This window comes from Rhinopithecus roxellana, chromosome 14 (assembly GCF_007565055.1).
Source record: "Rhinopithecus roxellana isolate Shanxi Qingling chromosome 14, ASM756505v1, whole genome shotgun sequence".
Classification (NCBI taxonomy): domain Eukaryota; kingdom Metazoa; phylum Chordata; class Mammalia; order Primates; family Cercopithecidae; genus Rhinopithecus; species Rhinopithecus roxellana.
This window is the reverse complement of record NC_044562.1, coordinates 51,160,298-51,232,386: the sequence shown is the minus strand read 5'-3', so window position 1 is coordinate 51,232,386 and position 72,089 is coordinate 51,160,298. Positions and strand designations below refer to the sequence as shown.

The 72,089-nt window shown below is 40.2% G+C and overlaps 1 protein-coding gene, 1 non-coding gene and 1 pseudogene across 3 annotated transcripts; 1 reads left to right on the top strand and 2 right to left on the bottom strand.

The window, feature by feature from the left end:
* Positions 1-15,353: 15,353 nt before the first annotated feature.
* On the bottom strand, positions 15,354-15,465 carry LOC115893379. Its single transcript, XR_004053391.1, has one exon. It is a non-coding gene; the product is annotated as a small nucleolar RNA SNORA77 (small nucleolar RNA).
* Positions 15,466-21,863: 6,398 nt separating this feature from the next.
* Positions 21,864-23,306, bottom strand: LOC104657403 (annotated as a pseudogene).
* Positions 23,307-30,095: 6,789 nt separating this feature from the next.
* Positions 30,096-48,550, top strand: DUSP19 (dual specificity phosphatase 19). 2 transcript variants are annotated; one of them, XM_010357176.2, is made up of 4 exons: positions 30,096-30,698; positions 35,359-35,405; positions 38,884-39,036; positions 47,736-48,550. In XM_010357176.2, exons 1-4 carry the CDS (start codon positions 30,473-30,475, stop codon positions 47,961-47,963), a joined length of 654 nt encoding a protein of 217 aa, XP_010355478.1. In that variant the 5' UTR covers positions 30,096-30,472; the 3' UTR covers positions 47,964-48,550. The 2 variants fall into 2 exon arrangements, with proteins under 2 accessions (XP_010355478.1, XP_030772556.1); XM_030916696.1 differs by having other exon boundaries at positions 30,299-30,698; positions 39,002-39,036; positions 47,736-48,201.
* The last annotated feature ends 23,539 nt before the right edge of the window (positions 48,551-72,089 follow it).

The following is a 72,089-nucleotide window of genomic DNA, read 5'->3' as shown; positions in this document are numbered from 1 at the left end:
AAGGAAGGAAGGAAGGAACCCATGAGGTAGAAGCAAATCATAAGCAAATGGCATCTCAGGAGGTCAGGAGCCAGGGGAAGAAAATATTTCAAGATGATGTGGTCAACCAAGTTGACTACTGCTGAGAAATGGAATAAGAAGTAAACTAAACAGAAAAGTACTCACTGAATTTGGCAACCTGTAAGTTTTTGGTACTTTGAGAAGAATAATTTCAGCAGAATGGTAGAGGTAAATTAAGTATAGAATGGGAGAAAGGGATGTGAAAATAGCATATGTAGATAAACTTTTTTAGATTTTTGATTGTGAAGGGAACAAGAGAATGGCAGTAACTAGAGGGTTAAGGGAAGGTTTTTGTTTATTTTCAATGAAAGTTGCCAGATTATCCAGTAGAGAGGGAGAGGTTTATGTTTCAATAGGAAAAGAAGGAATAAGCAAAGGAGCCGAGGCCTTGATAGAACAAAGAAGAGAGATGGATGGGAAGCAGATGATATATGTCCAGACTGATTTTTGATTGGTTGCAGGGGGAAGTGCAGGGAGGGGACAAGATTTGATATTACCTAACATTTATTGATCACTTTCAATGTGTCATGTCCTGTCCAAGTGTCTTACATGTATTAATATGTTTCATCTTCATAACAAACTCTTACAGTAGTGCTGAGACCAGCTTGGTCGGGGAGACCCTAACCCAGCAGCACTAGAGGAATTAAAGACACACACACAGAAATACAGAGGTGTGGAGTGGGAAATCAGAGGTCTCATAGCCTTCAGAGCTGAGAGCTTCAAACAGAGATTTACCCACGTATTTATTGACAACAAGTCAGTGATAAGCATTGTTTTTATAGATTGTAGATTAACTAAAATTATTTCTTATGGGAAACAAAGGGATGGGCCAAAATAAAGGATAAGTTTGGCTAGTTATCTGCAGCAGGAGCATGTCCTTAAGGCACAGATCCCTCATGCTATTGTTTGTGTTTTAAGAATGCCTTTAAGCAGTTTTTCTGCCCTGGGTGGGCCAGGTGTTCCTTGCCCTCATTCTGGTAAACCCACAACCTTCCAGCATGGGTGTTATGGCTATCATGAACATGTCACAGTGCTGCAGAGATTTTGTTTATGGCCAGTTTTGGGGCCAGTTTATGACCAGATTTGGGGGGGCCTGTTCCCAACCTGTTCCCCTTCTTTGATTTGCAAAGTGATAAAAGCAAAGGCAGCTTTGTCAGTGAGCTACTTCTTGCTGGATTCAGGATCTGCATCTGCAGACTATACAAAGACAAACGACACAGATTAAAAGCACAATATTCATTGAAATCACAGAGCTTCTAAGAGTTTTTATCCATTTTAATGGATTACTAGCTGCTAATCTGTCTGCAGCTCCTTCAAGCACTCCAGTTCCTGGCATCCCAGGTGTGCCTGGGATGCTTTAAATATTTGTTCTTTTAATTTTGCAATATGCAAAGACAAGTTTGTAGAGTGTCCTTCTAGATCCCTTTTTGTTCTTTCCCAAATTTTTGATCTTATTAAGAATTAACAGTTTCCACAAATCCTTATGTTTAGCTCCTACAACGGGCCATATCATTTGAGGTTGAGATGCCACTATACCGCCATGATTCCAGATAATACGAACTCTTGCCATCCTTCTTATCGTTTCTACAATCTGACCATTTTGTTTAGACCAGCTGAACATAGTGTCACAGTGGCACGCAGACTGAGAGGTGCAATTCAAGCTAAACATCCCCTTAGGGGACCAGTCAATAATGATTCCATAAGAATCATTGTGCGGCACCTCTGCCTGTTCTGCAATGCAATCTTCCTAAACAAGTACATTCATTTCTTCTGACTAGTTTACAAATAGGTTTTTGAGGGCGGTATGTCTCAGTTATAGGAGCAGATTTATTATGGTAAATACAGAGATCAGAAAGCATGTGTAACTGCATCATAGAGTGATTATATCCAGGCATTATTACCAGCCAAGATTGATAAATATGCCCAATAAGTATAATTGTTCTCTGTGTCAGCCCTTGTTGAAGGAATACTCACAGCAATGGTGATCACCGCTATCATAGCTACCATTCAATTACTCATTGTGACTGGTTGTCTTGCTTTCCTCAGGTTTTCTTCCACCTTCTGTGACAGCTTCTTGATCTCTCCCCAGGTGGGTAGCTGTGATTGACGGGTGTTGCTTGTGACAGTTGGGTCCTCCTCAGTGTCAACCTTGACATGGCTGCAACCGGGGGGTCCTTGGGTTTCTCCCGGAATCTCTTCCTGGGATAATTGCTCTGGAATTAGAACTTGTGCTCCCAATTGTTGTAATAAATCTCTTCCCCATAAATTTATGGGTATGGAAGTTATAATTGGTTGAATAGTCCCAGGTTGTCCATCGGGCCCTTCACTTTGCAAAATATAACTACTTTGATATACTTCAGGGGCTTTACCAACTCCAACTATGTTAAATTGAGCAGGTTGAATGGGCCACGTGGACGACCAGTGCTGTAGAGAAACGATTGAAATGTCTGCTCCTATATCTACCAAACCCTTGAATTTCTTTCCCTGAATAGTTATTTCACAGGTATGATGTTTATCAGTAATTTGATTTACCCAATAAGCTGCTTTGCCTTATTTGTCTGCTTTGCCTTAATTGTTTATTTGTGCTTCCAAATCCTCCTGTTCGTTTAATTTCACTTTTCCCCATTTCCACATATGGCACAATCAGGGGCTGTGCTATACGCTCTCCTGGCTCTGCTTTCCAGGTAACAGAAGTAGATATAACAATTTGAATTTCCCCATTGTAATCTGAATTAATGACTCCTGTTTGTATTTGTACCCCTTTTAAATTTAAACTAGACCTTCCTAGAAGTAATCCTATGGTCACCGCGGGCAAGGGTCCACAGACTCCTGTTGGGACCTTTTGCAGGGGTTCCCCAGGCCCAAGGCTCAAGCTTTTGTGCAGCATAAATCTACTGTGGCACTACCAGCTGTGGTGGGGGACAGACATTGTACAGGGTTGAGGGAATGGCCTGAGCTGGAAATGCCCTGGTTTGGAATGGGGCCCAGGATGGGCCCCTCATGGCGTTTCCTGAATTTAAAAGGAAAAGGCTCAAATGTAGCTCTGATATTTCCCTGTTGATCTTGGAGTGTATTCTAACAGGGAACTGCCAAGCCTCTAAATCACCCTCTTGTCTAGCTTGCTGAATTCCTGCCTGAATAGAACTGAGAGTGGTCGCTGGAGGCGCTGCTCAGTCACTGGAGCAACTACTTTTTGCCCAGTGTCCTCCAGAAAAGAAAGATCTGGAGGGTCAGGCCACTCTTTTTCTTCAAAATAAGGATGGGGTACAGAAGGGTAGGGATGAACCTCTCCCTCCATTGCCGCTTTAGCTTTAGCTGGCAAACAAACCTGCTCTGTAACTTCTTCTGTTACTTCATTGTACTCTCCCTCCTCATCATCAGTGTGAAAAGGTTCCAAGGTGGAATGAACCAGAGTCCCATTGTTACCCTGATGCTTCTGAACTCCCCTTCTTACTCACCATGGGGATTGCTTTAAGAGTACTTGGGTGTCCTCCAGCTTAGTTCCACGTTCTCCAACTGTCGCTCCGGCAACCCTTCGACCCGGATTCGAGCCCGCACGTATGGGCGCCACTTGCCGAGACCAGCTTGGTCAGGGAGACCCTAATGCAGTGGCGCTAGAGGAATTAAAGACACACACACAGAAATACAGAGGTGTGGAGTGGGAAATCAGGGGTCTCACAGCCTTCAGAGCTGAGAGCTTTGAACAGAGATTTACCCATGTATTTATTGACAGCAAGTCAGTGATAAGCATTGCTTTTATAGATTACAGATTAACTAAAAGTATTCCTTATGGGAAACAAAGGGATGGGCCAAAATAAAAGAATGGATTTGGCTAGTTATCTGCATCAAGAGCATGTCCTTAAGGCACAGATCACTCATGCTATTGTTTGTGGTTTAAGAACGCCTTTAGGCCAGGCGCTGTGGCTTACACCTGTAACCCCAGCACTTTGGGAGGCTGAGGCGGCTAGATCACGAGGTCAGGAAATCGAGACTATCCTGGCTAACACAGTGAAATCCCATCTCTACTAAAAATACATTTAAAAAAAATTAGCCAGGCATGGTGGCGGGTGCCTGTAGTCCCAGCTACTCAGGAGGTTGAGGCAGGAGAATGACTTGAACACAGAAGGCAGAGCTTGCAGTGAGCCGAGATCGCACCACTGCACTCCAGCCTGGGCGACAGAGCAAGACTCTGACTCAAAAAGAAAAAAGAAAAAAACAAGAAAAGAACGCCTTTAAGCAGTTTTCCACCCTGGGTGGGCCAGGTGTTCCTTGCTTTCATTCTGGTAAACCCACAACCTTGCAGTGTGGGCGTCATGGCCATCACATACATATCATAGTGCAGCAGAGATTTTGTTTATGGCCAGTTTTGGGGCCAGTTTATGGCCAGATTTTGGGAGACCTGTTCCCAGCAAAGTAGGTACCCATAATCATTCCTGTCAAACAGATGAGTTAGACACTAAGGTCACAGCTGGTAAGGGGAAGAGCTCACACTCTTAACCACTGGAGTGTACTAATGTAGGTCAGTAGAACTGGTTTTGAGAAGATGAGAATTTCCCATTTTCTCATATCTTCTATTTCTCCAATGAAATAGAAATATTTCATAATCCTAAGAGGGAGGTCATACATCAGAAAATGTTAAATGTTCATTTGTGCTTGGTGTCATGTACTTAAGTGGTCAGCTGAAAAAAGCCTAGAGTCTGGGGTCAGATTAACAGAGTTGAAAACCTGGCTTTGCTACTTACAGTAGTGTGACCTTGGACACACGAATAAAGCTCTCTAATCCTCAGATTTTCATCACAAATGGGGATACTTGTACCTACCTCACTAGATTGTCATGAGGAATATATGAGATCATTTTTAGCATTTTCTTTTGTGCAGTTATACTAGCTATAAATGTTGCTTTTTATTACTACTCTTAAAGTTATTGTTATTATTATTGTCACTCCATTCTGCCCAGTTTTGTGATTTTCTATGTTGGTACATGGCTTCAGGCCCAAAGATGATAGAAAGTTATGGGTTTTTCTTTTTTTAGATGAGTGTAATGGAGGGAGAGAGTGGCAAAGAAATAAGAGTAGTGACTAAAGAATAATAGCCTACTTTAAATAGCCAACACATTGTGTTTTAGCATTCAACAAAAAGGGAATTAAAAATCTACCTAATTGTATTAAATTGCTGTGCTTGAAAAACTCCTATTTCAAAGTAATAACTTCCAGAAATGACATTTTCACTATTTCACGTTAAGTACACACCATAATCATTATACTTCTAAGCCTTGATTGTGTGTAAATGTTAAGGACATTAATTTTTTTCTTATTATAAAAATATATATTATGTTAAAGTATTATAAACTCATTGTAAGATTATTTTCCCCAGTAAGACGCTGCTGAAATCTAAATGTTTACAATAAGTCAGTTGTTCACTGATGTTTCAATGGAACTTTGTAGTCCCACTTAAATTAAAATCCAGGCCAAGTGCAGTGGCTCACACTTACAATCCCAACTCTTTGTAAGGCAGAGGCAGAAGCATCACATGAGGCCAGGGGTTCGAGACCAGCTTGGGCAACATAACAAGATTCCCTCTCTAAAAAAGAATAATAATAATAATTTTAAAAATTAAAATTCAGGCCAGTTACGGTGGCTCAGACCTGTAATGCCAGCACTTTGGGAGGTCGAATTGGGCAGATTGCCTGAGCTCAGGAGTTTGAGACCATCCTGGGCAACATGGAGAAACCTTGTCACTAGAATAAATACAAAAGAAAAAATTAGCTGGATGTGGTGGCACGTGCCCGTGGTCCCAGCTACCTGGGAGGCTGAGGCGGGAGAGTAGCTTGATCCCAGGAGGTAGAGACTGCAGTGAGCTGAGATCGCACCACTGCACTTCACCCTAGGTGACAAAGTGAGACCCTGTCTCAAAAAAAAAAAGCCAGTGTTGCTTAACTACAGTCATACAAACTAAGCTGTTACTGTAAAATCATGTTTTTCTGCTTTGAAACTACGAACATACACTGCCCCACTTAGACTGTTTGCATATCAAAGTTTTACCATTTCATAGATCAACTTTAATTGCTTCAACTCATTACTCTTTGCACAAACCTTTAGAATCAGAATTTATTCACATTTTCTACAACTACTTTTTACATTTCTTGTATTCCCAATGGTCTTCATTTGTGCTCTATTTGAAATGAAAGGATGAACAATTTACTTTTAGTTTGTGAAGAGAGGAAACCCACTTTTCCTAACTAGTGTCCAATTTATTTATATAGTTGATTCTACATGTAAAATATTAGGAACACATTAAAGCAAAGTTTAGCATTACATATGTATCTATAAATACTTTCTTATGTCACATTTTAATTATATAATTATATTACTTGAGCAGTAAACATTTGTAAGTTGATTTAAATAAAAATATGTTACTTAATATATTAGCCAAAAGTGCTAGTAGTTCTGTTATACACTGTATTAGCTAAAAATGCACCTGCTACTACATTACAGACTATGAGACTACCAAACATCAGAAGAGAACTTTGGCTGTGCAATTCTGGAAATAACAGAATTAGCTTAGCGCACCCTCCTGTTTTAAAAGACAGTGAAAGACTTAAAGCCCGTGAATTGAATCAGAAGAAAGGAATGAAGTGAGCCACACATCTTTATTCATTTTCCCCATGAAGTCAAAGCAGAAATCATTTTTTCTTTATGCTGGTATAGGCCAAATTAATTTTTGGTTACAAGGTTTCTAATTAGCTTTTTTTTTTTTTTTTTTTGACAGAGTCTTGCTCTGTCACCAGGCTGGAGTACAGTGACACCATCTCAGCTCACTGCAATCTCCACCTCCCGAATTCAAGCGATTCCCCTGCCTCAGCCTCCCAAGTAGCTGGGACTACAGGCATGTGCTACTACGCCCAGCTAATTTTTTGTACTTTTAGTAGAGACGGCGTTTCACCATGTTGGCCAGGATGGTCTCAATCTCTTGACCTCGTGATCCACCTGCCTCGGCCTCCCAAAGGGCTGGGATCACAGGCGTGAGCCGTTGCGCCTGGCCTCTACTTAGCTTTGAGTAATGGATCCCCCTATATAAATCTACTGAAGCTGTGCATCCTATCCATAAAATATATACAAATATTTTAGTACAATTTTAAATAGTTTATAGTTTAATTAAGACTATATAAAGCTCCAGAGACCCTAGATTTGAAAACACTCTGCAATGTAATGGGTCTACCAAAAATGGCATAATAGGAGCAATTGAATACCCCGGTAATCATGTGCTAAGCATCCAGGTTTAACCTGACATAAATGTTAAAAAGAAAACTTTTTATACCGGGGGTGGTGGCTCATGGCTGTAATCCCAGCACTTTGGGATGCTGAGGCGGGTGGATCACCTGAGGTCAGGAGTTTGAGACCAGCCTGGCCAACATGGTGAAACCCTGTCTCTACTAAAAATAAAAAAAAAAAAAAAAATTTTTTTAAAAGGCAAAAGACTTCTTAGAATGTCATCTGGATCTGTAAAAGAGCCTCTTTCCTGATGAGTTCAACGCATTACCCTATGGCAATCCTTCCATGACAGTAAAAGGGTAGCCTCCGTTATCAACATTTTATCAGAACTAAATATCCCACTGTAGATCAATTACTCAAGTTCTCTCTTTATCTGCCTCCCTCTGGCTGCCAAGACCTTTGGCACCTCCAACAGAAAGTGGGAAGGAAAACTCAAAACATGAAGCTCAAATTGTTTTGTTTTGCTTTCATTTGAACACCTTGACTAAACAGTTTCATGTAAAAGAAGATATGGAAACTGCTGATTAGAAAAAGTCTTTTAATGGTCTGCAAGTTATCATTTGTCTATGTGTCCCTTTTTCTTATTGTTATAAGTAATAAAGGGTTGGATGTTTCCTAATGAAATGTACAGTGTTTTAAAGAAATCCTGTGGCTTCTGCACATTACATAAGCCATAGTTAGTCTGCCTCAGAATGATTGCAGAAATATTGTAAATTTAGTCTCAGAAACTGGCTGCTAATGTAGGCCCAGCCAGCTTTTCAGCTTTCAACACCACTCTGTGTAAAATAGCACATTTGGAAATCTGTTGCTGGTACACCCTTTTCATACCATACCCTGTTCCTAAGAAGTAAAACTTAACATGAAGAAGAAGCATAAGATACGTGAAAGGGTCACAAAAACGGAAGAAGAAGCAACAGGTTCTAAAAATATTTGGTATTGGTTCAGCGTTCAGATACCTAGGCATTCATGTCTTTGAGTGTTGACAATATTCTCTCGTTAGCATAATACCTCTTCTCTTGATTTCAGTGCTAGCTGGCAAACTCCCATTCCACATATGTACAACTGGCATCTATTTAATCCTGCTTTTTTTTTTGGGAGGAAAAAGTTAATATAAGGTAAATATCACCACCACTACCACCGTCATTATTTAATGTTAAATATCAGTTTGACACAAAGCAATGGACTTGAGTACAATTATCAGAGTTAGTCAAGCTGCCTCAGATTTTTTGTGGAATGAGGTCATGTGAAAATATAATCAAACACTGTACTAGAAATAAGGAATTTTTTTCCCTTCTCTCCCTGGGAGACAGTTTAGCTTAATTCATGTGAAATTGTTTCTTTTTCTCTTATGTCCTTTTCATTTCAAGAAGTATTCCTACCTTTAGTGTGAAGGGTTTTTTTTTTTAATTTTTTTTTCTGTTTTTTTTTTTTTTTTTTTTTTTTTTTTTTTTTTTGGAGACTGAGTCTCGCTGTGTTGCCCAGGCTGGAGTGCAGTGGCCCGCGCTTGCTGGGTTCACGCCATTCTCCTGCCTCAGCCTCCCGAGTAGCTGGGACTACAGGTTCGGTTTTTTTTTTTTAGTAGAGACGGGGTTTCACCATGTTAGCCAGGATGGTCTCGATCTCCTGACATCGTGATCCACCCGCCTCGGCCTCCCAAAGTGCTGGGATTACAGGCGTGAGCCACTGCACCGGCCTTGTTTTGTTTTGTTTTGTTTTGAGACGGAGTCTCCCTCTGTCTCCCGGGCTGTAGTGCGCAGTGGCGCAATCTCCGCTCACTGCAACCTCCACCTCCTGGGTTCAAACAATTCTCCTGGCACAGCTTTCCAGATGGCTGGGACTACAGGCAACTGCACCACCCCGTCTGGCTAATTTTTGTATTTTTAGTAGGGGCGGGTTTGAGATGGGGAGGCTAGTCTCAAACTCCCGACCTCAGGTGATCCGCCTGCCTCGGCCTCCCAAAGTGCTGGGATTACAGACGTGAGCCACTGCCTTTTAAAAACTTTTAAAAGTTTTTTATGTGAAACCCCGTCTCTACTAAAAATACAAAAAATTAGCCGGGCGTGGTGGCGGGCGCCTGTAGTCCCAGCTATCCAGAGGCTTAGGCAGGAGAATGGTGTGAACCCGAGAGGCGGAGCTTGCAGTGAGCTGAGATCGTGCTACAGCACTCCAGCTTGGGAGACAGAGCGAGACTCCATCCCAAAAAACAAAACAAAACAAAACAAAACAAAAAAACTTTTTATTACTGAGAATTTCAAACATGAAAAGAGTAAATAGAAGAGTATATTAACTTCCCATGTAATGATCACCCAGCTTTGACACTTAATGACATTTTTCCAAACAGGAATGTGAAGGGTTTGTCCACAATCTAAACTGGAACTCTTATTTATGCTAAAATAATACATTAGAATAAAAACTAATATAAGTAATAGAAACTTTTTATTTTCGTTTTTCTTTCTTTTTTTGAGACAGAATCTCGCTCTGTCCTCCAAACTGGAGTGCAGTGGTGTGATCTCAGCTCACTGCAACCTCCACCCGCCAGGTTCAAGAGATTCTGGTGCCTCAGCTTCCGGAGTAGCTGGAACTACAAACGCACACCACCACTCCCGGCGCAATAGTTTTTGTTTGTTTGTTTGTTTGTTTGTTTGTTTTTGAGACGAAGTCTTGCTCTGTGGCCCTGGCTGGGGTGCAGTGGCTGGAGTGCAGTGGTGTGATCTTGGCTCACTGCAACCTCTGCCTCCCGGTTAAAGTGATTCCCTTGCCTCAGCCTCCTGAGCAGCTGGATTACAGGTGCACACCACCATGCCCAGCTAATTTTTGTATTTTTAGTAGAGATGGGGTTTCACCATGTTGGTCATGCTGGTCTCGAACTCCTGACCTTGTGATCTGCCCACCTCGGTCTCCCAAAGTGCTGGGATTACAGGCGTGAGCCACCATGCCCGGCCATATTTTTTTTTTTTTTTAAGGACAGGGCCTTGCTATGTTGCCCAGTCTGGAATACACTGGCTATTCATAGGCTCACTGCAGCCTCAAATTCCTAGCCACAAGCAGTCCTCCCTCCTCAGCCTCGCAAATAGTTGGGACTACAGATGTGGCAAGCTAGACATTTTCACATTTCTTAATAGTAATTTTAATCAACATTTTAAAAAGAGGAAATGGTAAGAATAAATATCAAAGTGACACTCTTGGCAATAGCCAAACCAAGGAGTAAAACATGTCTATCAAACTGAACCTAAGCTAACAGCATGTGGTATCATAATTATATGAGGAGTGCTTCCTAAATCCTGATTTCTTAGAGAAGCAAGTGAAGAACGTACCCAGTGCTTTCATTTTGCTGAGTCACCATGTTGAAAGAGAGAACCATCAACCACTTACTGAATGAATCACTTTTTTTTTTCTTCTAAGTAATTCACTCTTCTTTAAGAACTGGCAGGCATGAAGCTACCAGGACTTGCGCTATCTGTCTTGTCAACAATAATACTCACCCAGGGATTACAGAAATGCTCTGAATAATAACATAGATTAGACACAATCTAAATTCTCGTAGTAGGAAAGAGTTACAGGAGTTACAGTACATCTACACCAAGAAATTTCAAAGGAATTGTATGCCCATGAAATAAAATGTAGATAGGCAGGTCTTCATAAAAGTAATGTATACCTGCCTCTTTAAAGTGTTCTAGGATCATAACCAAAAAGATTATGTAATTCAGACAAATGGGCCTTCGGAGAGGTATATCCATTCTTGGTCTGACAAGGGATCAGGACAAGACAGGCGTAGTGATCTCAAGTCCCACTTGGCCTGTGGACAATGACTGAGTTGGACTTTTGAGGTACAGAATCCAGACTAATTTATGGGAACCAAAATGAAGTTGCACTTGAACTGTTTTATATCTTCTGTGGCACTTTAATGAAAACCATGCACTGAAAAGCCCATTGCCTAAACCATCCCATTCACAGGCATTCTATGGTGCTGCTTTACTCCTTTGAAATCCCCAACATTCTTTGCTTCAGCCAAAAAATGTAGTGGCACTGACTGCAGAGGGCGGCATTTTAAATGTACTTATGTCCAAAAGGTAGATGCAAATGCTCCAGACCCCCCTTTCCCTTTGTTAGCATGGATTAGGTCAGTAGGCAGCCTTGTATTGAGGAGGAAGGTGTAAGAGGAGTTAGTCTGTTTGGGGGTGGGTCTGGTGGGTCTGGGGTTGGGAAAAGAACAACAGTGGTAGTCTTGGTCTGGCCAGAATGTGCTGTAAAAAGTTCTCTATGCCCTGATAAGAGAAGGAGGAAGTTCTCTGTAAGGTCCTCTGAGCTGGCCACACCATGGTCAAATCATCGTGACATTCCCCTGGCCTTGTGATAACGTACTTTGTGATATTCCCCATCCTTGTGAATGTACTTTGTAACATTCCTCCCCACCCTTGTGACAATACACCCTCCCTGCCCTTGAGAATGTACTTTGTAACATCCATCCCCTGCCCTCAAATAATTGCTCCTGACCTCACCGCCTATCCCAAACCTATAAGAACCAGTGATAATCCCACCACCCTTCGCTGAGTCCTTTCTCAGACTCAGCCCCTCAGCACCCAAGTTAATAAACAGCCCTGTTGCTCACACTAAGCCTGCTCAAGTAGTCTCTTATACAGACGCTAGTAACATTCTCCTTCCCTGAGGAAGAGCAGAAGGAGAGAACTTATCAGCATTCAGGAATGCTATGAGGGAAGATGTGGCACTCCAAAGGCAGGAAACCATTTCAAAGAAATGTACTCAGAGTTGGGCGGTCAATAAGGATTGCTCTCAAAGGAAAAAGATGGTGTCACAATTCTGCCAAAGGCTGCTCCGAAAAAAACGTTTACCCTTATAAAAATAAAGGGGCCAGGCGTGGTGGCTCACGCGTGTAATCACAGCACTTCGGTGGGCGGATCACGAGGTTGGGAGATCAAGACCATCCTGGCCAACATGGTGAAACTCTGTCTTTATTAAAAATACAAAAAATTAGCCGGGTGTGGTGGTGCACGCCTGTAGTCCCAGCTACTCAGGAAGCTGAGGCAGGGAAATCGCTTGAACCCGGGAGGCGAAGATTGCAGTGAGCCGAGATCACACCACTGCACTCTAGCCTGGAGACAGAGCAGGACTCGGTCTCAAAATAATAATAACAACAACAACAACAATAATAATAATGACTTATCTTCTCCCTATCCTTCTAAATCTTGGAACATAGATAATTTAATGGCACTGGGAGTTGCAGTGTTGGGGGAGTGGTAGAGCTATCAAACCCAAGGAGTCAGCTTTCCATTTCCCAGGAGCTGAAGAGGGCTGGGTAGAATCAGCCCTGCTTTTTACCATTCTCTTCATTGACATCTATTCTGCCCCTGTTCGTTTGAGGATCACAAAGGCTTTCCTGGTCTCTTAGAGTTTGACATCGAAACCCCAGGAGAGGCAATGTGGAGGGGTATGTGATGGATGAGCATCTTTAAAATTACAGAAAGGGGTTCCCCCATTGTGAGAACACTTTTCAATCTATCCTCCTTTGGGAAAATTAAGATATTCTAAACTTTAAGAAAATGCTGTCAACTTTAATAGGAAAAAAAAGACTAAATTATTTGGAATTTATGGGAATGCAATCCAGTTGTGATGGTAAATAGCTTTTTTTTTTTTTTTTTTTTTTTGAGTTGAAGTCCCACTCTTTTTGCCCAGGCTGGAGTGCAATAGAGCGATCTCGGCTCACTGCAACATCCACCTCCCGGGTTCAAGCGATTCCACTGCCTCAGCCTCCTGAGTAGCTGGGATTACAGGCATGTGCCACCACACCCAGCTAATTTTGTATTTTTAGTAGAGACGTCGGGGAGGGGTTTCACCATGTTGGCCAGGCTGGTCTCGAACTCCTGGCCTCAGGTGATCCATCCTCCTTGGCCTCTCAAAGTGCTGGGATTACTATTTATCCAGCCCGGTAAATAGTTTTAAAAGTCTCTTTTATTTAACCTAACAAGGGGCAAAGATTGTCTAACTTAAGTTTCAATTGTTTTTATTTCCCCTGCTTCCCTTCTCATAATAGTTCGAGTGGAGAAATCACAAAATCGTAAGTTTAGACCTAAAAAAGGCCTCAGAGGTAATTTCTTCCCCTTCATTTTATAGATAAGAAATCTCAGGCCTGACATGGTGGCTCACACCTGTAATCTCAATGCTTTGGGAGGCCAAGATAAAAGAATCATTTAAGCCCAGGAGTTGGATACTAGACTGGGCAAGACAGTAAGACACCCCATCTCTAAAAATTAAAAAAAAAAAAAAAAAGAAATTTGCCAGGCACAATCGTGTGCACCTATAGTCCCAGTTACTTAGGAGGCTGAGGCAGGAGAATCCCTTGAGCCTGGGAGTTCAAGGTTGCAATAAGCTATGATCTTGCCACTGCACTGCAGCCTAGGTGACAGTGAGACCCTGTCTCAGAAAAAAAGAAAAAAAAGAAAAGAAATCTCAGAAAGGATAAATAGCTACATGTAGGAAGTCAAAAAGTTGCAGGAGAAACATTAAGTATCGATAATTCATAAAATAAAAATCAGATCCATGAATCCTGAGTTTGTTGTAGAAAATGTCATTACACTTAACTATATTTTCTCTGCAGATCTGAATATGTGTTTGTTGTCTCTATTTTTGTTGGTTAAAGAATGGATCAAGGTTTTCCAAAATTGTTTTTTGTTGCCACAGTGGAAATCTACAAAAATGGGTAATAGGCTATTTTGGGACCATTGTTCAGAAGTGCATTTATCTTAGAAATGGTTACCATGGAGATGAGCACACGTTGTGTGACTCTACAGCTTGCAAGTTAGAGTCATCTATGCTACTAAGACATAAATAGCTATATATACACACAGATGCAGAAGAGCTCATGCACACATGCACAATAAAGTTATGTTGTTCCTCTTTTTGTAAAATAATAATAAAATTCCATGTAGTGCTGACCTTTGGTGGTGGAAGGGCCTGCAAATTGTAGATATTTTAAAATGTAATATTGTATGATGATATAAAAACCATTTTTTAAAGACATCATAAAGTAGTCTGAATCAAGTTTAAAGAGTAACAACATACTTAACAAGTAAAATAAATAATGAGAACATGTTTCTTAGACATCACTGCTTCTTCAAGTAGAAATATAAAAATCAAAAGGTAAAAAACAAACTCAGAATATATTACAAGAAGTTCTTGAGTTATTTTTCCCAAAGCACTCAATATTGGGCATAGGTAGTTACCTAATTTCTCTCTCCCTCTCTAGCTAGTTAGGTACTTTCTTTCTCTTTCTTTTCTTTCCTTCCTTCCCTTCCTTCCCTTCCTTCCCTTCCTTCCCTTCCTTCCCTTCCTTCCCTTCCTTCCCTTCCTTCCCTCCTTCCCTTCCTTCCTTCCTTCCTTCCTTCCTTCCTTCCTTCCTTCCTTCCTTTCTCTCTCTTCCTTTCCTTTCCTTTCCTTTCCTTTCCTTTCCTTTCCTTTCCTTTCCTTTCCTTTCCTTTCCTTTCCTTTCCTTTCCTTTCCTTCCTTTCCTTCCTTCCTTCCTTCCTTCCTTCCTTCCTTCCTTCCTTCCTTCCTTCCTTTCTCTCCCTTCCCTTCCCTTCCCTTCCCTTTCTTTCTTTCTTTCTTTCCTTCCTTCTTTTCTTCTTTCCTTCTTTCCTTCTCTTTCGTTTGTTCATTCCCCTTTTTTGTTTTTTTATTGAGACGAGGTCTCACTCTGTCACCCAGGCTGGAGTGCAGTGGTGCAATCTCCTCTCACTGCAACCTCTGCCTCCTGGGTTCAAGCAATTCTTCTGCCTCAGCCTCCCGAGTAGCTGGGACTATAGGCGCCCGCCACCACGCCCGATTGTTTTTGTATTTTTAGTAGAGACAGGGTTTCACTGTGTTAGCCAGGATGGTCTCGATCTCCTGACCTTGTGATCCACCCACCTCGGCCTTCCAAAGTGCTGGGATTACAGGCGTGAGCCACCGCGCCTGGCCTTGTTTCCCTTTTTTGCTTGGATTTTTCTTTTTCTTCAGGAATGTTTCCCCCTCTGTGTCCCCAGGCAGCTACATCACCCTAGAGAGGCCAAAATGGTCACAGCCCTCTGGAATGCTCACTGGCAGACAGAAAAAGCACCCGCTGGATGCTGAGTGAGTCTGCAAAAAAAATAAATATTTTAACGTGTAAATTCCCAAGAGACTAGCTACTTTCAGTGATAACTTGCAGAGATCACAAAGGCATATATTCTGATAAAGTTAATTTGCTTGAATATTTTTACCTTTTTCTTTACATTTTATAATGGATGTTTTCAAATTTTCAAACGAAAAATGAAAGGATAGTAAAATTAAGACGCTTCCCATGTACCCATCACCCAGCTTCAATACTTATCAACATATGGCTAATTCTGTTTGGTTTACGACCCTCCTTTCCCCATCGTTTTAAATCAAATGCAAAACGTCGTAATAACAACTCTTTTGAATAATTGAACTCGTCAATAGGAAACCTTTTTTCCTCCACAATTTGAAGTTTTTTTCTATTTTCCCTGGAAACTTCAAAGGCTTCATTGTGTATAGGGTGCAATGCGGGGTACTAAATTCAGTAGCGTGTAAGTAATAATAACTGGAATAATAATAATAATAATAATGCTTTCTCCATCATGCAAGTGATTAAATACACCAATGATTTAGCCACATTTAGCTTTGAAGCTACATGCCATCATTCATCTATTTCTTGTGTGAAAAGCAATCTTTTCTCATGCACCAGAGTTAATTTTTTCAAGACTAACTACTGCAAATATATTTAAGCCTATCTTTAAAGTAAGCCATGTACTTTCACTTGTTTTGTAGAATCACAAGAATAAAATAAATAAAATAAAATAAATGTTTTCTGCTTTTTTAAGACAGCAATTTTAATACATCTGATTAGTAAACAAACACCTTATAATAGCTAAAGAGTACACAAAAAGTACAACTATAAAACAACTAGTCATCTTTTACGAACTTTTCATTAAAAATAGCCATGTATGGGCTGGGTGTGTTGGCTCACACCTGTAATCCCAGAGCTTTGGGAGGCTGAGGTGGGCAGATCACTTGAGGCCAGGAGTTCGAGACCATCCTGGCCAACATGATGAAGCCCTGCCCTGTCAGTAATAAAAATACGAAAATTAGCCACGTGTGGTGGCACACGCCTGTAATCCCAGCTACTCAGGAGCTCGGGAAACTAAGATGGGAGAATCGCTTGAACCTGGCAGGCAGAAGTTTCAGTGAGCCAAGATTGCACCTCTGCACTCCAGCCTGGGTGACAGAGTGAGACTCTGCCTCAAAAAAAAAAAAAAAAAGTCATGTATGATTTATCAGTATATGCTGCCATTTTCAAACTTAAACATCATTAGTTTTAGAGATAAAATCACAAAATACAAAACCTAGGTCAGCAAAAAAGCTGATTATATAACCTTTATTTGCTTTCATTTTAGTACTCTTATCACACTGCCTTCTAGAACTTCAGTACTGAATAACTAGTGAAATTTTCCCCCTAAATTTGTCCATCTAATATGGCATATTTTCAAATGAAATATTATTTATCAATGTATTAATAATTAGATCCAAGCCTTTAAAAATAAATATAAAGTTTTAAAATCTTAATCTTTTAAATCTGTCTTGGGAAGTAAAAGATTTTTAATGTAGAATGAGAGACCCCTCAGAAATCAGAAAAAATACCTTTTCACTCTACGTAGCCTCATCTAGATTAATTAATATGTCTTTAAATAACCATTGTTTGAAAAAAGCTAGTGTTTCACCTTTATGTATAGCTCTAGTGCTTCTAGCATTTAACTATTCATCATTATAAAATATCTACATAAATACTTTCAGGAAAATATACAGTTTTTTAAGGAATATTTCCAGTAAAAAAAGTTACAGGGGACTCCTGACTCAATTGAAAAAGAAAGGATTGAAGATTAAAATAGAGACATGTCATATTGCATTGGACCAGTTGATTATCCTAAAGAATACTGACACCACAATAAATTTTGAAGGAAAGTGCTATAGCTTTCTAATTCATCAATTAAAAATCCAGAAATAGGGATGCTTTCCTTAATCAACTGGATCAGTTGATGTTTAATCCAAACATTTTCTCAGCTTCTTGGATATTATTCTGTTGTTGTCTCTACCAGTACATAAGACAGTGCATTCAATAACTTTATTACACACCATATCCTTTTTAGTTGACATAAAAGTACTTCTTTTAAACTTCAAGATACATTCCCTATTATTTTGAATATCCTAGGATTTTATTAATTTAGTTCACATTATCCATATTATTCCTGATTCATTAAAACAATTTGATCATATTTCTTCCCAGCTTTTTACTATTTTAAATTAAGTCATATATGCTTTGTATAAATAAGCATTATTAATAATTAATAGCATTTTAAAGGAGGAGGATAGATTCCTAGAAGAAGGTAGGGAGGTCAACATTATCTGAAAATGACACTCTGGAAGTGAATTTTCCGTCATGGACAGTCTAGCACTTTCCGGACACAACCTCCAGCTGCCTCTAGTTATACACCATCATATCTTTTCAAGCTCTTTAATTTGGCAGCTCTTCTACCACCCTATTGAAGTCGTTCTACGAAAAATCATCAGCTGATCTCATTGTATCATGTCAATTTAACTTGTCTTCATTCTCTGTATTCTGACTTCTCTGTAACTTTTTACAACATTGAACAACTTTTCTTTTTCTTTTTTTTTTGAAATTCTATTTACCTTTGAATACATGGTCCAGGCTTTCACTGGTTTCTATAACTTCTCTTTATTTATTTATTTTTTTCATGTTTTGTTTCTTTTCAAAACTCCAAATTTTGTTCCCTAAACCATCGTTCCTTCCTGGGCTTTCTGTAAACTGGTTCCTTTGAGAAGTTCCTATCTTCTCATTCAGCCATCACCTTTATGTGAATGACCTCAACTCAACTCAGATATCCTGGCTTCATCACTCATTCATCCGTCCATGAAATATTTATTGAATGCTTACAATGTGGCAAGCACTAAATAGATAAGTTGGGCTCCTCAGCACCCTGGAAAAACACAGCTCACAGTCCTTTTAACAGTAGTGTCCAAATTTCCCTAGCTAGAAATTGTCAAGTCATTTTTGATGACCCTCTTTCTTTAATCCCTAAATAAATTTTTAAAAATAAGTTCTCATTCATTTTATTAAAAATTGGCTTTTGGTTGGGCATTGGTGACTCATGCCTGTAATCCCAGCATTTTGGAAGGCTGAGGCAGGAGGATCACTTGAGGCTAGGAGTTAGAGATTAGCAAGGGGAAACACTGTGAGACCTTGTCTCTGCAAAAAATTTTAAAAATCGTATTTTTTAAAAGTACTTTATAGGTCATCATTCTTATGGGCTTCAACATGATTCAAGTTGTCAAATCCCTTGTATCTTCATTACTATCTTAGTTTCCTGATTGGTCCTCTGACTTATTTTCTTCAACTTGTATAATGTTTTTTATCATGTTATTCTTAATGTTTATAAAACACTATAAGCCCAAAAATCTCCACCTGGTTTTTGAAGCTTACATAATCTAGATCCACCATGCTGTGTAAATTTTATTCCCAACATACACCCTTCTTAAAGCTCAGATGTTTCCCCATAAACATGTATTATTTTTAACTTCCATTATTTGCTAATACCTGTGACTTTTTCTTTCTGGGTTGATTTTTTTCCTCTTCCAAATGGAATTGTAAACACTTGAATGTCAGAATCTAGTTTTAATTGTTGAATTGTATCAATTCTAAAATGCACATTTCTTACATTATTAACTTCCTGAAAATGAGGGTGTATCTTTTAATCAATAATGTCTTAAACATTTTAATACAGTTCAATTGATAATATTTATTTATTTATGTTTTTCATGGTACATAAAATAGTAGTGTCTCATAATCAATGGCATTTTAAATTCAATGAAATGCCTTTTTTTTTTTTTGTACCTTGATAGTCTTTAATGGAGTATTTAGCTCATTGCAGACACTCCAAAAAAGTTTGTTGGTTGATTGTATGGTTTTGAAGCATAAGTGGCTGCAATAAAGATAACCTGCATGTCTAGCATATACCTAATTTCAAAATTAATTTTAAAATGATTTGTTTTTTGAAGTGAAGTAGAAAAATAATTAGACAATTATTGATGGCAGCAGTGGCCCATCTGGAGCAACAGCTGTGAAGATGCTGGCTGCAGGAGGGATAGGGGGTGGTGGCTGGGGTTGTGTGTTCTGCGGAGCAGCATAAGCCAGGAACAGGTGTGAGACCTGCCCTCTACTGAGTTGGCAGGGCAGGAGCCCTGCACTCCCAGGCACAGTTGCAGCTGCACAGCTGTGGCTCTGAACCCAGAAAGGGTTCTTACAACCTCAGAAGTGCCTACTGTCTGGCCTCCCACTGTCTGGCCTCTGCCTGCTCCTGGTGCCCACTCTAGTGCAAGCCTGGGTGCTGTCACAATCCAGCCAGGTGTGCACGTGTTCAGGCCAGTGCTGACATGCCAGCCCCCTGCCACCTCAGCTCTCTTGGGACTTTGGGCACTGACAATCATGGGAGGGCAGTTGGGGGTGCTGAGGGAAGCTTGGCGTGGGCCTGCAGGCACCACTGGGCACTAACAGCCTGGGCACTGTGGATAGCATGTTGATGGCGGGAGACAGACAGGTTCCTGTGTGGAAAGGGGCAGGTCCCCGGTGAAACTCCACCTTCAAGTCAGGGACCCCTTGAAGCACGAGGGCTGGGCTGTCAGTTTCAGGTAGAGTCTGCACCCTGGAGTGACAACTTATGATGCCCTTTCTGGTCCCACCCATGGCTGCCCATGGACCAATCAGCATGCACTTCCTCCCTTCTGAAGTTCATAAAAACCCCAGGACTCAGCCAGACTCTCAGAGACAGGATGACCTGTCTGCACACAGGAGCTACCCACTCTGGGTCTCATCTCTGCAGAGGGCTGCAGATTCAATGGGACAACCTGGCTGCAGAAAGGAGTTACCCACTTCAGGTCTCCTGAGAGCTTAATGTTGCTCAATAAAGCACCTCTTCGCCTTGCTCACCCTTCAATTGTCCATGTACCTCATTCTTCCTGGACACAGGACAAGAACTCAGGACCCACCAAATGGTGGGACTGAAAGAGCTATAACACAAACAGGGATGAAACACTATGCTCCCCTGCCACTGCCTGCTCACCAAGTTGTGGGTGACAAGAAGGGGAGAAGATTTGCCGCCCTTTGGGGTATTCAGACCTAGGGACTCCCCAAGCCAGGGCTGTGACACCCTCTTTGGGGCTCTGCAGTTTTTGGCATCTTCAAGCTTCTGGGCACCACTGCATTCCCTTCATCCTCAGGTGCCCACAGTGGGAACTGCTTGCGATGCATCTGATCCAGTCGCAGGCTTGCATGAAGCCAGAATCTGTGCTGGCATCTGGAGCTGACTACCCTGCTGCAGCAACCGATGTGCCTGACTGTGCAGTGTCCTGACCCCCTGCTTGCTCACGGACGCATGCCTCACTGCTGTGTGCCTGGATCCAGTCTCTTCCGAGGCATGGGATCCAGTCTGGTAGTGCAAGCTGAGCACAGTCTGCCAGGTCAAGTGGGCAGAATGAGTCCAGCAAGCCAGAGAAAAACTTGGGCAAAGGCATCACCAGCCACAGAGGTTTACAGCTGGAAGAGCAACACCCTAAGGATCCTGTGACAGTATGTGGAGACTGCTTTTTAAAGATACCATATATCACAATGAATAGAATTCTACATTTCTAAATCCAGAAATGTAGAATTCTATTCATTGTGATGTATGGAATTTTTAAAAAGTAGAAATAGAGAGCATCCTATGCTCTATTTCACTGAGCTTGAAAAATATCTCACTGGTTTTGGGAAATGTGAGATTCTTAAATATTAGCACAAACATACAAGGAATTGGTATTTGAAAGGAAATGCAGAAAGTCTCTGTATCTCGACTGGGCATGGTGGCTCATGCCTGTAATCCCAGCACTTTGGGAGGCTGAGGCAGGTGGATCACAAGGTCAAGAGTTCAAGACCAGCCTGGTCAGCGTGGTGAAGCCCCGTCTCTACTAAAACTACAAAAAATTAGCCAGGCGTAGTGGTGCGTGCCTGTAGTCCCAGCTACTCAGGAGGCTGAGGCAGGAGAATCGCTTGAACCCAGAAGGCAGAGGCTGCAGTGAGCCGAGATCACACCATTGCACTCCAGCCTGAGCAACAGAGCGAGACTCCATCTCAAAAAAAAAAAAAAAAAAAAGGAAGTTTCTATATCTCTGTTTGTATGACTATATATATTTGGCAGAGCTAGCTGAGGTTTTATTTTGGAAAAAAAAAAAAAAGCTTTTGAATTGTTTTGTAGCTGGAGGCATGGGCAAGGGGAGTCCTCAGGTAGTAAACTCCCCCCTCCGCGGATGGGCTGAGGGCTAAGACTGAGGCTCAGGTGGGTCTCCCATTCCTTGTGCTACCCTTCACAGCAGACTCCCTCACGGGCTCTGGTGCAGCCACAGGAGGGGCAGGCTGGGAGGGGCTGCCGTGGCTGTTCACTTGGACAGGACGTCAGAGGACTTGGACACCAGCTTCCCATCACAGGTCTCCATCTTCTTCACAACCACGGCCCTGGTGAAGCTGGTGCAACTGAAGGAGCTGGAGCCTGTGCCCGAGCCAAAGCTGGAGCCCAGGTCATAGCTGAGGTCGGGACTTGTGAGACCCCCATAGGCCGAGCTCAGACCACCTGCATAGCTGCTGGTGGTCTTTGTATGGATGCTCATGTTCCGCATCCCAGACTCCGGCCGGCTCTCCTCGCCCTCCAGCAACTTCCTGTAGGTGGCGATCTCGATGTCCAGGGCCAGCTTGACGTTCATCAGCTCCTGGTACTCACGCAGCTGCTGCACCATGTCCTGCTTGACCCGCTGCAGTGCGGCCTACAGCTGGGACAGCTTGGCGTTGGCATCCTTAATGGCCAACTCCCCGCACTGCTCGGCATCTGCAATGGCGGCCTCCAGGGAAGCCCTCTGGCCTTTCAGACTCTCAGTCTCAGCCTGGAGCTGGCTGATGTTCCGGTTCATCTCGGAGATCTCAGCCTTCGTATGCCTCAGGTCATCCAGCATCTGCAGCTCCTCATACTTGATCTGGTACCGGCTGCAGTTGGTGATCTCGTACTGCGCCTTGACCTCAGCGATGATGCTGTCCATGTCCAGGGAGCTGCTGTTGTCCATGGACAGCACCACAGACGTGTCTGAGATCTGGGACTGAAGCTCTGGGATATCCTCTTCATACAGTTACCTGAGGAAGTTGATTTCGTCAGTCAGCCCTTCCAGGCGAGACTCCAGCTCTACCTTGTTCATGTAAGCTTCATCCACATCCTTCTTGATGAGGACAAATTCATTCTCCGTCTCTCTACACTTATTGATCTCATCCTCATACTTGTTCTTGAAGTCCTCCACCAGCCCCTGAATGTTGCCAAGTTCCGCCTCCAGCTTCAGCTTCTCCTAGCCCACAGTCTCCAGCTGCTGCCTAAGGTTGTTGATGTAGCTCTGGAACATGTTATCCATGTTGCTCTGAGCTGTCTTCTGCTGCTGCAGGAGGCTCCACTTGGTCTCCGGCATCTTGCTCTGCTACTCCAGGAACCGTACCTTATCTATGAAGGAGGCAAACTTGTTGAGGGTCTTGATCTGTTCCTTCTTCTGGGTGTGCACTGCCTGGATGCTGGGGTCCACCTCCAGGTTAAGGGGGCTTAGCAGGCTCTGGTTGACAGTGACAGTGGTGATGCCTCCCATGCCACTGGCCCCACCATAGCCTCTGCCCAGGCCACTCCTGAAGCTGCTGCTGCCCACTCAGGAGAAGCTTGAGGAGCTGATGCAGGCACCAGGCCCACTCGTGTAGGAATGGCTGCTGAAGGCCAGGGGACCAGAGGTGGACACCTTGTAGGACTTCTGGGTCACCCTGATGGACATGGTGGAGGCAGGAGTGGAGGCAGGCGGGCTGAACCAGGTGGAGTTTCCAGAAGGAGTGGAGAAGCTGCTTCTTGATTGACTTCTTATATTATCAATATAATATAAATAACTAAGGCTGGACTTGGTGGCTCACGCCTGTAATACCAGCACTTTGGGAGGCTGAGGCGGGTGGGTCACCTGAGGCCAGGAGTTGGAGACCAGCCTGACCAACATGGTGAAACCCCATCTCTACTAAAAATACAAAAAATTAGCCGGGCATGGTGGCGCTTGCCTGTAGTCCCAGCTACTTGGGAGGCTGAGGTGGGAGAATCACTTGAACCTGGGAGGTGGAGGTTGCAGTGGGCCAAGACTGCGCCACTATACTCCAGCCTGTGCGCCAGACTCCATCTCTCTCTCTCTCTCTCTCTCTCTCTCTCTCACTCTATATATACACACACACACATATACATATACAAAACCACACATATATAACCAAAAAATGTTGTGTAATCAAAATACTCTAATAACAAATTTATACATAAGGAATTATATTCATGAAGAAAATTTACATTCAAACTTGTTTTTTCTTTTTCTTTTTCTTTTTCTTTCTTTTTTTTTTTTTTTGAGGCGGAGTCTCACTCTGTCGCCTGGACTGGAGTGCAGTGGCCAGATCTCAGCTCACTGCAAGCTCCGCCTCCCGGGTTTACACCATTCTCCTGCCTCAGCCTCGCGAGTAGCTGGGACTACAGGCGCCCGCCACCTCGCCCGGCTAGTTTTTTTGTATTTTTAGTAGAGACGGGGTTTCACCGTGTTAGCCAGGATGGTCTCGATCTCCTGACCTCGTGATCCGCCCGTCTCGGCCTCCCAAAGTGCTGGGATTACAGGCTTGAGCCACCGCGCCCGGCCACATTCAAACTTGTTTTAATTGAAATTTTTAAAAAGTCTTCTAAAGGATCACACAGGAAGCAGGTGCCATAATCATGAGAGGAATTTTGTGGGTTTTGTTTTGTTTTGTTTTGAGACAGGGTCTCTCTCTTTGTCACCCAGGCTGTAGTACAGTGGTGTGATTTTGGCTCACTGCAGTCTCGACCTCCTGGGCTCCAGCAATCCTCCTACCTTAGCCCCCTAAATAGCTAGTACTATAGGTGCGTGCCATCATGCCCAACTACTTCTTTTATATTTTTTGTAGAGACTGGGTTTCACCATGTTGTCCAGGCTGGTCTGCAACTCCTGAGCTCAAGTGATCTGCCTGACTCGGCCTCCCAAAGTGCTGGGATTACAGGGGTGAGCCAACGTGCTTGGCTGAATTTTGTTTTTCTGTATATTCATTTCAGGCTGTGTCTGCATGTTCTTAGTGAAGTGCAGAATTGAGATTACTAACTCAGGCTAGAAATTGTAATGCAAAGGGGAGGATTTTTGATTATTTATAAATGATTTTTACCCATATAAGTCACATCCGAATTAATGAGGATTACATATTCCCATGACAGATTTTATTATGTAACATGTCAGAGCATGTAATGTAGTGGGATAAAAGTGGATCTTAGAATTCAACAGACCAGTGGCCAAGTGTGGTGTCTCATGCCTGTAATCCCAGCACTTTGGGAGGCCAAGGCGGGTGGATCACCTGAGGTCGGGAGTTCGAGACCAGCCTGGCCAACATGGAGAAATCCTGTCTCTACAAAAAAAAAAAAAGAAAAAAGAAAAAATTAGCCAGGTATGGTGTCACTTGCCTGTAATTCCAGCTACTCAAGAGACAGAGACAGGAGAATCGCTTGAAGTCCAGAGGTGGAGGTTGCAGTGAGCTGAGATCAAGCCACTGTACTACAGCCTGGGCGACAGAGCAAGACTCAGTCTCAAAAAAATTTTTTTAAATTAAAGAATTCAACAGACCTGAGACTAAGTATACAAGACCCACTGCTTACTACTTCATTGCGATTTAGCCACTTTATCTAAAAGTGGGATTTTGTGAGGATTAGAGGTAATGCTCAGAAAATGCCTAGCATAGCACTTCACATAGACACTCTAAATCTGTTAGGAGAGAAGAATTATATGGAGAACACAGGAACATATTCTAGGATGTATTCACTTCACACTTTTCCCTTTTCCTCAGATCCAAGGCCCTTTAGCCCTTGTAAGGATGTGCCCTTTCTTGCAGGACAATCTCTTACTATTCACGTGTCAGCATAGGCAATGCCTTCTCCAGGGGTGGAATGCTGCCCTCTCCCTCTAGCCTGGGTCTAATAACATTTTGCCTCTTATTTCTCTCCTGCCAGCACTCTAAGCTAGCTTTGTGTAAAGGATTTTTGCCCTTAAGGGGCTTTTTGGAAAGCCATACAGTGCAGTGGAACAAGCATTGTATATTGAGTCAAGGGACCTAGGATTATAAGGGATGTGAACTTGGGCAAATCAGTTTACTTTTCTGCACCTTGGTTCTTCTGCAAAATGTTGATATGAGTTGGGTAGCATCTAGGTGTCAGGATATTAACAACCAATGTTACTGCAATGTTAATATTCTAGTATTACCAGCAGGGACTGCAGCTATCCATATATAGCCAACAACTCTACCCATCCTCTGCAGAATGATGTGGTGTATAGAATATGGGCTCATGAGTAAGATAGAACTGTGTTCAACCTTGTTACTCAGATCTGTTACCTAACAGATCTGAACTGTGTGACCAAAGGCTGTGTCCTTAGGTTCCAAGTTAAATGTCCTTCTTTATAAAAAGAGAATGGATACCTATTTTATTAGGTTATCATAGGGATTGAATCAGATACTGTTTTTATATTCCTGGGAAATAGATCTGTTCTTGTTGAAGGCGTCTTTAAATCCATTATAGTGCACAGTCTTCATCTTACCCAACACTATCAACAGCATATGAAACAGCTGATCACACTCTGTACTTTAATACATTTTCTTTACTTGTACTCTCAGAACTCTCTCTCTTTCTCATTCATTTTCATTCAACTCCCTAACCTCTCCTTATTAGTCACTTTGGTATACATGAGGTTTCTCTATCAACCCTCACTACCAGGCCATCTCATTCAGCTCCATGGCTTTATATAGCATCTTTAAGCTGATTACTCCAGAAGTTGCATTTCCAGCAGATACCTCTCTTATGAAGTCCAGATTCATATGTATAGCTGCCCACTTGATGTCTCCATTTGGCTGACTAATTGACATCTCCATTTGGTTGACTAATAGGAGTATTAAACTCAACAAGTCACAAACTTCTCATATTCACATCACCTCTTTCTTGGTAACTGGCAAATCTATTCTTCAGTTGCTTAGGCTAAGAACTTTGGAATTATCCTAATCACTCCACATCAATCTACTAACAGATTCTCTTGGCATGATTCTCATGTGTCCCTAGAATCTGACTACTTCTTACCTTCCTTCTGTTGCCATTCTAGCCCAAGCAACTGTCATCTTCCATCTGGACCTCTGTAGTAGTCTCCTAACAACAAGCAGGAAAGGGAGCTCCCTTTCCTTATAGTAGCCAGGAAGACCCTTCTATGGCATAAGCAATGTCATGTCACTTGTCATAGATTAAGTTTCCTGGAAGCTGACTCAGGTAGAGTTTAGCATGTAAGACTTTTCAAAGAGTGCCCTTGGGATCAACACTTGTAGAAGGGAAGAAGAAAGCAGAATTGGGCAGACACAGAAGTTAAGTGGCTATACAGATCCAATGACAGGGTTAGCCAACCACATGTTAGCTTTTCGGAGCTAGAATGGCTCCTCAGAATTGTTCCAAATTGGGCTAACACACAGATCTTTATGCCCCCTCATCAATCAGCCACGGATGTGGTCTATTCCATAAGGGACACAACCTCAGCAAAGCAGCCCTCTGCAGCTGCAGCAGTCCCTGAAGGGATTGTTACCAGTCAGCCAATAGTACACCTGGTAGTGGAGACAATAGGTATTCATTGAAGAAGGATCTGGGTAGCACAACACAGGATCCATCATATGATTCCTTTCCCTAGTTCCTTCCTGTGGCTTCCCATCACTCAGAATACAAGCCAAAGTTCTTATCATTTCTCTCTGTCCACATCTCCTCCAATTCTTTCCCTTAATTCACTCCCTTAAAGCCAAGTTAGCTACCCAGGTGTTTCTTGAACCTCTCCATCTCCTACTAGTGCACGCCTGTTTCAGCACTTGGCATAGACATTCCAAATCTGTCAGCAGATTTAGACACTTGGTTATGAAGCTATTCCCCCATATATCTACAGGGCTGGCTTCTGCACTTTATTCAAGTCTCTGTTCAATTTTCACTGAATCAGAAGTGCTTTCTCTTACCACCCTAAAGCAAATAACACACTGCCCTCTCACTCCGTTCCCTTATTTTCCTTGATTTTTTTTTAGCATTTAAATTGTGACCCAACATCGTTATATCTATATTTGTTTCTTGCTCCCTCCACTTGGATGTAAGATCCATGAAATAAGGGACTTTGTTTTTATTCACTGCTATATTTCCAATGACTGTCACAGTGCCAGGCACATAGTTGATGCTCAATAAATATTCATTAATTGTAATTATTTTGGAAGCAGGGCAGTATTCTACAGTAAATAAGAATTAAGGCACTGGATGGAAACAAACATAGGTTTTATTTGAGATTCTAAACTTATGAGCTGTGAAATGTAGACTATGTGACATGCTTTCTCTGTACCTGAGTTTTTCCCAGTTGTAAAATGAAGATGATTATAATAGTATGTACATAATAGGTTAGGGGTGAGGTCAAATATGATAATGCGTGTAAAGCATTGTTAAACAGCTAAGTGATAATACTAAGAATCTAAAATTTTTTATAAGCACAGTGCCTAGCATGCAGTAAATGCTTAATAGTACTTTTTTTTTATCATTATTATGATAAATATATGGATTGATTTATGGTTAGAGTTGTTTTTTGATGAGTCTGTGATTGTTGTTTTAAAAATGCAAATAGTTTCTTCAGTTTTTCATTTTAGGATGTCCTGCAGATAGCCTGAGCATATATATATATATATACATTTTTTTTTCTTTTTCTTTTTTTGAGACAGGGTCTTACTCTGTTGCCCAGGCTGGAGTACAGTGGCATGATCATGGCTCACTGCAGCCTCAAACTCCTTAGCTCAGGTGCTCCTCCCAGCTCAGCCTCCCAGGTAGCTGAGACTACAGGCACGTGCCACCAAACATGGCTAATTTTTTTTGTATTTTTTTAGTGGAGTTGAGGTTTCATCATGTTGCCCAGGCTGGTCTCGAACTCTTGGGCTCAAGCAATCCACTCTTTTTGGCCTCCCAAAGTGCTGGGATTACAGACATGAGCCACTGTACCAGGCCTGTTCTCTTTCCGAGAGGGAGAAATTTGGTTTATATCTCAGTCTGCTGAGGCTGCTCTAACAAAATGCCATAAACGATGTTGCTTAAACAACCAAAATAAATTTTCTTACAGTTCTGGAGGCTGAGAAGTCCAAGATCAAGGTGCTGGCTTATTCAGTTCCTGGTGAGAGCTCTCTTCTTGGCTTGTAGACAGCCAGCTTCTTCTTATGTCCTCATACTGTCTTTCCTTGGTCCATACAGGGGAGCTGGAAGATCTCTTTAAGTTCTCCTGAAGCCACTAAACCCATCATGAGGACTCTACCCTAGGGTCTTATTCTAATTCTAAATTACATCCTAAAAGTCCCATTTAAATACCATCACCTTGAGGTTTAAAGCTTTAACATATGCATTTTGAAGGGACAGAAATAGTCAATCCATAACTGTTGAATTTTACGTCAGAAAGTTTCAATAACAACACAAATTTTTTTTTTTTTTTTTTTTTTTTTTTTTTTTTTTTTTTTTTTTTTTTTTTGAGACGGAGTCTCGCTCTGTCACCCAGGCTGGAGTGCAGTGGCCGGATCTCAGCTCACTGCAAGCTCCGCCTCCCAGGTTTACGCCATTCTCCTGCCTCAGCCTCCCCAGTAGCTGGGACTACAGGCGCCCACCACCTCGCCCGGCTAGTTTTTTGTATTTTTTAGTAGAGACGGGGTTTCACCATGTTAGCCAGGATGGTCTCGATCTCCTGACCTCGTGATCCGCCCGTCTCGGCCTCCCAAAGTGCTGGGATTACAGGCTTGAGCCACCGCGCCCGGCCACAAATTTTTAATATGTGGTATTGGAAGAAAGGTTTTCATAAGTGCAACTTCTTCATTTTATATATGTGTTTATACATTGCGTTGAAATTCATTTAAAATTACATTTACTTTAATAGGGGTTTGAAAAATTTCTCTTTAAAGGAATCTTGTGATTTCTTTTACAAAACTTTTTTTTGGTAATCAGAATCATCGTTCTATAATATATTTGTTTTATAAATGTGGATGCTTACACAATTGATTTTCTTAATACTTCATATGGAGGGACTTGCTGTAATTCTTCTTTAGGATGTATATTTACTGTATGAAATGAAAATGTAGGCTGAAAGTCAGAAAATACATAAATTTTAAGCTCTTGTCTGTCTACATATATGAGCATAAATTTTAAAAAGATATCTTTTTTCCCAGTTTATTTAAATTGTTTCCTCACAAATATGCAAAACAACTTTATCTAGTAAACGTTCCTCTTGCATTAACAGCAAAAGGAGAATGTGTGAAGGATACAGGAAGCGAGAAACAACGTCCGCTCTAGCCCTCCTGGACTAGCCTAAAAGCAGACGGGCAGGAAAGGCTTTGGGACATAGGGTGATTTGCAAGGTGACTCCGCTTGTCTCATTCAAGCGATAGCGATACATAGGTCAGCACGGATCGTCTATAGTCACTGCCGTAAGTGACACCAACAGAATATATCAGAAAATCACTGCCTTTAAAGAACGAGGACATGTCATCCCTTTCTCCAACGAAGTCTTATATTTTACCATTCTGCGTGTATTATAAAGCTAAATTTAAACAGCAACAATAAGAAGTCTCCCCCAGTGGATCCCTTGAGCTTTTCGGGAAAATGCAGATTTCTGGCTGACAGGAAGAAGAAACAGCATCCAATTGGCACTTGTGTCTCAATGACCAATCAAATTTCGCCTTACATTGCATCGCTGGGAGAAACGGAGCTGGACGACTCGGTCTCTCGGCCTGTGGCTGCTGCTGTTACCTAGATGGGCGAGCACCTCTGAGGCTGTCTTTGTTACCTGGGCCGTAAGGGACTGGCAGTTCAGCCCTTCTCTGTGCCTGCTGGATTTGTTTGTATTTGTTCCCAGCCTCTGCTCATGTAATGCACTCCCTTAACCAGGAAATTAAAGCATTCTCCCGGGATAATCTCAGGAAGCAATGCACCAGGGTGACAACGCTAACTGGAAAGAAAATTATAGAAACATGGAAAGATGCCAGAATTCATGTTGTGGAAGAAGTAGAGCCGAGCAGTGGGGGTAGTTGTGGTTATGTGCAGGACCTTAGCTCGGACCTGCAGGTTGGCGTTATTAAGCCATGGTTGCTCCTAGGTGAGTATATCGACTTGCCACTAAATCATTGAGTACTTTTGGCCAGATTATGTTCTCATTTTCCCCCTTTATGCGTAATAGTCTGTATTATCAGCTATCCTGCCGAAAAGCTGAACTGTTTCCTTTTTTGGATACGGAACTTCCATTAGCCAGCTACAGCCGTTTCTGCCTCACAGTGTACCCATAAGAAGCATAGATGCTATTCTAGTAGCACTTGGCACCGCATATTTGAATTTTAGCAAAGCTTTCTTCCTGTTTCTCTAACTTCTCTGGAGAATAACACATTGATGTTGTGTTTTCTTGGATCATAAAAGATACAGCTTAAAAAAAAAAAAAAGAATGTATCAGGCAGAACTACAAGTGACAATGGTTAAAGTTATAGAAAAGTTAATACTTGAAATAGTCCTGTGCTTGCTGGCCTGCACAGCTCTTACAAACCGTGCGGAATACATGCCTCCTGTGGCCACGTCTGTTCATGGTGTCTGTTTTTGGAGTGTTTAAGAGAAGGAGATCTTTTATTTTATAGCTATGAGTCTGAAGATTTTATGATTTATTTTGCATTATGGAAATACTGAGTCCCTATACAAGCATAGTTCACAAATAGCAAATGAAGCAAGGTTATAAAAGTACAAACTTGTTAATTTGGCAAGAATATGGTATGGTGTTCTTAAAAAAATAGTCAAGAATGTTTTCAAGTACGTCTGAATTATTTCTGTTTACGAATAGAGAAATTAAGACTCGGAAAGACTAAATGACTTGTCACTATGCTGCGAAGGCATTCTTGAATACAGAGAAGACTGACAAATAGCCCAGGTATAGTTCACCTAGTGTCTCATTTCTTTGCAGAATCCTGTGAAGTAGGGATTATCAGCTTTGTTTTACAAATAGAAACCAGGATTTAAAGTTGGTGAAGTCATTTACACAAGGTAACACACCTAGTAAATAACAGAGCTAGGCAGCAAGCCCAAGTCTGATGGACTCCTGCTGTCCATTGTTATATGAGGCTGCCTCACATAGACCAAGTTTTCAGTCCTGCTCTGCCTCTAATTTACTAGGTTAGCTGGTGCAAGCCATTTATCCCTTCTAGTCCTCCAAAAAGCCATCTGTAAAGATGAAGTAACAGTATCTGCTTATGTCATAGGATCCTCCTGAGGTGGTGGTTGTTGTAAAAGGTTTTTGATACAAATCAATTGCAGTATACATATGTTATTAAATATTATATGAATTGTTACATAGGCTATCTTTAAATTCACCAAATAAATGTCTCTAGTTTCTGCAGCCCCGTGAAAAATTATACCATATTCTTGTGACATTTACAGTAAAAAACTGAGTTATTTAGGTAATCTGAAAAGTTCACCTAGGCCTTGCTCACCATATCTAGGAAAGAAAATATGCCCTGGCACGTTTTTCAGTTTTCACGTTTTTCAGTTATTTTGGCTTCCACTGTAGTAATCATGGCTTGGAATAATTATGGTAGAATTTTCATATATCATTCACCAATTTAGGGTCTTCATGAACTTTGCTTATTACTGTTATTATTATTTGTGGACTTACCCAAAGTGAACTGATCAAGGTAGTGTTCTGAGATAGGGGTTGGGAACCTCCCCAGGATAGTGGGAGAGTCCTGGGAGGAACTTCTGAAACTAGCCCTAAGAAGGTCTTCTCTCTGGACCAGGAAATGGAATACTTTCATCAGGAACAACTTCCCCTCTTCTGAAAGCGCACCTTTTTCTGCCTAATTACAAGTGCCTCATTCCTGAAGGACCCGTGGGTGGTTCCACCTACACTTCTTCTACGTGAATGTTGAAAGAGTTGTTTCTGACCAGACTTAGTTTATGTCTGGGAGACTGGGGTTGTTTGCAGGTTGGTTCTAAGAGCTTCCTTCACCTCCTCAAAGCAACACAGCTTCTTCCGAGCATTGCATGCCAAACAACTTTTGGTTTTGGTAGTAAATAAAGAAAACAAAGAGTTGTAAAAATGTAATCTTTTTTAGTTTATAAACTCTAAAAAATGACTGCATTTAAAAAATATTACATAATCCCAGCACTTTGGGAGGCCGAGACGGGCGGATCACGAGGTCAGGAGATCGAGACCATCCTGGCTAACATGGTGAAACCCCGTCTCTACTAAAAAATACAAAAAAAAAAAACTAGCCGGGCGAGGTGGCGGGCGCCTGTAGTCCCAGCTACTCGGGAGGCTGAGGCAGGAGAATGGCGTAAAACCCCGGAGGCGGAGCTTGCAGTGAGCTGAGATCCGGCCACTGCACTCCAGCCTGGGCGACAGAGCGAGACTCCGTCTCCAAAAAAAAAAAAAAAAAAAAAAAAAAAAAAAAAAAAATTACATAGGCCCTCGAACCATTTAAAGAATGGATGAAAGATTTTAGATAGCATTTTTGTCCTAGGCTTTGAAAATTATATATTATAGACAGATAGATATTTATTATTTATTTATTTATTTATTTTGAGATAGGGTCTGAAAATAAATCCAGAGTGGAGTGCAGTGAAATGATCTTGGCTCACTGCAACCTCCACCTTCCAGGCTCCAGTGATCCTCCCACCTCAGCCTCTGAATAGCTGCGACTACAGGTGCACACCACCATCCCTGGGTAATTTTTTGTACTTTTTGTAGAGATGTGTTTTTACCATGTTGCCCAAGCTGGTCTTGAACTCCTGGGCTTAAGCAGTCTGCCTGCATTGGCCTCCCAGAGTTCTGGGATTATAGGCATGAGCCACTGCGCCTGACTAAACTGCCAAGTTTCAATTATTTGAACCTATTTTTTCCCCTGGAGTTGGTTAGGGCTTTCTACATTACAAAACAGAATTTTAAAAAAAATGAAGTATTTCAAATTTGTAGAAAATTACAGAAACTAATAGACCATTATGTATACACCATTCAGCTTTAACAAATGTTAATATTTTGATAGGCTAACTTTTGAGTAGAATAAAGCTGAATGTGAGTTCAGTAAGGAACCTGTAAGCTTGGTATTATCAAGAGGATATTGGCCAAACAGCATACTTGCTGGCCTTTCTGCTACCTAAAATCACATTTAAAAAGTTGGCTGAATTCCCAGATAGGTAACTTAAAAAAAAAAGTTTATGAAATAGAACCTAATTCAGGAAAGTAAAATGCTTGACGTCTTTAAACTGTGAAACTCACTTTATTTGAACTAGTTATTCTCCATATGAACTTGCTTATTAACTAGAGCCAGTTTCCTAGTGTGGGAGATCTGGGAAGCTGGCTGTGACAGAAAGATTGTAGAAGGGCACAGCCCTAGTGGTACATGGAGTGTGGGTGGGATCCTGCAGGCCAACAGCATTTGCTCTAAGCTACTGGGTGTTCCCAAACCAGCTGGCACGAAGTCGTCTTGTGGGTGTATGGTTTTTGTAATATCCTTTTTTAAGTTACAAAATAAAGAGATGTTTATTGTAAAAAGTCAGAATGAGCATAAAGAAGAAAAAAAATCACCTGCAACCCTACTATTAACATTTTGTTCTACATATACTTCCTGTCCATTTTTTAAGCACATACATATTTTTTGTTGTTATAAAAATGGATGATGGTATTTTGTAACCTGCTTTTATCACCAGATATATTGATAACATTTTTCTGTCTGTCCTTTTTTTTTTTTTCCTGAGATGGAGTCTTGCTCTGTCATCCAGGCTGGAGTGCAATGGCACGATCTTGGCTCACTGCGACCTCCGCCTCCCAGGTTCAAGCAATTCTCATGCCTCAGCCTCCTGAGTAGCTGGGATTACAGGTGTGCACCAACCACACCCAGCTAATTTTTGTATTTTTAGTAGAGATGGGGTTTTGTCATGTTGGCCAGTCTGGTTTTGAATTCCTGACCTCAAGTGATCCATCTGTCCGAACCTCCCAAAGTGCTGGGATTATAGGCAGGAGCCACCACTTCTGGCCAAGAACATGTTTCCGTGCTATAAATATTTTACCACATTTCTTCTTTCTCTCTCTCCCTCTCTTTCTTTCTTTTCCTTCCCTTCCTTTTCCTCCTTCCTTTCTCCTTCCCTCCATTCCTCCCTCCCTCCCTTTCTCCTTCTTCTCTTTTCCTTTTCCTTTTGTTTCTTCTTCTTGCTGTGTCACCCAGGCTGGAGTGCAGTGGCATAACCATAGCTTACTATAACCCCAAATTCCTAGGTTCAAGGGAGCCTCCTGCCTTAGCCTTCTGAATACCTGGGAATACAGGCACACACTACCATGCCTGGCTAATTAAAAAAAAATCTTTTTTCTATAGAGAGGGTCTCACAATGTTGTTCAGGCTTACGTTTCTTATTTCTAATGGTGGTAATGGCTGTATGTATTTCACGACACAATTGTACCATTTTTTATTTAATGCAACAGCTATTGGGCTTTTGGTGTTCTTTTGTTTTTGTTTTATTTATATTACAAACAATACTATGGTGAACATTCTTATAGCTAATCTTTGCAACATCTGTAACTTTTAGGACAAATTTTTAGAAGTAGGATTTCAGAGTCCAAGAGTTTATATAGGATGACTCTTATCAAATTGCCCTTCAGAAAGTTGGACTAAGGTCCTTCCAAGTTGTTTGTCTTTTTTTTTAATAACGGAATTGCTGTACAAATTTATATAAAAGGTCAAGATGATTATATTTATGTTCAAGATGGTATCATTTATTTTTTCTAGGGTCACAAGACGCTGCTCATGATTTGGATACCCTGAAAAAGAACAAGGTAAAAAAATGCTTTAAATCTGGCACCATATACACAGAATATTTTAGTTGTTTTATTTAGGAAAAACTGTATTGGTGCATCTTTGGTACATTATGGAGTTTACTTGGTAACATTTTGGCTATCATTTTAATAGAGTTGAAAAATAATTGGCACAGAATTCGAATATGTTGATCTATGATCTATCTTTCCAGTTTTACATTCTTCTTGATCTCTTTCATGTACCCTTATGAACCTGACCTTGGAGGCATGTCTTTCTTGCCTGTGTTTATGGAGTTTCTCTGTGTGGGATAGGCTTTCCCTCATCTCTATTTGTTTAAGAGCTGCCCATGCCTTAAGTCCCAACTCACATACCACTTCTTCTGTAATGCCATTTCCAGCCACTCTACTCCATACAACTGATGTGATTTATTACATATTTACTCAAAAGAATTTTTAGCCCTCTACCATTTTGTTGAGCACTGTTTCAGGTCATGGAATTACTGTAGTTGAAGGAGTGTAAGAGATTCTTGTTCACTTGATGCCTATGACCTAAGGGGCAGACAGGGAAGACAGACAAGCAGCTACAGAACAGCATTTGTGTGCTTTGATGGGGAAGTGCAGGGTGCTATAGAAGTGCATAGGAGATGATGCTCTTAACCCATGTTTGGTTTGGTTTGTTTTTGGGGGGATAGGTGAGTCAGGGGAGACTTCCTGGAGGAAGTGATATTGAAGTATTTCTCTGAAGAGGCTGGGAAAGGAGTAGACAGCCTGTAATCTCAGTGCTTTTGGAGACCAAGGCAGGAGGATTGGTTGACCCCAGGAGTTCGAGATTACAGTGTGCTATGATTTTGCTACTGTATTCCAGACTGGGTGACAAAGCAAGACTCTATCTCAAAAAAAAAAAAAAAAGGAAGAAAAGTGTTCATACAGAATAAATGATATGTGTGAAGGCCAAGAAGCAAGAGAAAGGCTGATGCTTTCAGGGACAGAAAAGTTCAGTGACCCTGGAATAGAGAGTGTGAGAAAGAAGGGCACTAAGAGACCAGACCAGAGAGAGAGGTAAGCATGAGCCAGATCACAAAAAGCCATGTAAGCCAGAGTTAGTTGTTTGGACTTGATCCAAAAGACTGTGGAAAGCCACTGAGAAGTTACCCAGAGATGTAACAGGCTCAAATTTGCAGTTTAGAAAGATTTTTCATTAGAAGCAGTGTGGAAAATCCATTGGAGGGTTGCTCAAGTGAGAGATGGGGAAACTGGTTATAAAGCTATTGCAGTAATCTAAGGAAAAGATGACAGTGGCTGAGATTAAGATGTAGTGGAGATAGAATTACATAGATGTGAGGGGTTTTTTAGGGGGTAGAATTCTTACAATTTGATTACTTATGAGGCAGAATAGGGAGTGGGGCTAAGGGAGAAGGAGGAGTCAAGGCTGATGTCTCACTTCCTTTGGTAACTAAGTAAGGTTATTGTTCCATGAGATTGAAAACAGCGTAGAAGGAACAGGCTTTGAAGGAAAAACAGTGTGCTCAGTTTTGAACATGTTAGATTTTGGGTGATGTGGATCATCTTGGTGGGTGGATATGTAGGGTTTGAAGTTCAGAATAGAGGTGAATATAGATTTAGGAATCTTCAGCTTTTAAATAGTTACTGAAATCATTAGAATAGATGAAGCTGCCTGGGGGAAAAGTATAAAGTAAGAGAGAAGAGGGCCTATAACAGAATCTTATCATAGAACTGATAAATTGAGGAATATCACCCTATGTGGAATGATCAAAGGAAGAAGAGTCTGCAGTGGGAAAGGAGGATCTAAAAGAGGCCAAAAGAAGGTAAAACAAAAAGGTGGTGTTGTGGAAGCCAAAGAGAATAGTGTTTTAGGGAGGAGAGAGTCAGCAATGTCAGATGCTGCAGAAGTTTAAGTACGATTAGGCCTAAATTATGTTCATGGGACTTGGTGACAGAGAGGTTGTTAGTGCATTTGGTGGAAACAGTTTCATTTGAATTGGAGGCCAAAGCCGTATTGCAAAAGATTGAGAAGTGAGGAAGTGATGGCAAGGGGAAAAAAAAGAGAGAGAGGAGCTATAGGTGAGGAGGGGGATAGGAGAGCTTTCAGCATGTTTTAAGGCTGATGGTAGAAGAAGAAATTGAAGATACAGAAAAGCAAGAATTATGACTGTAGGGAGATGCCAAGAAAGTAGGAAGCACTGTGACTCCAAGCACAGATTCTGGAATGAGCCTTATTGAAGATGCATGAGCATATCATTCATTGTAATCAGAAGGCAGAGGGGAAGTACAGATGTGGACAAAGTTGTTAGTTTTTTTTTCTTTTTTTCTTTTTTTTTTTTTTTTTTTGAGATGGAGTCTCGCTCTGTTGCTCAGGCTGGAGCACAGTTGCATGACCGTGGCTCACTGTAACCTTCACCTCCTGGGTTCAAGTGATTCTCAGCCTCTGGATTATCTTAATGGACTTTCTACATGGCTTTCTTCCACATGTTTGGTGGACTCTAGGAAAAGGAGCTCAAATACATAGATGGAAGAGGAGGAGGTTGCTCAAATGTACCACCTGAAAGAAAATTTTTTACAACCACACCTCCCCTTACTTTTCAGCCAGATTAGTTCATCAGAATCTCTGGGTATGAGACCCTGTGGTATTGATAGTTTTTAAGAGTTCATCAGGTGACTCTAATGTGCAGTCATCCTGAAGAACCATTTTATTAAGTAAAGAATATGAAGGAAAATAGGGAAATAATTCTTGAAAGGGAAGTTGTGTACTACTGATATACTTCTCCTATTTAAGTTTTTTATATGGATATTCACAGATTAATTCAACAAAGATTTTAAGCATTTTCTGCTAAACTCACTGCTCATTTGCTTATAACACTAAGTTAAACATGGTCCCTACCTTCGTGTAGTTTCTAGTGCAATGAAAGAGACAAACAATCTCTAAGTGGTATGAGCTGTAATAGGGCAAGTCCAGGGCTATGAGAATATATAGGCCAGGTGTGGTGGCTCACGCCTGTAATCCCAGCACTGTGGGAGGCGGAAGTGGGAATGTCACTTGAGGCCAGGCGTTCAAGACCAGCCTGGGCAAAAAAAGCGAGACCCCTCTCTGAAAAAAAACAAAATTAGCTGGGCATGGTGGTACACTCCTGTAGTCCCAGCGACTTGGGAGGCTGAGGAGGGAGGATCACCTGAGCCCAGGAGTTCAAGATTGCAGTGACCTATGATTGCATCTTTGCACTCCAGCCTGGGTGACAGAAAGAGACCCTGTCTCTACATGATGATAATAATAAGTTAAAAAAAAGGGTGGGGGGGGAGAGAGAGAGAACACATAGTAGAAGGAGCACCTCTGGTGTGGGTTGAAGAAGTATTGTCAATCAAGTGAGTCGCATTTAAATTTTTTACCTTTCTTGTTATAGATATCAACACAACACCCCAGTCTCTTTTTAGATAACCTAATTCATGGGATTTTTAAAAATCATCTTTTTTCTTTCTCTTTAAGGTGACTCATATTCTTAATGTTGCATATGGAGTTGAAAATGCTTTCCTCAGTGACTTTACATATAAAAGCATTTCTATATTGGATTTGCCTGAAACCAACATCCTGTCTTATTTTCCAGAATGTTTTGAATTTATTGAAGAAGCAAAAAGAAAGGTGAGTTTTGTTTTGATCCATAGTTCTTCAGAAGCAGAAATTTGAAAGTATGGATCCATTACCCAATCTTTATTCTTTTTATAATGAATCTCTAAAAAACCATTATGAAATTTCCCTTCTAACAATGTTTCATTATTTCCTACAATTATTTGGTTAATTGCTCTTTTTTCAATGAGATACTTAGTTTTAACATTAATTCAGTTTCTCATTTTCCCATGCCTTACTGAGAAATGTTCAGAGATAAAAATCCTCTACTTACTGAGTTTTTGTCTGTAAACATGTAGTTAGATTTCCTTTGAGGGTTTATAGCACCTGACCTCTGACCAGTCTGCAAGATATTCAGGGGGACTGTAAAACAGAGACTGCTCTAGACTTGTTAGTGTATTTATGATGATTAACATGCATTTCATTTTAATGAATGAAATAGTTATTGTGAAATTGCATTTTTAGCAGTAAAATTTTAAGGCACTCTAAGGACTAAATGTGCATTGCTTTTCTTAGATTGTATGAAAATGCTGATCATAAGCTGTCTGTTGGTTTTCTGAAGTTAGAAGACCAATAGCCAATGCCATATAGTACTTCAATCTTGTTACTGGATTCAAGTCAACATTCTGACAGGCAAAGTTTCTAGGTTGGCTGTTATCAATAATTATTCCTTGAAATGGCGTCATTTTTAGTCAGCAAATAATTCACACAGATTTTATGTAAGATACGTAGGTGGGAAAGTAGAAGCATTTACAGAGAGAAATAACTCTTCTGGAACACCTAACAATGAGAAGATTACAATCAGGTTTAATTGAACTCTGGCCTACCTTCTCTCCCTTCTACCTTCTCTCCTTCCCAATTTCTCTCCCTCTCTCCTTTCTTTCCTTTCATTTGGTAATACTTATTGAATGCCTTAGGTGCCTAGCACTGTTCTACTTACCTTCCTACTAGACTACCTGGAAAATATAAAACTATTCAATTCTACTGTTCATCAACTTTAATAGCAGATACAGTCATGCACTGCATAATGATGTTTGGACTGCATATATGATGGTGGTTCCATAAGATTATAATAATGTATTTTTACCATACCTTTTCTATGTTTAGGTATGTTTAGATACACAAATACATACCGTTGTGTTACAGTTGCCTACAAGTTAGTACAGTAACATGCTGAACAGGTTTGTAGCCTTGGAGCAATAGGCCATACCATTCTAGTTTGTGTGAATACACTCTATGATGTTTACAGCATGAAGAAACTGCCTAACAACACATTTCTCAGAATGTATCACCACTGTTAAATGATGCATGACTATATTTGAATGGAAGCAAAGGAAGAGGGTTTTTGTTTGTTTGTTTTTTGTGTTTTTTTTTTTTTTTTTTTTTGAGACGGAGTCTCGCTCTGTCGCCAGCTGGAGTACAGTGGCATGATCTCGGCACACTGCAAACTCCGGCTCACTGCAACCTCCACCTCCCGGGTTCAAGTGATTCTCCTGCCTCAGCCTGCCAAGTAGCTGGGACTACAGGTGCACACCACCACACCTGGCTAATTTTTTGTATTTTAATAGAGACGGGGTTTCACTGTATTGCCCAGGCTGGTCTCGAATTCCTGAGCTCAGGCAGACCGCCCGCCTGGGCCTTCCAAAGTGCTAGGATTACAGGCGTGAGCCACCGCACCTGGCCAAGGAAGAGGTTTTCTAATTCAAAGCCTAGTATTGGCCATTCTGTTTTCTTGTGAAAAACTTCACAGGCTCTGGATTGTAACATTCCAGTGTGTGAGTTAATAGTTTTAAAAATAAAAATGATGTTTCTGTATTAGCTCCTTCTCTAAGGAGATGTAGAATATGCCAGAGATGGGAAAGTGTAGATATCATCCATATTCATATTAACATTAGAAGAGATGTAAATGTTTCAAGTAAAGATTAGACGGGGTAATACTATCTAGAAAGAAAAGCAAGAGATTGAATATTCTAATAAGTGTGGAATTTTAAATGAATTTAAAAATAAAATTTGCCTTAATTTGGGCCAGTAAATTAGAGTGGATTTTAGTTTGGGTTTCCTAAAAACAAAGCTTGAGATGAGGATTTAGAGCTGATGATTAATTTGAGAGGTACAATCTCTAGGCAGTGAGAGTGGCAAGAAAGGAAAGTGATTCAAGGTGGGAAGAGAAGGAATACAAAGTGATACGTTTACCCTGCTGGGCTCATTGCACAGTGAGCTGACTATTGGCTATTCAGGAGGTGTAGCTACTCTACCACCCAAAATATCTCTGGACAGGCAGTACAAAGAAACTGCACCTCAACCCATTCTGGGAGGGAGGAAGGAGAGAGAATTTATCTGCCTGGCTTCCTGTCAGCTTCTGTTTCCCATTGGTCCAAGTTTGCCAGTGGGGATATAACCAGCCCCACAATTCTGGGTTATAATATTCCACTCCTTCAGCGGCCATCTCAAAGCCAAATCTAACACCCTATAATACAACTTTTCAACCAAGTTGAGAAATAGAAAATCCAGGACTCAGAGTATGCCTGTCTATGCTGTGGACACCATTGAAGAAGAGCTCCTTCTTTGACAGGCAAAAGTGAATGGACCTAAGGGGAGAGCAGTCAGCCATGGAGGTGGTAGCTGAGGTGGAGTGTGCTGAGAGGGTCTGTGAGATGGCGGCACCACGAGAATCTGAGGAGTTGCAGAAAATGTTTCTGATAAGATGAATTAGATTTCAGCAATATGTTCTACCCTCTCAAGCCTTATGTTTTATACTGGGATCCTAACCTCAGCCAGTATGTACCTGCCCTGAAAACTCAGTGCATTGACACAATCTCAGCTTGCTGCAACTCCGCCTCCTGGGCTCAAGTGATTCTCCTGCCTCAGCTTCCCTAGTAGCTGGGATTACAGGTGCGTGCCACCATGCCTGGTTAATTTCTGTTTTTAGTAGAGATGGGGTTTTGCCATGTTGGCCAGGATGGTCTCAAGTGCCTGATGTTAATTGATCCACCTGCCTCAGCCTCCCAAAGTGCTGGGATTATAGGCATGAGCCATCATGCCTGGAAATATATATTTAGTTGTAGCAATAGAATTCTTGAATTTTTTTCATTTGTTTTAGAAAAGATTTATTCATCCATTTGTCTATTTTATATTCAAATATTGTTAAATTTAATTACTCAGTGAATTACATGTTTCAAAACTACCTTTCTAGGCCTAGTTTGTTGTTTTTATCTTTTTACATACCATCCCCAAATGGAATGGTTTCCATTTCCCAAGTCTTTCCTCATTTCCCTCTGTACTTGCAAAACTCTGTTTGGTTTCTCTGTCCTTCCTTTATGCTTAAAGGGACAGAAATACACCTGAGAGGAACCGTAATGGTAACTTCTATAGCCCAGAGTCCTTTTAGAAACTAAATTTATTTGTCCCCTGTTTTTACGTGCAAAAGGTACAAAGTATGACAATGTATATTTGATATTTCATGTTTGTTATTTATAAGATGCGATTTTAAAAACATGATGTAAGTAGTCCATGTTCTTTGTAGAAAAAAATGGAAAAAATTAAGATACTGCCACACTTAGATATAACCATTGTTAGCATTTTGATATATTTTTCTAGACCTGTATATTTATTTTTATAAAAATAGTATCATACAGTTTATATTCTTTTATAGCCTGCCTTTTTTTTTTTTTTTTTTTTTTTTTTTGCAGCTTCATGACTTTCATTTGTGGTACCTGTGCTTTATCTTGAAAATACCTTCTCCCCCTGCCCCAGACAGTGGGCTGGGAGGGGGCAGCAAAAAATGGAAGATGTCCCTCCCTATTGCACATGGACCCTATGTACAGGCCCACCTGGCTGAGGCCAGCAGGACTCTTGGCACATTCTTGGATCCCTGCTCAGGAGGGGAGGGCTGACAGGGTGACATCACACGTGAGATCGGGACCTTCGGACAGCCACTCTGGTCCTGGATACTGATATTTGCACTTCTTGGTCCTCAGTTCCTTCCTGGTCCCATCTCCGGCCCTGGTCCCCTCTGTATAGCCTGCTTTTTATACTTAATGATTCAAATCATTTTAAATTTTTGCACAGTATTCTGGTAGTTGGTGATTCTATAATTTATCTTATTTCCTACTGTGAGACATGTAAGCTGTTTGTAGTTTTTTGTTCAATATAAGTAAAAGTTCGTTAGAGAAACATTATGGGTCTCAATAAGTACCTAAATTCACTTTTTTAGATGCTTCTGTTACCAATAAAGGGTCATGACTGCAAGTTGTCCAGGTTCTTGGCGTTTTGAACAAAGAATTGGACAGAATGCCCATCAAAGCAAGAAAGAATGAAGCAACAAAAGAGTGAAAGCAGGGATTTATTAAAAGCGAAAGCGCACTCCACAGTTTGGGAGCAGGCCCAAGCAGCGGCCCAAGGGACAGGATACAGAAACTTCTTGGGTCCAAATATCCGCTAGAAGTTTCCCAATGGCCACTTCATGCTCACCTCATGTAAAGGAAGTGGTATCCTGCGGTCAGTCTGATTGGTTAGAGAAAGCAGCCAACCAGAGGCTGAAGTGAAGTTACAAAGGTCAGGCTCCTGTGCAAACATCTGATTGGTTGCAAAAAGCAACCAATGAGAGGCTAGGGTGAAGTTACAAAGTTACGCTTCTATGCAAACGACGACTTGGCCTGCAGTCAGTATGATTGGTTGTGGACAGCAAATTTCCCATCTGCATGCAGAAAAGGTGGGGGGTTTACAAAGGCAGTAGCCCTCTGGTCCTTTTGTTACTTAGGTCTGGAAAGTTAGGGTTTTCCTTTGAATTTAGTTCTAGGAAGTCTGCGTGAAACAGCCTTAGGTTCCCTGCTGCCAGACCCTATTCTCTTGCCTTATGTCTTCCAGTTTGTTTCAAAGCAGTCTACCCATCACTTTTTTTGTATTTGTCATATTTGCATTCACCTCTACTACTGTGGATAGTCATGAGTGGACTGTTGTGACCTGTGCTCCTCATAGTGTTGTCCGGTTTGCTACCATATCTCTGCAGGATGAGAAGGTTGTGCCTCAATATAAACCAAGACATTGCTTAGTTCTTTGAGAGATTTTGGCTACTCCCCCACCCCACCCAAACGCTGAACTAAGGAGTATATTTTTAGTGACAATTGATTTTCATTCCACTGCAGAATTCTTATTTCATCATAGGTGGCTGTCAGGCACTTGCAGACTATCACATTATACCCAAGGTTTTTTTTAAGTTCTGGGGCATATGTACAGGATGTGCAGATTTGTTACATTGGTAAATGTGTGCCATGGGGATTTGCTGCACCTATCAACCCATCACCTAGGTATTAAGCCCAGAATGCATTAGTTATTTTTCCTGATGCTCTCCTTCCTCCTACCCCACCCCACCCTGACAGGCCCCCAGTTTGTGTTGTTCCCTTCCATGTGTCTATGTGTTCACATTGTTCAGCTTCCACCTATAAGTGAGACATGCGGTGTTTGGTTTTCTGTTCCTGTGTCAGTTTGCTAAGCATAATGGCTTCCAACTCCATCTATGTCCCTGCAAAGGACATGATCTCATTCCTTTTATGGCTGCATAGTATTCCATGGGGTATATATATATCACATTTTCATTATACAGACTATCATTGATCGGCATTGAGTTGATTCCATGTTCCGTGTCTTTGCTATTATGAGTAGTGCTTATGCCCAAGGTTTTTTTTGTTTTTGTTTTTGTTTTTGTTTTTTTTGAGACAGAGTCTCACTCACCAACCAGGGTGGAGTGCAGTGGCACGATCTCAGCTCACTGCAACCTCTGCCTCCTGAGTTCAACCGATTCTCCTGCATCAGCCTCCCAAATAGCTGGGATTACAAGCACCCACCACCATGCCCAGCTAATTTTTGTATTTTTAGTAGAGATGGGGTTTCACCATGTTGGCCAGGCTGGTCTCGAACTCCTGACCTGTGATCCACCTGCCTCAGCTTCCCAAAGTGCTGGGATTACAGGTGTGAGCCACCGTGCCTGGAGATGCTAAAGTTTTAATGGAAGTTAAATATAAGGGAAAACACCTGGGCTTGGCTCAGGTACTGTTAAGGAATATTAATTACTTATTCTGAGAAGATGTGAGGGATACACATTGCTGCCCTCCAGGAGCTTGCAATCTAGTTGAAAACTGTAACGGCACAAGAACAAAGACAACTCTGTGAAATGGAAATAACATAGCATAATTACTGTCTGCCCATAAGTTACTACTTGCCCATAGCAAAATGGTGATTTTGAATTTTTGAAAGAACACTTTCCTTTCAGAAATGCAGAACAAATTTATTCACTTAGCAAACAGTTATGGAATACCTACTATATGCCAAGAATTGCACTAACTACTAGGCATACAAAGATGGCCAAGACATTCCTCCTGCCCTCATTTCACTTGGAAAGAGGCAGTCTTAGAACAGAAGTCAGAATTAGCTGTACCAAGAAGAGCAAAGGTCTTCTAGGCATAGGACAACAGCAAATGCAAAGAAAAAAAAATGCTTTATAAATTGTTTGTTACTGTTTTGAGCTCTGAAAAAGGGATATAAAGCCAATAATTTCTCTGGAAATACTTTCAAGGACAATATGATACCTAACGAATAATCAAAAGGTAGAAAGTAGGTAAATTGAAAAGTTGTAGAAAAACAGCTATTATATAAAGTAGAAAGAAGAAGAAAATAATATCACTTTAAAACATTAGCTAAAATTGGATGCACATTGTGTAAGACTGAAAATAAAACTAGTTTCATGTTCAAAAGCCTATGTATGGATCATAAAGTAAAGCCGACTAGTATATAAGCAGGAAATATTAAAAGTGACATTGAAGGGTATCTCTTGCTTATTAAGCTTATGATTGCAAGTTTCTTTGGAGTATCTAATTAATTTGTTTTATGCTAAATGAAGTTCATTAATAATTTTCATCAGTTACCTTAATATAATTTTTAAACATCTTAAGTTTTGTAAAAATGGGCTATTGCTACAAAATGAGAAAAGTTCCCAAGGTGTATAGTGAATATTTGTGTTTTGCTTTTCTTATATAGAAACTGTTGAAGTTTGAAAAGGAGTCATAAATATCTATAGAAAACAGTATATCCCATAGTAATGTAAGATGTGAAAAAAGAAAGCAATTGATATTGTCCTTTTTTATATGAGGATTTTCAAAATGTTAACTGATTTTGTTATTAAAAATTTGGCTTTCTTGAAAAGAGATGCACTTGCAAATTTGTTACAGCAGATCAAGGAAAGGAGTTTTGCAACAGATGTATGAGCCAGAAAACTGCCTTGCAGAAGTAAAATAATCTGATGAGTCATAACAGTAGTATTGTTAATATGTGCTCTGGGTAGAGGGTTTTTGGTAGCATATTGTTTTTTCCTCCTGCTCTCATCTTTTTTTGTGTTGTACCAAATAAAGAATCAGGAAATGAAGTAACTAAAATGTCTAATTCTGGAGGGTATGCTCACGGTTCATCACGTTTCATTTCGATCATTAACTTTTTTTTTTTTTTTTTTTGAGACGGAGTCTCGCGCTGTCGCCCAGGCTGGAGTGCAGTGGCCGGATCTCAGCTCACTGCAAGCTCCGCCTCTCAGGTTTACACCATTCTCCTGCCTCAGCCTCCCAAGTAGCTGGGACTACAGGCGCCCGCCAACTCGCCCGGCTAGTTTTTTGTATTTTTTAGTAGAGACGGGGTTTCGCCGTGTTAGCTAGGTTGGTCTCGATCTCCTGACCTCGCGATCCACCCGTCTCGGCCTCCCAAAGTGCTGGGATTACAGGCTTGAGCCACCGCGCCCGGCCGGATCATTAACTTTTTAAAGGCTTCAGATGGGCCAAGCTGTATCAATGCTGTCCCATCAGATCTATCACATTCATTATTAATACAATATTGCCCCCGTCAGCATTGGTCTTGCGCTGTGTCTCTTTTCACTTGGAAAGTATCATTTGCAAGTTACCTGAAACGTTTTTTCATTTATTGACCTCATGCTGGTGTCTGATTACCTTTTCCACTTCACATTGTTATAAACTATTTGTGTCACATTTTACTACCTCAAAAGTTTAAATATTTTTAAGTAACTTCCTGCCAGAATAAAATATGTCCAAGGGTAGAAAATTTTTTCCTTGCTGATTATTTAAACAGATTTGCAAGCCACTGACACTAGCTTATTTATGAGAACACTAAGTATACTCTGGAATATTTCTGGCTTTCTGTTTAGTTTATAGTTATGATTTTATTTTGTGTTTCCACATATATTTCCTGTGGTTTTTTTCTTATTTATATACACTTGTCTACTAAGTTGTTAGGTTTTATGTATACTTTACCGAAACATTTGGCTACTAAGTTGTTAGGTTTTCATGTGTACTTTACTGATACATTTGAAGTTATTAGGTTTTTGTGTTTACTGATACATTTGGCTACTAATTTGTTAGGTTTTAATGTGTTCTTTACTGGATTACTTTAGTTTAATGAAAGATACTGTTTCATGAATTCCAAACATCATTAAAGCATTTCAATCATGGGTTAGTAGGTAAGGGAGGTATAGGTTAACTGATTGATTGATTGAGTTTCCATTTGTTGTGGGTAATGAATTTTATTTCAGTAATCAAATAAGTTGAATCAAATAAATCGACAAAACTGAATATTTATTATTTCAAGTAATATAAGAATGTGCAATTGATTTAATAACCTTTCTCAAATGAATAATGAAGATTTTTTTTTTTTTTTTGTAGGATGGAGTGGTTCTTGTTCATTGTAATGCAGGAGTTTCCAGGGCTGCTGCAATTGTAATAGGCTTCCTGATGAATTCTGAACAAACCTCATTTACCAGTGCTTTTTCTTTGGTGAAAAATGCAAGACCTTCCATATGTCCAAATTCTGGCTTCATGGAGCAGCTTCGTACATATCAAGAGGGCAAAGAAAGCAATAAGTGTGACAGAATACAGGAGAACAGTTCTTGAGTTGCATTATAGCAGACAATGGACAACTGTAGTTTCTGAACTAGCTTCTATAGCCATCTTTTCCCTTCTTTGGAGAGTAGACTAGCAAAACTCCCTTTTTTCTCTTGCCTTTTTTATGCATAAATGGAGGTCAACTTGAATGTCCTGACCTACTGTATAAGTAAATTTCAAATGTCATTACTTTCTCTTTGTTATTATAATGTGTGATTAAATGCTTTTTTAAATTGCTAAGGGAAAACAACAAAGTATTAGTAATCATTGCTTTCTGTAGAAGAAAAAGGTTTACATTTAAAATGTATATTTAGAGCATGGAGAGAATCATTTAATTAATAAGCCTATTTTTCTGTTCCAGCAACTGTTTTTATGAAGGAAAAGCTTGAAGTGCTACTTAACTTACTATTTCAGAGGGAAGTAAATTTCTTTTTAAAGAATCTTTTCAAGATTAAAAATGAATACCTTAAATCTCCCAAAAGAGATAACCAATATCTGAAGGTTTATACAATATTTATATAGTGGCTACAATATTCACAAAATTCCTGTGTTCTCTTATGAAAAATATACACTTTTCGTTTCTTCCTCTTCCTCCTCCTCCCCTTCTTCCTCTTCCTCTTCCTCTTCCTCTTCTTCTTCTTCTTCTTCTTCTTCTTCTTCTTCTTCTTCTTCTTCTTCTTCTTCTTCTTCTTCTTCTTCTTCTTCTCCTCCTCCTCCTCCTCCTCCTCCTCCTCCTCCTCCTCCTCCTCTTCTTCTTCTTCTCTTCTTCTTCTTTTTTTTTTTTATTTGAGATATAATTTGGCTGTTGTCACCTAGGTTGGAGTGCAATGGCACAATCTCGGCTCACTGCAACCTCTGCCTCCTGCGTTCAAGCGATTCTCCTGCCTCAGTCTCCCAAGTAACTGGGATTATAGGTGCCTGCCACCATGCCTGGCTGATTTTTGTATTTTTAGTAGAGACGGAGTTTCACCATGTAGGCCAGGCCGGTCTTGAACTCCGGACCTCAGGTGACCCACCCACCTTGGCCTTCCTAAATGCTGGGATTACAGGCGTGAGCCACTGCGTCCAGCCTCATTTTGGTTTTTTCAATTCTATTATCTGATTTTCTTTCTTTCTTTCTTCTTTTTTTTTTTAATGTATAGATGTTCTCTCATATATTCTTGTGAGCTTTGGTTCTTTGAATAGGTGATCTATTCTCTTACATTTTGTGCTTTTTATCTTGGGTGCCTAGCATTCTGTTTTTTGATCCTATGTCATAATTGTTTGAGAAAATGTTTGATACTGCAAGATCATTGTTCATTGGCCTGTTTTCTACCTCAGTATTCTACCAGAGAACATATTTTTTAGGGGAGAAGGGTTATGGTTTTGTAAGAAACTTTAAATATACTTTTAGGAAACCCACAGTCATTTACAGTTTTATCTTTGGCCTTTGAATAGGTTCTTTTCTCTTTAATGTCTCCGTATTTGCAGGACTGAGCTCTGTACATTGTAAATTTGCTTAAAGATTTTGATTTTTTCTTCAGAATAAGGTATACTTAAAATTAATTGATTAGGACAATTTCTTTTCTTTTTTTTTCGAGACAGGGTCTTGCTCTGTCACCCAGACTAGGGTGGAGTGGCATGAACACAATGCACTGCAGCCTCTACCTCTGGGGCTCAAGCAATCCTCCCACCTCAGTCTTCTGAGTGACTGAGACTACAGCTGTGCACCACCACCTCTGTCTAATTTTTTTTTTTTTTTTTTTTGTAGAGACAGGAGTCTTGCCATGTTGTCCAGGCTGATCTCAAACTCCCGCCTCAGCCTCCCAAGTGCTAGGATTACAAGCGTCAGCCACCATGCCTGGCCTGATAGTTTCCAAATAGTTTTTCATGACTTAGAAGATATCATTGCCATGTAGATTTTATTTTTAAAAGTCTTGAGCTCTTCTTAAATATACATTATAGAGAGCAAGCATAGATGGAAAGTGCATATTGAGCACATCTGTGCATTTGAGAAGGCAGGCTTTCATGTGCTGTCATGAGCAAAAAGTAGAAGTGATAAATGCAAGTTATGTTTTGAGATTGCTTACACCCTGACAAGATACCATCACTTGTGATGTTATGAACTCTTTGCTTCTGCTGAGAACCAGTCTAAATATAATCAACCTACAGTGAGTTCTTTGAAGCCAACCAAGGCAGGCAGAACGCTCTTAAATATGAGAGTGATGTATAGTTTCTCTCTATGGTCAGTATCACTGGATGAGCCTTCTTTCACAAGAAAGCATGTATTTAAATACATTTTATTTTGCTGAGTCCTGTTTAGTTTTCAGCCATTAAATGTCACATGAAGCCTTGATGGAATTTGTTAATAATGGATCATGTATTATTATTGTTATTTGAGATGGAGTTTTGCTCTTAATGATATTATTATTATTATTTGAGACAGAGTTTTGCTCTTACTGCTGGAGTGCAGTGGCATGATCTTGGCTCACTGCAACCTCTGCCTCCCAGCTTCAAGCAATTCTCCTGCATTAGCCTCCCAAGTAGCCGGGATTACAGACATGTGCCACCATGCCCAGCTAATTTTGTATTTTTTTTGGTAGAGATGGGGTTTAACCATGCTGGTCAGGCTGGTCTTGAACTCATGACCACAAGTGATCCACCCGCTTTGGTCTCCCAAAGTGCTGGGATTACGGTGTGAGCCACTGCACCTGGCCTGGATTGTGTATTATTTATGTCTGTGGTTTATATACTTAGTTGTTGCTTGTAGTGATCTGGGTAAGATTCAAACATTTATCTTTTGTATCTTCTACAGAAGTGCTTTGAGCCTCAAGTTTGTTTAAATCTTAAATTGTAGTTCACTGTATTAAAAATAGATCAATGAATATAATTCAGTCTTTTAGGGGCACCAAGTAAAACATAAGGTCATATATACTATACAATATGTTTATTGCACTTCCCATGGAGATAAATCACTGTCATTCCGAGTTATTTTTAAAAAGGATCTTTATCATTACGATCCTCTTTCTCACATATTGTAAACTTAAAGATATGTACACCAAATATAGGTCCGTTTTTTTATTATTATTATTATTATACTTTAAGTTCTAGGGTACATGTGCATAACGTGCAGGTTTGTTACATATGTATATTTGTGCCATGTTGGTGTGCTGCACCCATCAACTCGTCAGCACCCATCAATTCATCATTTATATCATGTATAACTCCCCAATGCAATCCCTCCCCGCTCCCCCCATAGGTCCGTTTTAAAGGAGAGGAAAAATATTTCAAGGAGTTTTTGCCTCTTTGTTTTTAAATAGATTATTCTGCCATTTTTTAAAGGAAAGGGAAAATGAAAACAGTATGTCTGTTTAATCATTGGAAACAAATATAGAGGCTTTAAACAACAAACTGAAAAAGATGAGTAGAACAAAGGCAGTGGAGCATACAATACAATTCTATTTATCTGAGATTAATTGAAGTTAATAATTTTTAAATGGTTTTCTAATTTTGTGCTTTAAAATTGGTTTCTGATTACATAAAATTTGAATCAAAAACTCAAGAAGTATATAGATTTTTGGAAAACCCAAACAATATTTTTCTTAGATTTTTGGAGGCAACATTTAGACCAATATAGTAATTCAAAAACAAATATTTCAAAGGAAATGGAGTATAGTATTTAACATTTTGTTTGCAGTTTTACTTTTTCTTCCCTTCTTCCCCACTGAACCTTGATTAAAATGTATGAATATGGATTTTTTTTTTCGGCTTAGACTCTGAGTATTTCATGGGTAGTGGGGAAACCCGAATTTGTCAGCATGATTATTTGTAACTCAGATTGTTCAAATGTATATAGATAGTCATAAATATAGCAAGTATAAATCAGATATCATCTTATAACCTTACAGAGTTAACCCAATGAGTCAATACATTTATAAGCAAAACCATGATAAATTTAAAAACAACAGAAATGTGGCATGATTACTTATTTGTTCCAAGTGACTCTAAATAGTTGAGTTTTGTGCCTGAAGGATCCTGAACATATTTAGTTACCCTGTAGTTATTTAGGAATTTAAACCAGAAGACTTTGAAGCTGTATATTCTTGCAATACATAAAATGGCATTATAATCAGCAAATTTATGGTTTGTTTCCATTGATGTACACTTAAAAAATAACTTATAGTTAGACTTTTCTATTTCAAGTAAAGCTTTGAGTTACTTATTTTTGTACATATTCATCATGTACCCTTTATTGTTTCTAGGTGTTGATATACTTTAATAAAAATGGTATGTTTAATATTTCTCCATTAATATATTTCTTTGAAGGTGTTTGTTTTAAAAGATGTAACACTTATTTACTGTCAAATTCTGGGTTAAAAAATCTGTTGGTGGCCAGGTGCGGTGGCTTATGCCTGTAATCCCAACATTTTGGGAGGCCAAGGAGGTAGATCACTTGAGGCCAGGAGTTCAAGACCAGCCTGGCCAATATGGCAAAACCCCATTACTAAAAATACAAAAATTACCCGGGCATGGTGGTGGGTGCCTGTAATCCCAGCTTCTCGGAGGCTGAGGTAGAAGAATCGCTTGACCCTGGGAGGCGGAGGTTGCAGTGAGCCGAGATAGCACCACCGCACTTCTAGGTGACAGAGTGAGACTCTGTCTCAAAAAAAAAAAAAAAAAAAAAAAAAAAAAAAAAAAAAAAAAAAATCTGTTGGCAAGACACACAATTTTATATTTTAAAATGTAAGTTAGTTTAGATCTATGAAGATTTGTTGTTCCAGTCTCTTCAAGAAATGAAAAGTCGGCTGGGTGCGGTGGTCACACCTGTAATCTCAGCATTTTGGGAGGCCAAGGTAGGCGGATCACGAGGTCAGGAGTTCAAGAGCAGCCTGACCAATACGGTGAAACCCTGGCTCTACTAAAAATACAAAAAAAAAAAAAAAAAAAAAAAAAAAAATTAGCTGGGTGTGGTGGCACATGCCTGTAGTCCCAGCTACTTGGGAGGCTGAGGCAGGAGAATTGCTTGAACCTGGGAGGCAGAGGTTGCAGTGAACTGAGATTGCGCCACTGCACTCCAGTCTGGGTGACAGAGCGAGACTCTGTCTCAAAAAACAAAAAAGAAAACCTAAAGTAAGAGTTTATAATTGGCATCACTGTGGACAAATTGGCAATGAAAATTCAATAGAACACCTTATTTAAGTTAAGAGAAGATGCTGAATTACTGTCAGATTAAATTACCCTACATTCTAGCCATTACTGCATTGAGATAATTTGTACATAGTGAGGCACGCGCCTCCCACCCTCATGCAAACAGGCTGTTATATCTTTGACTTCATTGCTGACTGCTTTCTCCCTCTCTCTGCTTCAAACCCCTTGGCCTCTTTGCTGTTCCTTGAAAACACATAAGCAAGGTCTCTCTTCACCCCTGCTGTTCCCTCTACCTGGAGCACTTTTCCCCTAGAGATACCAGATCTCTGAATGTTACCTACTTAGTAAAGCCTTCCCTGACCACTTTATTTAAAATTGTCCCCTTCCCTAACTATGTTGTTTATCTACAGCAAGCATATAAAAATGCATGTGTACCATATCAGGAATTCAAAGATTGCTTTTTAGAAGGAAGGGAGGAAGGAAGGGAAAAAAAAGATGCATGTTATTACAACAATAAGCTACCTATTGAAGATGACAGTTGAAGCTCTGGCGGATGACCCACAATGCACATGTGTAGCCATGTTCTGACAGTGCATGAAGATGGCAGTTTGGAATGATAGGTCTAAAACAGGATCCACACACAACCCCAAGCAGCAGCAAATATCTGTGCCCTTTTTCTACGGTAAAGTCTATCAAATTATTTAAAAGTTAAAAAGCTGATTAAATAACCAGCAAGAGTATCCAGCATAATAGGATTTTGCCTTCACTCTAGATATAAAAGAACAACTATTTATGTGCTAATGATCAATTTATTGTCTGTCAACTCCAAATCCACTCTTTATTGCCCACTCTGCAAAAGCGGAGATTTGCCCTTGAAACATTTTTCCTTTGACAGTTGGAATGATGTCACACTTTGTCAGTAGAAGATGCTGTGTTGAAGAGGAGGGGCCTTTCTACTGGGTTCTGTTGTGCTTGCTTGTCAAGTTTTCAGTACAGACGATTTTCCCAGTGTCAGGATCATACAGTACTCACAACTTCACCATTTGGTCCTATTGTGCAGGTGGCTTCTCTAGCACTTGGCATCTGCAGCACCGCCCCCCTCCCTCCATTGCCACCCCGCCTAGCAGCTTTTCCAGATAACACCCTGGGGTAGTTTTGTAGCAGAGCACCTCTGTTGAAACACCCTCTGTCAACAGCTTTGCCTGGTGTTACACTGTTCACTGAGTGGCCAAACTGTGCGGTCAAAGTTAAAAGGCATGTAAGCATTACCCGGGGAAGAGACCAATGCATGATTTGAGGCCACGGAGAACAGACCATAGCTACACCAGGCTCAAGTGGTACAGTGTTTATTTACAGCAAGAGGAAAGGAAGAGTGGATTCATTCTAAGTCAACACGGGTTGTGTAGCTGCATACACCTCACTTTCTGCTACGGTAGAAAGACCCTGACCTCCCCAATGGGATGTGAAATATAGAAATCTGGGGACATGCCTGAGGGCCACTGATAAATGTGCTTAAACAGAACAAAGGAGTACCTATTGTATCTAAAATAGGAAAACGTAATCCCATGCAAGGCAATAAACCCGGTACAGGCTAGGAAGACTCTCCATTAGGAAGTATTCCAGGCCCAAGGCCCATTAGGTAGCAGCCAGCGGTAAAAAGACGATATGCACAAGACAGCCATTTTCAACACTTGGCATCTTAGAAGGTACAGTTTCAGTAAGTTCTGTTGGTCAACAACTCAGCAATCCAGTGACTCATGACTTCACTCTGCCCAAGTGTTAGGGATGGGGACAATCTTAAATAACAAGACTGGTATTTCGACATGCAGTCCCTCTTCCTTTATTATTATCTTTAATTTATTTTTCATTTACTGGTCAGGCTCTACCGCTTTCTTCCTTGAATATTTTGTCTTAGCCCTAGGAGTGAGTGGCTGCTTTTTATAGCTGCTATTCCTATATTTAGAATTCTTTTTACTTCTTTGTTTTTAGACAATCCCTCATTACTTCAGTCGCATTACAGTTAATAAATCCTTATATTAAACTCTCTCTGATCAAACTATTTTGTGATTTATCTCTCCAGATTGGATCCAGACTGATTCAGCCTATAATTTATAACCAATTATTTTCTTTTTAATTTTTATGGGTACATAGTAGGCATATATATTTATGGAATACATGAGATACTTTGATACAAACATACCATACATAATAATCATGTCAGGAGGTCAGGCGTAGTGGCTCATGCCTGTAATCCCAGCACTTTGGGAGGCCAACGGCAGATCGCTTGAGGTCAGGTTTAGAGACCAGCCTGACCAAGATGGTAAAACTCCATCTCTACTCAAAATACAAAAATTAGCCAGCCATGGTGGTGGGCGTTTGTACTCCCAGCAACTCAGGAGGCTGAGGCAGAAGAATCACTTGAATCCGGGAGGCGGAGGTTGCCATGAGCCAAGATTGCACCACTGCACTCCAGCCTGGGCAACAGAGTGAGACTCTGTCTTAAAAATACATACATACATACATACATACATACATACATACATACATACATACATAATAATCACATCAGGGTAAATGGGGTATCCATTATCTCAAGCATTTATCATTTCTTTGTGTTACAAATATTTCAGTAATAGTTATTTTAAGATGTACAATAAATTATTGTTGACTGTAGTCACCCGTTGTGCTATCAAATACTAGATCTTATTCAATCTAGGTATATTTTAATACCCATTAACCATCACACTTCTCCCCTTCATGCCTCCACTATTCTTTCCAGCTTCTGGTAACCATCATTCTGCTGTCTATCTCCCTGTATTCAATTGTTTTAATTTTTAGCTCCCACAAAGGAGGGAGAACATGTGAAGTTTGTCTTTCTGTGCCAGCCTTATTTGACTTAACATAATGTTCTCCAGTTCTAATACATGTTTTTCCAAAGGACGAGATCTCATCCTTTTTTTGTGATTGAATAGTACTCCATTATGTATATGTACTACATGTTATTTATCCATTCATCTGTTGATGGACACTTAGATTGCTTCCAAATCTTGGCTGTTGTGAATAGTGTCACAATAAACATGGGAATGCAAATATCTCTTTGATATACTAATCTCCTTTCTTTTGGGTATATATCAATGTTCATCAGGGATATGGGTCAATAGTTTTCTTTTTTAATGTGTCCTTTTTATTATTATTATACTTTTAGTTCTTGTATACATGTGCAGAACTTGGGGGTTTGTTACATAGGTACACATGTGCCAGGGTGGTTTGCTGCACCCTTCAACCTGTCATCTAGGTTTTAAGCTCCACATGCATTAGGTATATCTCCTAATGCTATCCCTTCCCTTACCTCCCACCCCTCGACAGGCCCCAGTGTGTGATATTCCCCTCCCTGTGTCCATATGTTCTCATTGTTCAACTCCTACTTATGAGTGAGAACATTTGTTGTTTGGTTTTCTGTTTCTATGTTAGTTTGCTGAGAATGATGGTTTCTAGCTTCTTCCATGTCCCTGCAAAGGACATGAACTCATTCTTTTTTATGGCTGCATAGTATTCCATGGTGTATATATGCCATTTTCTTTATCCAGTCTATCATTGATGGGCATTTGGGTTGGTTCCAAGTCTTTGCTATTGTAAATAGTCCTGCAATAACAGTATGTGTGCATGTGTCTTTATAGTAGAATGATTTATAATCCTTTGTGTATATACCCAGTAATGGAACTGCTGGGTCAAATGGTATTTCTGGTTCTAGATCCTTGAGGAATTGCCCCACTGTCTTCCACAATGGCTGAACTAATTTATACTCCCACCAACAGTGTAAACGCATTCCTATTTCTCCACATCCTCTCCAGCATCTGTTGTTTCCTGACTTTTTAATGATCACCCTTCTAACTGGCATGAGACGGTATCTCATTGTGCTTTTTTTTTTTTTTTTTTTTTTGAGACGGAGTCTCGCTCTGTCACCCAGGCTGGAGTGCAGTGGCCGGATCTCAGCTCACTGCAAGCTCCGCCTCCTGGGTTTAAGCCATTCTCCTGCCTCAGCCTCCCAAGTAGGTGGGACTACAGGCGCCCACCACGTCGCCTGGCTAGTTTTTTGTATTTTTTAGTAGAGACGGGGTTTCACCGTGTTAACCAGGATGGTCTCGATCTCCTGACCTTGTGATCCGCCCATCTCGGCCTCCCAAAGTGCTGGGATTACAGGCTTGAGCCACCGCGCCCGGCCTCATTGTGCTTTTGATTTGCATTTCTCTAAAGACCAGTGATGACGAGCTTTTTTTTCATATGTTTGTTGGCCACATAAATGTCTTCTTTTGAGAAGTGTCTGTTCATATCCTTCACCCACTTTTTGATGAGGTTTTGTGTGTGTGTGTGTATTTTTGTTGAAGTTCCTTGTAGATTCTGTATATTAGCCCTTCGTCAGATGGATAGATTGCAAAAATTTTCTCCCATTCTGTAGGTTGCCCATTCACTCTCATGATAGTTTCTTTTGCTGTGCAGAAGCTCTTTAGTTTAATTAGATCCCATTTGTCAATTTTGGCTTTTGTTGTAATTGCTTTTGGTGTTTTAGTAATGAAGTCTTTGCCCATGCCTATTCCCTGAATGATATTGCCTAGGTTTTCTTCTAGGATTTTTATGGTTTTAGGTCTTAAGCTTAAGTCTTTAATCCATCTTGAGTTAATTTTTATATAAGGTGTAAGTAAGGGGTCCAGTTTCGGTTTTCTGCATATGGCTAGCCAGTTTTCCCAGCACCATTTATTAAATAGGGAATCCTTTCTCCGTTGCTTGTTTTTGTCAGCTTTGTCTAAGATCAGATGGTTGTAGATGTGTGGCATTATTTCTGAGGCCTCTGTTCTGTTCCATTGGCCTATATATCTGTTTTGGTACCAGTACCGTGCTGTTTTGGTTATTGTAGCCTTGTAGTATATAGTTTGAAGTCAGGTAATGTGATGCCTACAGCTTTGTTCTTTTTGCTTAGGATTGTCTTGGCTATATGAGCTTTGTTTTTTTCCATATGAAATTTAAATTAGTTTTTTTCTAATTCTGTGAAGAAAGTCAATGGTAGCTTGTTGGGAATAGCACTGAATCTGCACATTACTTTGGGCAGTATGGCCATTTTCACAATATTGATTCTTCTTATCCATGAGCATGGAATGTTTTTCCATTTGTTTGTGTCCTCTCTTATTTCCTTGAGCAGTGGTTTGTAGTTCTCCTTAAAGAGGTCCTTCACATCCCTTGTGAGTTGTATTCCTAGGTATTTCCATTTTCTTTTCTTTTATTTTCTTTGTAGCAATTGGGAAAGGGAGTTCACTCATGATTTGGCTCTCTGTTTGTCTGTTATTGGTGTATAGGAATGCTTGTGATTTTTGCACATTGATTTTGTATCCTGAGCCTTTGCTGAAGTTGCTTATCAGCTTAAGGAGGTTTTGGGCTGAGATGATGGGGTTTTCTAACTATAAGCTCATGTCATCTGCAAACGGAGACAATTTGTCTACCTCTCTTCCTATTTGAATATCCTTTATTTCTTTCTCTTGCCTGGTTTCCCTGGCCAGAACTTCCAATACTGTGTTTAATAGGAGTGGTGAGAAGGCATCCTTGTCTTGTGCCGGTTTTCAAAGGGAATGCTTCCAGCTTTTTTCTAATGTGTCTTTGTGTGATTTTGGTATCAGGGTAATGCTAACCTCATAGAATACATTTGGTAATATTGCTTCCTCCTCTATTTTTCAAAATAGTGTGAGTAGGATTGATTTTAGTCCTGCTTTAAATGTTTTATAAAATTCAGGAGAAAAGCCACTGGGTCCTGGACTTTTCTTTGCTGGCAGACTTTTTATTATGGGTTTGATCTCATTCCTTGTTATTCGTCTATTCAGGTTTTGGATTTTTTTATGGTTTAGTCTCAGTAGGTTGTATGTTTCTAGGATTTTTTCACTTTTTCTAGGTTTTGCAATTATTGGCATACAGTTGCTCATAGTAGTCTCTAATGATCCTTTGAATATCTGGGGTATCAGTTGTAATGTCTCCTCCATCTGTGATTTTGTTTATTTAGTCTTCTCTCTCTTATTCTAGACACACTGTAGGTCAGAAGGGAACTCTGACTCAGAGTGTTAGTCTGACTAAAAGTCTGTCAATTTTGTTTATCTTTTCAAAGAACAACTTTCTATTTTATTGATCTTTTGTATTTTTTCCATTTCAATTTCATTTATTTCTGCTCGAATATTTATTATTTATTTTCTTCTACTAATTTTTTGTTTGGTTTGCTCTTGCTCTTCTAGTGTTTACAGATGCATGGTTAGGTTTTTTATTTGAAGTTTTTCTACTTTTTTGTTGTAGGTGCTGATTGCTATAAACTTTCCTCTTAGTACTGCTTTCACTGTATCCCATATGTTTTGGTAAGTTGTGTTTCCATTTTCTTTTATCTCTAGAAAATTTTAAATTATCTTCTTAATTTCTTCATTGGCTCACTGGTCATTCAGGAGCATATTATTTAACTTCCAGGTGTCCGTGTAGTTTCCAAAGTTCCTCTTGCCGTTGATTTCCAGTTTTATACCATTCCTGGTCAGAAAAAACACTTGATATGATTTCAATATTTTTCTGAACTTTTTAAAACTTGTTTTGTGGCCTAACATATGGTTTATCCTTGAGAATGATCCAAGTACTGAGGACAAGAATGTGATTCTACAGCTGTTGGCTAAAATGTCCTGTAAATACCTATTAGGTCCATTTGGTCTACAGTGCAGATTAAATCCAATGTTTCTTTGTTGATTTTCTGTCTGGATTATCTGTCCAAAGCTGAAAGTGAGGTGTTGAAGTCTCCAGCTATTATTGTATTGGGATGTATCTTCCTCTTTACTTCTAGTAATAATTGTTTCATATATCTGGGTGCTCCAGTGTTGGGTACATATACACTTACGATTGTAATATCCTCTTGTTGAATTGACTCCTTTATCATTACATGGTAACTTTGTCTCTTTTTATATATTTTGTCTTGGAATCTATTTTGTCGAATATAAATATAGCCACTACTCATGCTCTTTTTTTGGTTTTGATTTGCATGGAATATCTTTCCATTTCTCTACTTTCAGTATATGAGTGTCTTTAAGGGTGTTTCTACTGTGGCTGAGCTGGCAGCCAAACCACGGGACACAGTTCTTCTGTATTAGTCTGTTCTCATGCTGCCATAAAGAACTGCCCAAGACAGGGTAATTTTTTAAAGAAAAGAGGTTTAATTGACTCACAGTTCTGCATGGCTGGCAAGGCCTCAGGAAACTTAAAATCATGGTGGAAAACACCTCTTCACATGGCGGTAGGAGAGAAGTGAATGAATGCCAAGGGAAGGGGGAAGCCCCTTATAAAACCATCAGATCTCATGAGAACTCACTCACTATTATGAGAACAGTATGGGGGAAAACTGCCCTTATGATTCAATTACCTCCCACTGGGTCCTTCATGCGACACATGGGGATTATGGCATTACAATTCAAGATGAGATTTGGGTGGCGACACAAAGCCAAACCATATCATCACCTTCCTACTATTACCTCTCCTTTGCTCACGCAGAAGTAGTCACTCCTCATGGCCACCACTGCTCCAGGCCCACAGTGAGTACCACCTGGCTACTGCCAATGTTCGCTCCAAGCGCAGGGGCTCTTCATCCAGCTTGTGGTGAATGCTGCCAGGCCTGAGTCTCTCCCTTTAGGGCAGTGTGCTCTCCTGTGGCCCAGGGTGGGCCCAGAAATGCTATCCAGGAGCCAAGGCCTGGAATCAGGAACCTTAGGAGTTCACTTTGCACTCTGCCCAACTGTGGCCATGCTGGTACCCAACCTGCAAGACACAGTCCCCTTTATGCTTTCCTCTTCTTTCCTTAAGCAGAAGGAGTCTGTCCCCATGGCCACCACAGCTGGGAATGTGCTGTGTCATTCCTGAAGCCAGCATGGCCCTGGATTTCACCCAAGTCCCATGGTGATTACTGGCTGGGTACCACTGATGTTTATTCAAGGCCCAAGGGCTTGTTAGTCAGCAGGTGATAAATCCTTCCAGGACTGGGTTCTTCCTTTCAAGGAAATTGGTTCCCTTCTGACCCAGAGTGTATCTAGAAATGTCTAGGAGCTAGGTCCTGAAGGAAGGAATCTCTTGAAGCTATGATCTGCACTGCTTAGGGTTAAAGGATGGGTGATGCAAGTACTCTCTTGACAGCCCCAGCTGGTGTCTCACTAGGTAGCACCACCCGAAGTCTACTGGCTGCAAGCCCAGCACAGCACCAGGACTTGCCCTGGAATCATAGTTCTTATGCCTTAGACTGTCTTTCAAGTTTATTTAGGACCCCATAGCACTTTAGCCCATGGTGGTGGGGCTAGCTGAAACTCAGATTCTGACCACTGGGTCGGACACTTCCTGTCTGGCTAGACTAGCCCTAGCCAGATGGGAAGTGTCTCTTGGTGGGCGCTAACTGAATCCTGCCTTATGTTGCTTTCTGTTGTAACAGAGCAGCACTGAGTTCCAATGCAAAGTTCCACAGTCATTGTGCTCTCTCTTTCCCAAGCACACAGATTCTCTCTTGAGGTGACACAGTCACTGCCAAGGGATGGGGGAGTAGTGGTATCCGCAATTGAAGTCTTTCGTATCCTTTCCAGTGCCTCTTTCCCTGATATGATGTTAAAACTAGGTACTTTGATAGAACACCTGTTTTTTGTTTTTTATAAAGTGCTTTCTTGTGTAGATAGTTGTTCAATTTGGTGTTTCTGTAGCGGGGATGATTGCTGGAGAGTTCTATTTCACCATCTTGCTATAGCAATTAATACTGTAGAAATATTTGTTGAGAATCTAACTATCAATACAAATGATGTTTAATGTAAGAATACTGCATATAAATCTGATTTTGTTGATGCTTGTTATCTACACAGTGATAAATACTTCAAAGTTAAAAGTAAAGAACACCAATAATGCAACTTGCCTTTGCTCTTTCCACTTGAGTATTATTCTACTTGAATATCATTCTGGTAGGATAGAAAGTCTGTTTAGTTGCTTCCATTCTCTAAAGTCTCATTCTCCTCTTTCCACAATTCAGTTCTTCTATCAAATGTGCGAATTTACTTAATAATAGAGTTGTCCCTTGAACAAGGTGGGTGTTGCAGGAGCCAACCCTTCCCTCCACGGTAGGAAATCCATGAATAACTTTTTTCTTCCAGGGCATGGGGTCTTGCTATGTTGCCCAGGCTAGACTCAAACTCCAGGGCTCAAGCAGTCCTCCTGTCTCAGCCTTCCAAGAAGCTGGGACTATAGGTATATACCACCAGGTACACACAAAAATAACACATATATTTTGTATGTTATGTGTATTCCATATTCTTACAATAAAGTAAGATAGAGAAAAAATGTTATTAAGAAAATCATAGGCTGGGCATGGTGGCCCATGCCTGTAATCCTAGCAGTTTGGGAGCCTAAGGTGGGAAGATCACTTGAGCTCAGGAGTTTGAGACCAGCCTAGGCAAAATGGTGAAGCCTCATCTCTACTAAAAATAAAAAAAATTATCCAGGCATGGTGGCAAATGCCTGTGGTTCCAGATACTTGGGAGGATGAGGTGGAAGGATCACTATAGCCCAGAAAGTTGAGGGTACAGTGAGCTATGATCATGCCACTGTACTCCAACCTGGGTGACAGAGTGAGACCCTGCCTCAAAACAAACAAAAATGCAAAAACAAAACAAAAACAAATAAAGAAAATCATAAGGAAGAGAAAATATACTTACCATTAATTAAGTGGAAGTGGATCATCATAAAGGTCTTCTTGCGCATCATCTTTCTGGAGAGTAGGCTGAGGAGAAGGAGGGAGCAGAGGAGCTGACTTGCTGCCTCAGGGTGGCAGAAGTGGAAGAAAATCTGCATGTAAGTGGACCCACACAGTTCAATCCCATGTTGTTCAAGGGTCAACTGTAGTTATAATTATTGCTAATGCAGCTTTATGACTGTAAGGAGTAAATCAAAGCAGTTAATGTCTCACCACAAGAGATTTGTTTATATACAGCTTTTATAAAAGGAAATTCAATATTTTCTGAAATAAGGGTCTAAGGTCTGAAGTCAGATTGTCAATTCAAATTTTGACTTCACTGCTTACTTGGGCAAATTAACTTTTTAACATATTTCATAGAGTAGTTTTAAAGATTAAATGAGATAATGTGGCTTAATAGTAGGCATTCAGTTTTTTTAAAAGTTGAAGTAGATTTCTATTTCATGGGTAGCACAGGAATGATATTTTCTCACAACATAAGCCATATTCTTATAATAACAAAGACTCTCTTTCAATAAGTAATAATATATACTACAAGTCTCATTAAATATAGAAAAATGAAGGATTCATAAAAGCTTTCCTTAAAAAAAATAAATTACCTTTTCAGTAGAGTTAAGAAAATGAGAAATAACTGGTATTCAATTCTGTGGTCTTTTCTCTTTCAGCAAATAGGAACGGCTATACTTTGTCCACCACCACAAGCTGACCCAATGCTACAAGTATTTGGCTCTTTGATACTGCAGACTCTTTTTTTTTTTTTCTTTTTTTTGAGATGGAGTTTCACTCTTATCACCCAGGCTGGAGTGCAATGACGCGATCTCAGTTCACTGCAACCTCTGCTTCCCAGGTTCAAGTGATTCTACTGTCTTAGCCTCCCAAGTAATTGGGATTATAGGCACCTGCCACCACACCCAGGTAATTTTTTGTGTATTTAGTAGAGATGGGGTTTCACCATGTTGGCCAGGCTGGTCTTGAACTCCTGACCTCAGGTGATCCACCCAACTCGGCCTCCCAAAGTGCTGGGATTATAGGCGTGAGCCGCTGCGCCCAGCTGACACTGCAGACTCTTGATCTCACTGAGGTTATTCTCAGCTTGGACCAATTAATGATTGATCTACTTGGTGCAAAACTTTGGTGAGAGGAACTTGGAGCAAATTAGGAGTCAAGTTGTTATCTTTTCTTATCAGTTGACTTAATATCATCTACCCTAATTAATGGCTCTAAATTTGGATGGCATGAAAATATGCCATTTAAAACTGTAAATTACCATAGTAATTTTATTCCTTTTTCAGATGAATTGGTCAGAACAAACCTTTTAGTCATTAAAGACTTTCTAGAAACTTCAGTTTAATCTCACTTTTAAAATGTGTGTTCTCAGCACATGGTATGTTAATCCTCCCTTAGTCCATAGCACAGGGTGTACGAGTCCTTCCCCAGACTATATAGTCCACGGTGTACTAGTCCTCAGCTAGTGTCTTGGATTATCTTTATTTTAAATAATACAATGTTAAATTGTACTGCATAATGCATTAGTTAATGAATATCCAGGTATTCCAAACAAAAATAAACATTTCTTTGTATTAGTGTTAGAGTTTTTATTTCTCTTTTAATTTATAGAAGCTAATATAATGTAAAACAACATAGGTATGAAGCTAATGTTCTTAACAAATGCTCTTGATAAATACTGTGTTTTTTAAATATCATTGAATGATGCTTAGTATTGCATATACAAATACTGTTAAACACCTAGAACACATCATCTTGGGCCTAAAAAGAGTTTTCATGTTTGTAAGTACATATTTTTTTGGAAACAGTTCAATATAATTGTAGACTATATGTAAAAATAGGAGAAATAGAAGCTATAGGGAAACTGTTGGATAAGAGACAGGTTTAGGAGTTAAGCCAGAAGTACAGGTGATAGTAGAAGCCATTGATAAGGAACAGGGTTACAGCATATTTCAGTGATGTTAGCAGGCAGAGGGTACAATTTGCATGGTTGTTTGTGATAAGAAAAATCTATGTAATGGGCAACATTTTGAGATTCAGTTCTGAAGGTTATCAATAACTAATTAATGATTTTGATGATAATATTTAGTTACCATTAAGCATATGACAAAGATTTTAAAGCAGTCATTACAAAAATGTTTTAATGAGCAATTATGAATGTGTGAAACAAATAAAAAAAGGAAAGCCTCATTAAAAAAATAGAAAATATAAGAAAAAACCCAATGAAAATTTTAGAATTGAAAAATAAAGTAACCAAAATAAATATCTCCGAAGATGGACTTAACAGCAGAATGGAGGTGACAGAAAAAAGTCCCAATGAACTGGAAGATAGAACAATAGAAACAATCCAACCTGAACAGAGTGAAGTAGACTGAGAAAATGAACAGAGGCTTAGAGACTTGTAGGACTGTAACTAAAGATTAAATACTCCCGTCAGTGGAGTCCTAGAAAGCAGGGTGAAAGGTCAGGGATGAAAAAGTGCTTGAAGAAATAATGGTTGAAAACTCCACAGATTTGGCCAGAGAAATAAATTGATAGATTAAAGAAGCAGAACAGACCCCAATTGGATAACCACCCATCCAAAACGAATGCACATCAGGACACTCGCACATCTGAAAGACAAAGAAAAATTCATGAAGGGAGCAAAGAAAATGACACCTTATCGGCCGGGCGCGGTGGCTCAAGCCTGTAATCCCAGCACTTTGGGAGGCCGAGACGGGCGGATCACGAGGTCAGGAGATCGAGACCATCCTGGCTAACATGGTGAAACCCCGTCTCTACTAAAAATACAAAAAACTAGCCGGGCGACGTGGCGGGCGCCTGTAGTCCCAGCTACTTGGGAGGCTGAGGCAGGAGAATGGCGTGAACCCGGGAGGCGGAGCTTGCAGTGAGCTGAGATCCGGCCACTGCACTCCAGCCTGGGCGGCAGAGCGAGACTCCGTCTCAAAAAAAAAAAAAAAAAAAAAAAAAAAAAAAAAAAAAAAAGAAAATGACACCTTATCTATCTCTCTGTCTATATAAAACAAAATTTTTTTGAGATGGAGTTTTGCTTTTGTTGCCCAGGCTGGAGTGCAATGGTGTGATCTCAGCTCACTGCAACCTCTGCCTCCTGGGTTCAAGTGATTCCCCTGCCTCAGCCTCCTGAGTAGCTGGGATTACAGGCATGTGTCATCACGCCTAGCTAATTTTGTATTTTCAGTAGAGACGGGGTTTCACAATGTTGGCCAGGCTAGTCTCGAACTCCTGACCTCAGGTGATCCACCCTCCTCAGCCTCCCAAAGTGCTGGGATTACAGGCATGAGCACTGCGCCTGTCCCTGTCTGTATAAAACAATTTGAATGACAGTGGATTTCTCATCAGAAGACATGGAGGCCAAAGGGACGTGGCATCATATTTTTCAAATGTTTATCCTACAACCAGCCAAAATATTCTTTAGGAATTAAGGGGAAATCAATCAAGACATTCTTGCCTTTTCTTTTTTTGGTTAGGATTTCTGTTGCCCAGGCTGGAGTGCAGTGGCATGATCTCAGTTCACTGCAACCTCTGCCTCCCAGGTTCAAGCAATCCTCCTGCCTCAGCCTCCTAGTATCTGGGACAACAGGTATGTGCCACCACATCCAGCTAATTTTTTGTATTTTGTTGTTGTTGTTGAGACAGGGTTTCACCATGTTACCCAGTCCAGTCTCGAACGCCTGGACTCAAGTGATCAGCCCACCTCAGCCTCCCAAAGTGGTGGGATTACAGTTATGAGCTACTGTGCCTGTCCCCAAGACATTATTATATGAAGGAAAATGAAGAAAAGCTGTGGCTGGCACACCTATTCTAAAATAATAGCTTAAAAGAAGTTCTCTAAACAGAGACAAAATGATAAGGAAAAAAATCTTGGAACAAGAATAACTTGGCAAACAAAATATGACTAAATAAAATAAGCTTTCCATGTCATCTTGAGTTACTGCATTAAGTTTGAGGTTTAAACCATAATGATAACAGTCTGATGTGTTTTTAACTGTATGTAGAGGAAATATCTAAAACAATTATATTGCAAATGGGGAAGGATAAAGAGGCATAAAATTTCCATATTTTATTTGAAGTAGTTAAAATAACAGTAGTAGAGTGTGACCAGTTATGTATATATAGTGTAGAACCTAGCACAACACCAAATCTACTCAATCCCTTCCAGAAAACAGAAGAGGAGGAAACAATTTCCATTTTGTTTTATGAAGTTAGCCTGATACCCAAAACAGGCAAAGAAAGAATACAGGCAATATCACTCTTGAATATAGATGCAGAAGTCCTTAACAGAATATTAGAAAAAAGAATTCAGCTCTTCCTTCCTGTAGGAGACAGCTTTTAAAAATCCTCAGCTATTTGTAAAAAGGATGATGTACCATGACCAAGTGGATTATGTCAGAGATGCAAGGTTGTCTCAACTATTGAAAATCAATCAGTATAATCAATCATATTAACAGGGAAAATAAGAAAAATCACATAATCATGTAAATTAATACTGAAAAACATTTGACAAGCTTCAACACCAATTCATCACTCTCAGAAAAATTAGAGAGGAAACTATCTCAACTTGATAAAGAGCATTTACAAGAAACCTCTATAGCTGGGATGGTGGCTCATGCCTGTAATCCCAGCACTTTGGGAGGTAGAGACAGGCGGATCACCTAAGGTCAGGAGTTTGAGACTAGCCTGGCCAAAATGGTGAAACCACGTCTCTACTAAAAATACAAAAATTAGCCAGGCAAGGTGGCATGCACATGTAGTCCCAGCTACTTGGGAGGCTGAGGCAGGAGAATCTCTTGAACCCCGAAGTTGGAGGCTGCAGTGAGCCAAGATCATACCACTGCACACCAACCTGGGTAATAGAGCAGGACTCTGTCTCAAAAAATAAAATAAAATAGCCGGGCACGGTGGCTCACGCCTGTAATCCCAGCAATTTGGGAGGCCAAGGCGGGTGGATCACGACGTCAGGAGTTTGAGACCAGCCTGGCCAACAATGGTGAAACCCCGTCTCTACTAAAAATACAAAAAATTAGCCAGGCGTGGTGGTGGGCGCCTGTAACACCAGCTACTTGGGAGGCTGAGGCAGGAGAATCGCTTGAATCCAGGAAATGGAGGTTGCAGTGAGCCGAGACTGTGCCACTGCACTCCAGCATGGGCAACAGAGTAAGACTCTGTCTCAAAAAATAAACAAATAAAAATAAAAAATAAAATAAAATAAACCTTATAGATAATATTACATTTAGTGGTGAAAGACTAAATGATTTCTCCTAAGATCAGGAATAAAGCAAGGATGTGTGTTCTAACTGCTCTTCTTCAACATATTGCTGCAACTCCTAGCCAGTGTAATAAATCAAAACCAGGAAATAAAAGGCAAAAGATCAGATAGGAAGAAATAAAAGAGTTCCTTTTGCAGACTGCGTGGCTGTTTACATAAAAAATTCCAAAGAATTTACAAAAAAACTGAATGCAATTGTACTTCCACATGCTAGCAACAAACACGATCACTAAGATTAGAAATACAATACGATTTACATTCACTCAAAAAAAAAAAAAAAAAAAAGTGAAGAGGCTGAGCGCAGTGGCTCAGGCCTGCAATCTTAGCACTTTCGGAGGCCAAGGCAGGCAGATTACCTGAGATCAGGAGTTCGAGACCAGCCTGGGCAACATGGTGAACTCCCATTTCTACTAAAAATACAAAAATTAACCAGGAATGGTGGTGGGTGCCTGTAATCCCAGCTACTTGGATGGCTGAGGCAGGAGAATCGCTTGAACCTGGGAAGCAGAGGTTGCAGTGAGCCAAGATTGTGCCATTGTACTCCAGCCAGAGTGAGACTCCATCTCAAAAAAAATTGTTTAAGTGAAGAAATATTTAGGTGTAAATTTAATATAACATGTACAGAAATTATATGCCAAAAGCTATAGCATGCTAATGAAGAAATAAAAAGAGATCTAAATAAATGTAGAAAATTGTTAATGTGTTGAAAAATTAAGCATAGTAAAGATATCAGTTGACCCCAAATTGATACATAGGTTTAATCAAATTCCTATGAAAACATCAGCAAGACTTTTTAAAGATATAGACAAGATTATTCTAAAATGCATACAGAAAGGCAAGAAACAAAAATAGCTACAACAGTTTTGAAAAAGAAGAATAAAGTAATCCGATTTCAAGACTGGTTATATAGCTACAGTAATCAAGACTATGTAGTATTGGCAGAGAGATAGACACTTAGATCAATGGAACAGAACAAAAAAATCCAGAAGTAGACCCACATAAATATGCTCAAGTGATCTTTGACAAAGGTGCAAAAGCAATTCAACGAAGGAAAGATAGTCTTTTTAACAAATGATGCTGGAGCAATTGGACATCTGTATTTCCATAGGCAAAAAAAGAAAAAAGAAAAGAAAGAAATTCTATGTAATCTCATACCTTCAACAAAAATTAACTCAAAAATGGAGCATAGACTTAAATGGAAAACTAAAAAACTTTTAGGAGAAAATCAAAGAAAATCATTGGGCTCCAGGGCTAGTCAAAATGTCCTTAGACTTGACACCAAACTTGTGATCCACAAAAGCAAAAATTTATAAATTGGACCTCATCAAAATTAAAACTTTGCTATTTGAAAGACCTTGTTAAGAAGATGAAAAATGGAAGAATATATTTGCGAACCATATATTTGACAAAAAATTAGGATCTAGAATATATTTAAACATTTCTCAAAGTTCAACAGTCAGAAAAAAAATCAACCCAATTAGGAAATGGACAAAATGTATCAAGAGACACTTTACTGAAGAGGATATACAGATGACAAATAAGCACATAATAAAATGTTCAACATCATAGCTACCAGGGAAGTGCAAGTTAAAACCACAATGAGATATCACTACATACCCACCAGAATGGCTAAGAGATAATGACACACCAGATGTTGGCAAGGAAATAGAGAAATAGAATCATTTATATGTTATTGGTGAAAATGTAAAATGGTACAGCTACTCTGGAAAAGATTTTGGCAGTTTTGTAAAAAGCTAAATATACAACTACTGTGTGACCCAGCAACTATACATCTGGGCATTTTCCCCAGAGAAATGACTATGTATATTAATACAAAAACTTTTACATGAATGTTTATAGACACTTTATTTGTTATAGGCAGAACTGGAAACAACGCAGATGTTGTTCTTCAATGGGTGAATGACTGTCTAAAGTGTGATGCATCCATGCCATGAAATACCACTCAGTAATAAAGAGGAACAAACTAATGATACGTGCATCAAGCTGGATGAATCTACAAAGAATTATGCTGAGTAAAAAAGTCAATACTCAAAATGTTACATACTGTAATTTTCCACTACTGTAACATTCTTAACATGACAAAATTATAGAAATGGAGAACAGAATAGTGATTGTCAGGAATTAAGGAAATGGTGGCAGGATAGGGAAGTTGGCGGGGTTATAAAAGGGCCACATGATAATAATAATGTCCTTTAACTTGATGTATCACTGTTCAATATCCTGGTTATGACATTATACTTTAGTTTTGCAAGATGTCCATTAGGAGAAAGTGGGTAAAGCGCACATGAGATTTCTCTGCATTAGTTTTTACAACTGCTGGTGAATCTATAAATATCTCAAAAAATTTTTAAAGTTTTTAAAAGGCTTAATGAAAAAAACCCAATTTCTTGACTTCATGGAGCTTATAATCTAGTTGGGAGGGGAGATATGGATTATTTTTTAAAGTACAGAAGTATGTAACTCAAACAGTAACTTCATCTAGTTATGAAGGAAGGCTTTCCTGACTTTTGAGTAACATTTACCATCAGTTATAAAAGATAGGAGTTGACTAAGTGAGGGAGAGTGGGTTGTTGCAGGTCTTCCAGAACTGAGAGAAGAGAATATGTTAAGACCCAGGGTTGGGAAGGAGCATGACACATTGGAGTGATGGAAAGAGGGCTGAATGGCTGAAGCAGTGAACCAGAAGAAATAAGGTGGTGTCAGATGAGGCTGGACTGTTAGGCTAGATCAAGCAGGGGATTGTAGGCAGCTCTAGGATTTTGGCCTTTTAAACAGTGAAAGAAACTGAGAAGTTATGAGATAAGATCTCACTCTGTCGCCCAGGCTGGAGTGCAGTGGCATGATCAGGGCTCACTGCAGCCTCAACTTCCCGGGCTCAAGCAATCCTCCTGCCTTAGCTATCCAAGCAGCTGGGACTACCTGTAGCAATCCCATCTCAGCCTCCCAAAGTATTAGGATTAGAGATATGACTCACTGCACCCAGCAAAATGGAAAAGTTTTAAGCAGGAGAGAAACTTGTGCAGAATATTACTTTAAAAAGATCAGTCTGACTGCACTATGGAGAGTGGATTAGGGAGGGAAAGCAAGTTCAATAAGGAAACTAGAGTCCAGGTCTCAAGTGATGAAACTGGGATTTTGCCAAAGCAGTAAAAATTGAAAAAAAAATTGGATGCATTAAAATGGTATTTAGGAGGTAGAATTCACAGGACTTGGCATTGGATTGGTGTCGGAAAGAGGTTTTCAAGACCATCCATGGTCTTGATGGTGGTAGTGCCATTCCCTGAGATAAACATTCAAGTTTTACACAAAAGACCATGAGTTTGGCTTTTTAAATTTGATTTTGAAGTACCTTTGAGATATCCAAGCCAAATAGATATGTCAAATAGGTAATTGGGTACATAAATTTGTACCACACAGAATGATATGGGCTGGCGGTATGAATTGAGAGACATTATAGGCAATGTGCATGGATGACAACGTATAAGGAAAGAGTGTAGGGCAAGACCAGATCATAAGATAAAGCCTTGGGGGACAATTTTTTTATTATTATTACTATTTTTATAGAGACAGGGTCTTGCTATGTTGCCCAGGCTGGTCTCAAGCTGCTGGGTTCAAGTGATCTTCCTGTCTTAGCCTCCCAAAGTGTTAGAATTACAGGTGTGAGTCACTGCACCTGGCTATGAGAAAAATTTTTAGTGGCTAGGTAGAGGAGGATGAGTCAAGAAAAGACACAGTCATATGATTAGAGGGGTAGGCAGGAACCCAAGAGTACATTGTCAGAGAAACTGAAGGCTTCAAAGAGAATGTTCAAGAACTCATGCTGAGAAGTTACAAAAGGTTAGAATGGAAAATGTATTGAATTTAGCCTCATGGTGGTTGTATTAGTCTGTTCTTGCTTTGCTATAAACAAATA

What these genes read in the sequence shown, in the direction of transcription:
- DUSP19 (XM_010357176.2), top strand. Translation starts at nt 30,473, where the DNA reads ATGCACTCCCTTAACCAGGAAATTAAAGCATTCTCCCGGGATAATCTC. An exon ending in ATACCCTGAAAAAGAACAAG is followed by an intron (nt 35,406 to 38,883) that starts GTAAAAAAATGC and finishes TTTCTCTTTAAG; the next exon opens with GTGACTCATATTCTTAATGT. An exon ending in TTGAAGAAGCAAAAAGAAAG is followed by an intron (nt 39,037 to 47,735) that starts GTGAGTTTTGTT and finishes TTTTTTTTGTAG; the next exon opens with GATGGAGTGGTTCTTGTTCA.